At 56.5% G+C, this 60,948-nt stretch overlaps 4 protein-coding genes across 6 annotated transcripts; 1 reads left to right on the forward strand and 3 right to left on the reverse strand.

The window, feature by feature from the left end:
* Positions 1 to 47: 47 nt before the first annotated feature.
* Positions 48 to 1,087, forward strand: LOC142432151 (EP300-interacting inhibitor of differentiation 2-like). The gene has a single exon (XM_075537262.1). The coding sequence runs from the start codon at positions 147 to 149 to the stop codon at positions 735 to 737; it is 591 nt and encodes a 196-aa protein (XP_075393377.1). The 5' UTR covers positions 48 to 146; the 3' UTR covers positions 738 to 1,087.
* An 18,283-nt stretch (positions 1,088 to 19,370) lies between these two features.
* On the reverse strand, positions 19,371 to 27,740 carry DLL3 (delta like canonical Notch ligand 3). The gene is made up of 9 exons (XM_075536647.1): positions 27,672 to 27,740; positions 27,255 to 27,536; positions 25,636 to 25,693; positions 23,421 to 23,663; positions 22,404 to 22,624; positions 21,149 to 21,371; positions 19,934 to 20,522; positions 19,567 to 19,726; positions 19,371 to 19,376 (listed from the first exon to the last, which is right to left on the reverse strand). Exons 1-9 carry the CDS (start codon positions 27,738 to 27,740, stop codon positions 19,371 to 19,373), a joined length of 1,851 nt encoding a protein of 616 aa, XP_075392762.1.
* Positions 27,741 to 31,817: 4,077 nt separating this feature from the next.
* On the reverse strand, positions 31,818 to 38,629 carry TIMM50 (translocase of inner mitochondrial membrane 50). 2 transcript variants are annotated; one of them, XM_075537236.1, is made up of 11 exons: positions 38,611 to 38,629; positions 37,252 to 37,405; positions 36,932 to 36,963; positions 36,751 to 36,772; positions 34,538 to 34,596; positions 34,340 to 34,459; positions 33,875 to 33,979; positions 33,666 to 33,764; positions 33,071 to 33,227; positions 32,655 to 32,761; positions 31,818 to 31,964 (listed from the first exon to the last, which is right to left on the reverse strand). In XM_075537236.1, exons 6-11 carry the CDS (start codon positions 34,457 to 34,459, stop codon positions 31,863 to 31,865), a joined length of 690 nt encoding a protein of 229 aa, XP_075393351.1. In that variant the 5' UTR covers positions 34,538 to 34,596; positions 36,751 to 36,772; positions 36,932 to 36,963; positions 37,252 to 37,405; positions 38,611 to 38,629; the 3' UTR covers positions 31,818 to 31,862. The 2 variants fall into 2 exon arrangements, with proteins under 2 accessions (XP_075393351.1, XP_075393350.1); XM_075537235.1 differs by lacking the exon at positions 38,611 to 38,629 and adding an exon at positions 38,222 to 38,380.
* Positions 38,630 to 40,585: 1,956 nt separating this feature from the next.
* On the reverse strand, positions 40,586 to 57,738 carry SUPT5H (SPT5 homolog, DSIF elongation factor subunit). Of its 2 annotated transcripts, XM_075536209.1 has the most exons (30): positions 57,583 to 57,738; positions 57,291 to 57,423; positions 54,316 to 54,472; positions 53,700 to 53,765; positions 53,123 to 53,134; positions 52,597 to 52,666; positions 52,430 to 52,498; positions 52,283 to 52,348; positions 52,002 to 52,032; positions 51,618 to 51,686; positions 50,124 to 50,375; positions 49,126 to 49,215; positions 48,959 to 49,026; positions 47,039 to 47,144; positions 46,832 to 46,925; positions 46,607 to 46,743; positions 45,739 to 45,894; positions 45,501 to 45,647; positions 44,995 to 45,141; positions 44,780 to 44,905; positions 44,208 to 44,292; positions 43,806 to 43,916; positions 43,628 to 43,730; positions 43,406 to 43,533; positions 43,219 to 43,324; positions 42,779 to 42,937; positions 42,517 to 42,685; positions 42,221 to 42,424; positions 41,061 to 41,156; positions 40,586 to 40,989 (listed from the first exon to the last, which is right to left on the reverse strand). In XM_075536209.1, exons 2-30 carry the CDS (start codon positions 57,360 to 57,362, stop codon positions 40,846 to 40,848), a joined length of 3,240 nt encoding a protein of 1,079 aa, XP_075392324.1. In that variant the 5' UTR covers positions 57,363 to 57,423; positions 57,583 to 57,738; the 3' UTR covers positions 40,586 to 40,845. The 2 variants fall into 2 exon arrangements, with proteins under 2 accessions (XP_075392324.1, XP_075392325.1); XM_075536210.1 differs by lacking the exon at positions 53,123 to 53,134.
* Positions 57,739 to 60,948: the final 3,210 nt, after the last annotated feature.

Here is a 60,948-nt window from a genome sequence, read left to right on the forward strand (position 1 = left end):
GCGGGGCGCGCCGCGCTCGCCCAACGGACGCCAGGGTGCGCGCGCACGCGCACGCACGCACGCACTGAACGCGCGCGGCCTCCATCGCGCTGCCCCGTTGTGCCCGTTTTTTCCTGGCCGCGGCCGAGCTGACCCCGAGGTCCGAGATGTCTCAACTGCCCCCAGACGGCTGCGCCCTGCTGGCGGACGCAGCGGGTGGCGACAGCGACGCCCTCCCGCAGGCGGAGGTAGGCGGAGGGAGGCGGGGGCCCGCCCGGGAGGGTCCGCCGGCTGAGGCCCGAGGACGCCCGGTGGCGCTGGCCAGGGAAGGGCCGGTGGCGATGGCCAGGGAAGGCCGGATGGCCGCGGTCGCCGAATTGATGCAGGAGCCAGCGGAGGAAGAGGGCCCCGAGAGCAGACCCAGGGCCAGACCCCGGAACGGGCCGGGCACGCTGCCGCACTTCCACTTCCGCCACCCTCTGCGCCTTTTGGGGGTCAATTACCAGCAGTACCTGCGCCGCTTTCTGGAAAATTACCGGATTGGGCCCGGCCGCTTACAGGAGCTGGAAGGACGCCGCCGCCGCCGGTTCGCGGAGGCCCTGAGGGCGAGGCAAGCGGCGTTTGCCGCCGGTGATCTGCGAAACCCTCGCAGGATGGATTTCGATCCTTTAACGTTTACCATCGCGCTGACCGCATCTGAGGTCATCAATCCCTTGATCGAAGAACTAGGTTGTGATAAATTCATCAGCAGAGGCTAGTCAAGTAATGGAACGACTTCAAGAAGCCCTCTGCACCCGGGAGTCGTCTGCCAATCCAATAACTTGGCTTTTGTTTTGGGAATCCAAGTGTGGGAGATTCAGGCAGTGCCCTTTGGGGACAGGCTGAGCGAAGAAAGTCACCAGGGGGAAAAGAGGAAAGAAACAACATAGAGTTGGCGATTGATCCAGAGTCTTGTTCCTGCATCGCTTTTGAAATTGCACCCCCCCAAAAAAAAGCTTTTGTACAGTTAAAGCTGGAAGAACACCCAATCCAATATGAGAGTCCATAATCCTGCGAGAAATGATCAAATAACAAGGATGGGAATAAAGAGTTGTTGCTGTTACTAAAATGGTAGTAAGAGCTTGCATTTTTTTTTTAGACTGTACTTCCTCTTCAGCGCATATGCAACAGAGGTTTTCATGAAAAGTTGGTTATGTGGTTTCTGGGGCATTTTGCATGGCTCGCAAAGCGTATTACATGATCACAGGTGTCTTCATGAATTGCTGCAATTTCTGGCACTGATTTGCGCATTCACCGGCATTCTTAAGTGCTTTGGTAAATCCAGCTGTTCACAAGTATATACGCACACGCAGGGTCCCCAGTACCCGCCACAACCCCCACGGGTAACCACGTTCACTCACTCACTCGGCTGCCCTTGCTCACCTCCCTGATGGTACATACAAGCAAATATAAATGCACAAAGCTGTGATTTTAAATGTCTTCACACCAAAGTTGACAAATGGGGGAGGGGGGCCTTCAAAAGGGGCATCACTATTCCTGGTGATCCTGTCCATTTCTTCCCACAAACTTTGTGTATTTCCTGATTGCTGTGTTGTTTCAGTGTGAAGGTAGCAGAAGGTCCTAGCAAACTAGTACATTTCCTCATCTCGTTGTCAGTTGTCATCTGACTCTGGCAGCCTGATGGATACAAGAGTCACCCAGGCCTGCCCTCACCTCACAGTTACTGGTACCCTTGAGCTGTGAGGAGCACGGTTGTGTTCACTGATGCCATTGAGGGGTTCCCCCTCTCTGCTGACACATCCCCATACCTGATGGCCATTTCCGGCCTTTGCTGATGCCACGTCCTAAGCAAGCAACACCACAGCGTTTTGTTATGTTCTCTGGTTCGGTGGTCATTTCCTTAACCCAGAACCAACTGATGAACATTTAGTGTTCCAATATTTTTCTATCACCATAATCAAAGCTGTAATAACTAATCTTGCACACATGTGGCATGTGTGCACATTCTATATTGCTTGTACCCCGACTGTGGAGTCCTGATGGCCTAGTAGATAACACATTGGATTACTAACTGCTGAACCACCAGCCTCAGGAGAAAAGATGAGGCTTTCTACTCGCATCTTGAAAACCCTGCACAGGCAGTTCTACCCAGCCCTGTAAGGGTCTCTAGGAGTTGGAATTGATGGCACTGAGTTTGGTTTTTGCTTTTTGGTGGTTTCTTGGCTTACCAGTATGACTGCTAACCACAAGGTCAGCAGTTTAAATCCACCAGCTGCTCAGAAAGAGTGGGCTTTCTACTCCCGGAACAGTTGTCTCGGGAACCCACAAGGCAGTTCTATCCTGTCAGAATCACCTCAATTGCAGTGCTTGGTTTTAGCTTTGGGTTGATGTGAGTTACAGGTTGAGCTGCCAACTCAGGGTCAGGAGTTTGAACCGACCAGCTGTTGCAGATAAGGAAAGATGAGGCTTTCTGCTCCCGTAAAGATTTCTGTCCTCGGATCTCACAGGGCCAGCTCTACAGGGTCGCTGTGAGTGGAAATCAACTCAGTGGTGATGGTAATGAAGCATCCTTCCCTTGTTCCTGAATGCGTGAAGATGCTTCGTGTGTGTGTGTGTGATCAAGAATACTTGAATTTTGTCAGTGGCCTTGTCAGAATCCAAGAAGATAGGATCGATCGTAAGGTTGCTTTTATCTCCATCACTATGATTGATTCTATTTCCAGAGCTCCTAATAATGCATGATCCCGGCATTCTTGAAATGACCCTTGTTTGGCGTTGAGATGTAATTCTTTTAAAATGTCAGACTCCTTGGGTTCAAATCCCTGTTCAGCATCTGTGTGCCTCTGAGCATATTCTCCATTCTCTCTGCCTCTGAAGTTTATCCCAAGCCTCTCTCTGTTTCGTTTATATCCTTATGAGTGATGGAATCATGGCGGTTCAACCTGACGGTTTTTGAGATGCACCAAAAAATCCATAGTTTGTGGACCAACCTACATCCTTAGAATTGGTGAATTCATATTCATTGTAGGAATATTCATTTGTAATAAATTTATCCATTGCTTTTTTAAGTATTTTGTCTTTATGAGTACTTCTATTTGCAAACTCTAGTTTATTACTGGTTTTTAACCATTTAAAAGACTACACATTTCTTAAGAAGGGACACAAATGAGGCGTAACCAGAGTATTAAGAGAATGTTCATGTTTGAAAGAAGTTTACACTCACTGACTGGTATAGTAGCCTCTGGTAGTTCTGGTTGAATAAAGAGAAACTTCTCAAGTATAAATTTGACCATCTCGCTGTCTCAGAAAAAGACTGTATTCTTAGAAGAAAATAGAACAAGTATAGAATAATGATCTTATATGTTTTTCATTTTTAGTTTCAGCTTTCAAATATGAAAAAAAATTAATCATTTCATTGGGGGCTCATACAACTCATCACAATCCATACATACATCCATTGTATGTCAAGCATGTGCATTTGTTGCCTTCATCATTCCCAAAACATTTGCTTTCTACTTGAGCCCTTGGTATCAGCTCCTAATTTTTCCCCTCCCTCCCCATCTCCCTCATGAACCCTTGATAATTTTTGTTATTATTTTGTCATATTTTATACTGTCCAGTGTGTCCCTTCATCCTCTTTTCTGTTGTCCACCCCCCAGGGAGGAGGTTATATGTAGATCCTTATAATCTGTTCTCCTTTCTACCCCACCTTCCCTCCACCCTCCCAGTATCGCCTCACACCACTGGTCCTGAAGGATCATCTGTCCTGGATTCCCTGTGTTTCCAGTTCCTATCTGCACCAGTGCACATCCTCTGATCTAGCTGGATTTGTAAGGTACATCTGGTATCATGATAGTGGGGGGGGGGGGGAAGGAAGCATTTAAGAACTAGAGGAAAGTTGTATGTAATGAATTTTAATTGATCCAAATACAATCTGTATTTTTTCTTTTTTAAATAGCACTTTAAATCTAAAATTAAAAAATGTTTTTCAATGAGAATTCTTTGTCAGCTAAAAGAATGATGAGGAGATTCCTGTTTCTCCTCCCTGACACCAAGGTGTGCCTACCCTGTTCCTGAGGGAGCAGTACCCCTTGAGCATCTGTGTCATAAATCTGGAGACTAGGACCCCTGGTGGCGGCTCAGGCACTGGACGCGGGTTTATTTACCTGGTACTCTTGGAACTGCACAGGGGTCCTGGTGGTGCAGATTGAGTTGCTAACCACAATGTCAGCAGTTCAAGCCCACCAGCCACTCCGAGGGAGAAAGCTGAGGCTCCTGTGAAGAGTTACAGCCTTGGAAACCGCCAGGGCGGTTCCCCTCTGTGTCATAGGGTCCGACGTGAGTCATAAGTGTCTGGTCGCTTCCATCCTGAATGTGGAGTCCTCCCTGGTGGCCTAGTGGGTAACACACCGGACAGTTGGTTGGCAGTGCGGTATTTCTGTTTCATGCTTGGGATGGTAATCCCACTGGGAATGGGTTGTCTTCTTTTATGTCCCAGGGGTGGGATTAGTGTGGATTATACCTTGAGAGAGGAGAGAGATTCAACAAGCAAACAGAAATAGGGGAGGAGAAGTGCCATTCCACATGAAGACCACCTAAGAGCAGAGGCCCCAAAGAGGGACCCTTCTTCAGGGCCGCCCGGGCAAGCCTTCCCCCAGAGCCAGCACCCTGAATTCAAACTCCTAGCCTCGGGAACTGAGAAAAGAAATCGGTGTTTGTGAACGAAATTCCTGTGATAGCAACACTACAGAAGTCAGACTCATACTCTTTTCTGTAAGGAAGGGGGATGAAATACCTCATGTCTCCAGAAATGAATTGGTCACAAGGGACCAATGGGAGCAAACACCAGGGGAGAGTCATTTCATTCTTAAAGCAGAAACAACTTGCAAGTCAGGGAAAGCCACTTTAGTACATATGTGTGCTTCCTTGTCCTTGTGTCGCTCGGAGAGTCCTGGTGGCTGAGTGGCTATAAGTTGGGCTGCTAGCTGTAAGGTCAGCAGTTCGAAACCACCAGCTGCTCTGCAGGAGAAAGACTGTACTCTCTACTCCCATAAAAAGTTAGTCAGGAAGAGACAGTAAGAGTACAGTACACCACCAACGAAATATATAACTTTCCTTTGGTTCTTTAATGCTTCCTCCCCCCACTATCAATTCTACCTAACAAATTCAGCTAGACCAGAGGATGTACACGGTACAGATCAGAGCTGGAAACACAGGGAATCCAGGACAAATAAAACTCTTGAGGATCAATAATGAGAGTAGAGATACCAGAAGGGGAAGGGGAAGGTGGAGGAGAAAGGAAAACCGATCACAATAATCTACATATAACCCTCTCCCTGGGGGACAACAGAAAAGTGGGAGATATTGGACAGTGTAAAACATGAAAGGGTTTGGGAGGGGGAAAAATGAGCTGTTACCAAGGGCTAAAGTAGAAAATGTTTTTAGAACGATGATTGCAACAAATGTACAAATGTGCTTGACACAATGGATGGATGGATGGATTGTGACAAGAGTTGTATGAGCCCTCAATAAAATGATATTTTTTAAAAGACCCTCAACCATTACTTAGACATTTAAAATAGATATACAACTTTCCTCTAGTTCTTTAATGCTTCCCTCCCCGCCACTGTCATGACCCCAGTTTTACCTTACAACTCCAATTAGACCAGAGCATGTACACTAGTATAGACAGAGCTAGAAACACGGAATCCAGGACAGATAAACCCCTCAGGACCAATAATGAAAGTAGCGATACCAGGGAAGATGGGAGAACTGATCACAGTGATTGACATATAACATGCCCCCCCAGAGGAGGCATGCAACAGAAAAGTGGGTGAAGGGAGACAGTGTTCGGTGTAAGACATGAAAAAAATAATTATAAATTATTAAGGGTTCATGAGGGAGGGTAAAAATATAGAGCTGATACCAAGGGCTCAAGTAGAAAGAAAATGTTTTGAAAATGATGATGGCAACATGTGTACAAATGTGCTTGATACAGTGGATGGATGGATTGTGATGGAGTGGTAAGATCCCCCAATGAAATGATTTTTTTTTAAAGTCTTGGAAACCCACAGGGGCAGTTCGACCCCACCTTACAGAGTCGCTATGAGTTGGAATGGACTCGATGGCAGTTTGGTTCCTTGAGCTTAAGGTGCCCTGGTAGTGTAATGGGTTAAGCAGGAGACCATTAACTGCCAAAGTCATCGATGCAAACTCACCAGCCATTCAGTCCACAAGAGAAAGGTGAGACTGTGTGCCCCCGTAAAGATCAAGTCTGGAAACCTTACAGAGCCGGTCTACTCTGTCCCAGAGGTTGCCCTGAGTCTGAATGGACTCGACTGGGTTTGCTTTGTGAAGTAGGCATGTTGGGGGCAGATCAGGTAGCCACTTTAAAAGCCTGAAGGCAGGGTTTTTCTGGGAAGAGCGGTGAAGCAGCCATTGTGTGGAGGGAAAAGTCAGATGATAAATCAGCTGGGATCTGGTTTGTTGGAGAGCTTTGTGGGGTCACGGACCCGCCGTGGCAGGGTTCCATGCTGATAGGAAGGGTTGCTAGGTCCCGGGGCAGGACCCGCTCAGTGGCACCTAACAACCACATATCCTGTCATAATTTCCGTGTTTTCAATGGATGAGGTGGATCCATTTCATTCCTGTCTTTTTTTGTTTGTTTGTTTGTTTGTTTGCCTGGAACCATCCCACCCGCACCAGCACCGGCACCCGCACCAGTTTGCATTGAGTGGAGGATCTGTTGGCAAACATTTCATCCAGCTCAGTGAGGTTCTCAGCCAGGATGGCGTGTCCAGTTTTCCAGCCCATTGAGTTACCACACAGCCCTGCTGTGGGTGTCTTTCCTAACTGCGGTATGGAAAGGCATCCCTCCCAGGAAAGGCGAGCCTCTCGTGTGTACCACAGAAACCATTGAGGCGTCCTGGAAGAGGCGTGTGTTACGGCCTTCATCCCTCACCGCCTAGCCCTGTCTCTCAGCAGCCATCATAGGAAATGCGCTACTTCCTCCTCTCAAATTCCTACCAGCATGTTCTTATCCGCAGACAGGACCAGCAGCATCTCCTGTGCACCCACGTACCAGCTCTGTGTGACGCAGCATTAGGCAGCCCCTCCGTGCACGTGGAGCAGCACAAAGCGGGTTCCTAGGAGGTGCAGGTCGGAGACACCCCAGCACCCCCACCTGCCAGACACAGACACGGCCCCGGCTCTCAGTGAGCTAGACTGCGTTTCACACGGGCAGGCGGTGTGTCTGAGTTCTCTCTCTAGTCTTCCTCCCCAGCACCCATGTTCCTGCCAGTCGCTCCTATTAGCTGCCCACCCTATACCCATGCCCCCCCCCCTTCCCACTGGAACCGGGGCCCCGTTTGGAGCTGTCAGCTGCAGCAGGCAGGCCAGAATGCAGAGAGGCAGACGCTGTCATGTATTTTCCGCATCACCAGTCCCCGACCGAGCCTAGCCCCAGCCACCATCAGAAAAGGACCTGACGACATTTCAGCCCTTCTCGTCATCTTGCCGCGGCTCCTGGGGTGGGGAGAGAAGAGAGACGGCGTTAAAAAACAGCAGTGACAGCAGGGACCCCATCAAAATAACAGCTGTAAAGAAAACTTTCCACGGGGACAAGACGAGCCAGTCAGGGTGCAGGGTAGCAACAATGAAACATACAACTTTCCTCTAGTTCTTAAATGCTTCCTGCTCACCTACTATCATGATCCCAATTCTACCTTACAAATCTGGCTAGACCAGAGGATGTACGCTGGTACAGATAGCAACTGGGAGCACAGAGAATCCAGGGCGGATGACCCCTTCAGGATGAGTGCTGAGAGTGATGATACTGGGAGGGTATAAGGTGGAAAGAGGGATCCGATTACAAGTATCTGCATCTAACCTCCTCCCGGGGGATGAACAACAGAAAAGTGGGTGAAGAGAGACGTCAGACAGTGTAAGATAAGACAAAATAATTTATAAATTATTAAGGGGCCATGAGGGGAGAGGAGAGTTAAGGAGGCAGGAGGAAAAATGAGGAGCTAATGCCAGGGGCTTAAGTGGAGAGCATGTTTTGAGAGTGATGAGGGCAAAGAATGTACAGATGTGCTTTGCACAATGGATGTGTGTATGGATTGTGATAGGAGTTGTATGAGCCCCGAATAAAATGTTTGAAAGAAAAAAATGTTAGTTGCTATTGTTTGATTTTTGACTCATGGGGACTCCATGAATCGTGACTTTTATTTTTATTTTAACAATATGTTATGGATAACTTTACGTGTCAATAAGTAACCCTGCATTATAATTTTTAGAATAATAATGGTCATATATGACTACCTCAGTACCACCCACTGCCCCAGTCCTGGAACTGAATTGCAGTGCCCAGGGGTCTCCTTGAAGTTCTTCAGACGCACAAAGCATGCTCCTACCACAGGGCCTTTGCACTGGTGCTGCTTCTCCCTGGACTGCTTCTCCTCGGGCACAGACACAGGCTAAGCAGAGCACCATATCCCCTTTGGGCCTTAGTGATGGGGCTGCGATGGACAAGTGACCTAATTCCGGCCAATGAGAATCTTGTGCAGGGCATGTGCCCGCCCCCCCAGGGGGAGCCTGTCTAAGAAAGGCAGCCCGGGGGAAAAAAGCAGACCCCAAAAGTAAGACCAAAACAGCCCTGTAGTGCCTGGATCCAGCCAGGCCTGAAGCCTATTTGCATATTTACTCATACAAGCTTTTTTGTTTCCCTGCCCCGAAGCCATTTTGGCAGGAGAAAGATGGGGCTTTCGAAGAGTGACCATCTCAGAAACTCCCAGAGGCAGTTCTACCCTGTCTGTAGGGTCGCTGTGAGTTTGGTTTTTGGAGTTTTAAGCCATGTTGACCTGGGGTTTCTCCTTTCCATCAAGAGAGGTCTAACTCTCTTCCAAGTAAACTAACTGTTACTTTAGGACTCCCTTAGCACACAACACCTCACCTCACTGCACGTCGGCCTTATGTACTAGTAGACTTGGGATTTAAACCATCCCACTGTCATCCTGGAAGCAGGATGTGCAGTCACCCTGAAGTCTACACTCTCCCACCCTCCCCCCCACCGCTTTTGCCTACTAAAAAATACACCAATTAAGAATCTCCTTTTAAAAATAAAAAACCCTCATTGTCATCAAGTCAATGCCGATTCATAGCAACCCTGTAGGACGAGGCAGAACTCCCCTGTGGGTTTTCAAACTATAACCTTTTAGAGAGTAGAGAGCCTCCTCTGTCTCCCGCAAAGCCCCTTGTGGTTTTGAATTGCTGACCTGGAGGTTTGCAACCCACCATCTAACCCCCTACACCACCAGGATGCCTAATTAAGTCTCGAATCAAAAACCAAAGTCCTAGCCCCCAATAAAATGACCTTTTAATAATTTTTTTTAAAACCCAAAGTCCTGTTACCGAATCAATTCTGACTTAGAGCAAGCCTGTAGAAGGTAGAACTGCCCCTGTGGGTTTCTGTCCTGTAACTCCTCAAGAGTAGAACGCCTTGCTCCTCTGAAGAGGCTGGTGATTTGAACTGCCCACTCATCGCAGTTAGCAGCATAACCCCACCACCACCGGGGTTCTGTGTGTGAACAGAGAGTCTGGCACGTCACAGACATGCCAGACAATAAAACACACGGCCCTGGTCTGGATCTTGATTCTATAAACTAACTGTAAAAAGATATTTTTGAGACACACCTAGAATTAATACCAAGCCAAGCCCACTACCGTTGAGCCGAGGCTGACTTATAGCAACCGCCCTGTGGTTTCTGAGACTGTAACCATTTAAGGCAAGAGGAAGCCCCATCTTTCTCCTGCGCACTCAATAAGACTTTTTAAAAAAAGTTTGGGATGTGATCGTGATTTTGCTCTTATTTTTAAATGCATCTATTAGAGACACAAACTGAAATGTTTACAGGTGAAGTAACATGAGTCCCCCCAAGCAACTTTAGAATCCTACGGTGGGTTGGGAGGCGCAGGAAGGGAAGATAATTGATGAAACGAATGATTTGAGCAGGAGCCCTGGTGGTGTGGTGGTTACCCATTCGGCTGTGACCTGCAAGGTTAGTAGTTCAATACCACCATCTGCTTGTCGAGAGAGAGTCAAGGCGATCTACTCCCGTACAGACTTGCAGTCCCAGAGACTCCCAGGGGCCACTCTGAGTCTGCGCAGATGGCAGTGAGCGCCAGGAGCAAGGTACACAGAGGCCACGCTCTTCTCTCCATCACTGAGTCTGAGAACATTTCCACTGGGTTTCTGGAAGGTAAGATGCCGAGAGGAATAAGAGCCATAAGGTGAACGCAACAGCATCTGCACGCCCATGTTCACGGCCGCACCGTGCACAACAAGAAGCCAGAAAGAGCCCAAATGACCAGTTGGGCTGCTACATGCCAAACAGGCTTTGAAAATGTAAAAGTGCTAGAATTCACTAACCAACCTATGGTGGGCATCCCAGGTGGAGAAGACAGCGCTAGATGACCAAGGTTCCCAAGGAAACTTGGGGGTGGGGTGGACATGCTCATTATGCCTGGTGAGAGGAGGATGTCGCAGGTGTGTGCGAACAGACGGGAGCGGTGAGTCTACATTGACTTCGTGGCCGAGACTGCAACAACCCTTTATGGGAGTAGAAAGCCTCGTCTTTCTCCCGTGGAGCACCTGGTGGTTTTGAACTTCTGACCTGGCCGTGAGCAGCCCAGTTCCTAACTCACCAGGCCACTAGGAGGACATTAGGTTGAGTGAAATAAGTCACTCACAAAGAGCAAACATTATACGAGACTATTTCTATTAAAAGTCAAGGAAAGGCTAACACGGAGAAAGAAACCAGGGACAGGAAGGGGCAGTGGGGGATCATGCACTGGCAAGGAGACATGCGTAAACTTGTATGAAGGGAAGGCGGTATGCATTAAGAGGAAGATCGGCATAGCACGACCAACCCAGAGAGTAAAAGGCAACCGTGGCGACACTGTTACATCCGGCACTACTGCAGGAGCGCACGGTCACGGACACATCGGTAGCTATGCACGCAGAACAGGTGTTTTCTCTTTTATTGGTTTGCTTCGTTCACAGTTTTATCGGCACATTCATTCACATATCACACATTTATTAGTTCAGTCAGATTAAGAAGAGCTGTAAAATCAGCCCCACAATCAATTTTAGAACAGTTTCTTCATTCTTGTGCTCATGGTTAAAAGCTCCTCTGCCATACCCCAGAAATCATTAATCCAGTTACTGTCTCGCTAGAGTTACCGCTCCCGGATTTTACAGACAGAAAACCACAGCCCCATAACCGCCCCCCAAAAAACTAATAACAAAACCACAGCCCCCTACCCCCCCAAAAAAACTAATAACAACAAAGAACAACCTCAAATAGAAAAGAAAGCAGGAAATATTAAACACTAGAACAAATTTCAAGTGCATCAAAAGGAAGATCAAATGATACGGTGTTAAGTTTGAACCTAACTTGAGAATGATGAGGGCAACAAATGTACAAATGTGCTTTACACAATGGATGGATGGATGGATTGTGATAAGAGTTGTGTGAGCCCCCAGTAAAACGATTAAAAGAAAGGGGAGCTGACACCTTGGTATCAAATAGAAAGTAAATGATTAGAAAATAATGATGGCAACATATATACAAACATGCTTGATACAATTGATGTCTGGAGTGTTGTAAGAGCAGGGGGGGCGAGAAGGGAGGGGGAAAAAAAAAAGACCTGACGCAGGGGGCTTGGGTGGAGAGCAAATGCTTTGAGAATGATTGGGGCAGGGAATGTGTGGATGTGCTTTATACAATTGATGTATGTATATGTATGGATTGTGATAAGAGTTGTATGAGCCCCTAATAAAATGTAAAAAATGAAAAGGAAAAAAGAGCTGTAAGAGCCCCCAATAAAATGAACTAAAAATAATAATAATGAATAAAGGAAGCTATCAAAGAGCAAAAAGAGGGCAGTGGGGATGGAACCTACCTGCGTCTGCCATCACCCACTCTCTCTCCAGTGTGCCCTACTCTGCATGATCGCAAGGCCGTTCACATCCCTGGTCTGTGGTCACCAGGGAGGCACCGGAGGCTTCATCCACGAGGGTCTCCTCTTCATTTTCTTTTCTTTCCTTTTTTTTCAACTGGGACAACGTTAAAATGGGTCAAAAGACAAGATATTGCTTTTTAACCTCCCTACATCTGCCGTCATCGGCCTTTCATCGTTCTGGCTGATCACAAGGTGCTCGCATCCCCGGACTGTGGTCAGAGGGAGGCACTGGAGGCTTTAATCCACGTGGGGACCCTGCAAATGGACTTTGGGCTCCCAGTGTCACCTACAGCCTTCTGCAGAGTGGCTCGGACAGATGTATTCTGACAAGGGTCATCCATAGAAATAGAACTGCGTGAAATATTCTTAAGTTGACGTAGAAAGCGAAACTCTCAGTAATGATCCTACCACAAACACACGTGTACATTTGCACATATTCCTGTAGCGTAATGGGTTTCACATTGGGTGGTTAACGTCAAGGTCAGCAGTTCAAACCCACCAGCTGCTCCGAGGGAGAAAGATGAGGCTGGCTGTTGCCCCCCAAAGATGTACAGTCTCAGAAGCCCTGGGGAACCAACAGTTCCGTGCTGTCCTGTAGGGTGTAGGGTTGGGTCCCTGAGTCCGAATTGACTTGATGGTAGTTGGTTTGGTTGGTTGGCTGCTTTTTAACACAACATTCTTGAAAGTTAGATGCTGAGGACTTCTCTTTCCAAGGAGTCTTTTATTTTTAGTTTTTATTTTTCCTTTCCACAGTCTATTCTCTCTCTTTTTGTAACTTAATAATCGCCATTTTCTTTTGTACATGGATCTTCCAGAACACTGGCAGGGAAGGGAGTCACTGAAAGGGCGCGGAGTGTTAGCGGGGTCTGTCAACATGGAGTGATATTGATGGATGCCCTCCGGTCAGTTAGGGTGTGTGACTGTGCTCTGTGGCAGGGCAGAACTGCCCTGGTGGGTTTTGAAGGCTATAATCCTCATGGAGGAGACCAGCGAGCTTAGCTGCCAATGGCAAGACCCTTGGAACCCACCCACCAACCGCCCCACAGGGACGCACCCACGTGCACGCGCCCTCACCTCACCTCCAGCTGGACAGTTGCCTGACCTTTTCTTTACGGCCTCCTCGATACTGTTCACAATTTTCTGCAACTTGCTGTCATCCACAAAACCGTCACCTTTCTGGGCACAGGGGTGGGTGGACAGACAGGTCTTCCCCCATCCCCGCAGAGCCCCAGCCCTGCCCTCCGTTCCTATCAGGAACCCTGTCTCCGTCTCCGGGAGTCACCTTCTTTGAATGGACCACTTTCCCGTCCACAGACACTTCAAACTCCCCGGTAGCCTGTGCGGAAATGGTCTCCTCCTGGGAAAGGAAGGTGGGGGGCTGTGAGGAGAGGCTGAGAGACCCTTTCCCTGAGGGCCCCTCCCGCCTCTGCTCAAGCATCTTCCAGTAGAGCCCCAGCCCCTGGTCCCCAGCACACTTACAAAGTGCAGGTGATCTGGGAACTGGTGCTCTAGACTCTTTCTCAGGAGAATGTACTGCGGAGAGATGTGGAGATGGGCATGGGGGAGGGGGAACGAGAGATTTTCCCGTGCTTCCTACCCCACGGCCCCCCATGGCCAAAGCCCATACTACTCACCCGAAGACCGTAGCTTCAGAGGCCACTGGAGACAGAGAGCGGAGGGAAAGACATGAGGCATCAATCAGGGCCCTCTTCCGGTATCCTCCCCAAGGGGGAAGCCACAGTCCTCCGGCAGACCCTTCACTTCCCTGCCCTGACTCCTTCCATTCTCCCCCTGGCTCCCCGCAACTGCTCCAACCATGGGGACCTCCGAGCGCCTCTCCCCACGCTCCAGGAGTCCTAGTCCAGGCTCCACACTGGCTGTCCCCTCTGTTCCATGCTCCTTCCTCGTGTCCGCCCCGCCTTGGCTCAGCCCAGGCTGTAACCACCCCAGATGCCTTTCAGCCATAGTGCTGGTCCTGGATGATTTGTCCTCTTCACCGGCATAGCCACGCCACCAAGGAGGAGAAGAATCGGCCTTGTTTGTCCACTGCTGCTGTGTCTGGCCACCTGGCACACGTTGCTGCCGATGTGGTTGTTCCAGCTCCTCGTGACCCCGCCTGGTCCTTGCTGGCCTCACCACCCTTCTTATGAGCAAGCCCATTGCCACAGCCACTGGGTCGGTCCATCTGGTGAAGACTCTTCTGCCGCCCCTTCGCGGCAAGGATGGTGAGACTGTCTCATGTACTCTAGACATGTAGTCAGCAGAGGCCCTCTAGTTTACCAAGCCGTGATGTAAAGTCCTGCAGGGACTGGTCTCTCCTGACCACACGCCCAAGGTCCACGAGAGGAAGTCTTGCCAGCCTTCCTTCTTGGAAGGAAGATTCTGGTCAGACAGACAGATGTGGTGGTTCTTCGGGCAGTCCACAATACATAGTCTTCGCCAGCCCGCTCATTCAGATGCAACGATTCTTCTTTGGTCTTCCTTAGGCAGTGTCCCGCTTCAGTGTGCACAGGAGGCGACGGGGAATGCCGTGGCTTGATAGGTGTTTGATGGATAGGGGGGCTGTTGAGTGAGCTCAGGAGTGAATTCCCGGAGAGAGAGCAAGAGAGGGGAGCAAAGGCAGAGAGAGGAAGAGAGGGGAGCAAAGGCAGAGAGAGGAAGAGAGGGAACAAAGGCAGAGAGAGGACCAAAGAGACACAACTCCCTGGGGCCCATTGAGTTGGGGAGGGAGACTGAGGAGCACAGGTGTGATGGGCTAGAGCAGAGAAAAGGGAGAATGAGACAGAAGAGCGATGAGGGTACTAAGCACTTTTGAGACCAGGCTCCCCTGGCCGAATTGAATTCAAGCCTGGGCCTCAGGGGAAGTCCAGGAAGCTCTCAGAGGGGTGAACACAACACACCCTGAGGTCAGTGGATGTGAACAGCCTTCAGCCCCGGGCCACTCAGGATTCCTTGATGCCTTTATTCCTGATGGTGAGCTCCTTGCTCAGCAGGCTCCTTGGCAGGCATCACCGCAGAAAGATCCATCCTGCCGGGTAATGAGCCTGCAGTCGCGCTCTCCCCCCCTAACGGAGCCAGGGGCTGCTCTCAGCCACACAGATCTCAGTGCCAGTGGATGCTATGATCCCATCAGACAGTGCGCGATAGAGCAGGGGGGTGGGCGTGGAACAAACCCCCAAATCACTGAGAGAACAGACTTATTGGTTGACTAGACACCCGTGGGACCCCTGTGACTATGGCCCTCAGTCACCCTTCAAGTCTGGCTATGACCTCCCCCCTACATTGGGAGAGTTGGGTACTTAAATCAAAGGGAAGTCCTTGCCCAGGCACAAAGTACAGAGAGTTGACTGGCAGCGAGTAATGGCAATGGGGAATCGGGGACGGCGTGTATGAGTGGAATCAGTAAGTGCGTCGAGCGGATGGCAAGGCAGAGTAGAAAGCAGAATGTATGAACAAAACTGATGCTCTGCTCTGCAGACCCTCACCGAAATCCCAGTGCAAAGCTTCCTGTTTTTAAACAAAGGAACGATGAATTCGTGGAGCTGCGCCAGCAGCCAGGCATCAATCACAGGGCTTGGGGTGAGGCGAGACTGGAACCCAGCTCTCCGGAACCTCATCCAGGTTGAGGAAACCAACAAGTTGTCAACCTTGGGCGTTGGGCGGGCCCTTCCCTCTCTTCCCGGGCCCTTCCTCTCCTCCATCCCAGACTTTCAGAGCCCCAGCCCCTGCCCCTCCTATCCAGTGGAGGAGGGGGGCTGCCCCTCACCAATAGATGACTTGAACCAGGACTCTGTTGTCCATCTGTTGCCCAGCAAAGTTCTCGCTGGTGGAGGCGAAAGAGGTGTTGGAATTGGGCAGGGCAACTACGACGGAGGTGCTCAGGACAGGCACTGGGGTAGACCCAGGAGGGGCCTCAGTCAATCTGGGGGAGAGCGTGTCCATTCTCGGCATGGGCTCCAGGGTGGAGCCCAGCATCTCAGTGGCCGAGGACGTGTGCGCTGGCAGCGGACCCAGGATGGCCGATGGGGTGGCTTTTTGACTCAAGGACCTCGAGGGGTCCTCCAGCGACAAAGCTGGCACTGGAGCCGGTTCTGGGAGAGAATCCAGCATCAGGGTCTCGGTGGTCTGGAAGGGGTTCTGCACTGGGAGTTCTGCGGGGACCGCTGCCGGGATCAATGACGGTGCTGCGATTGCAGCGTGGACCGGGATGGGGCTCCAGATTGGAGTCAAGGTCTGGACTGGAGTGGGAGTGGGGTTCTGGACTGGAGTGGGGGTCCGGTTTGGGATAGAGGTCCGGGCCAGAGTTGGGGTCCGCCCCGGGGTCCCAGTGCGGCCCAGGGCCAAGGTCTGGACAGGGGCTAGGGTCTGGATCGGGGTCTGGGATCGGACAGGGGTTGGGGTTGAGGTCTGGGCTGGAGGTGGGGCGCGGGCTGGAAGCGGGGCCCGGGGTGGAGGCGGGGCCCGGGGTGGAGGTGGGGCCCGGGCCGGAGGCGGGGCTCGGGGTGGAGGCGGGGCCCGGGCCGGAGGCGGGGCCCGGGCCCGAGCATGGGGCCCGACTGGGTTAGGGGTTGGGGCCCGGGCCTGGTGGTTCATGGGGGCAGTGGAGGCCGGGGTATCTCGGGATGGAGGTTCCTGCCCTGCCCTCCTTCCTGGGCCGGGGAACGTTGCACCCACACCAGCATTCTGAAATGGAACATGGTCGCAGGGGGGCTCTGTTACACTCTGCACACGCTCAGAGCAGGTGGTCTGCGGAGGGGTCTGGACCCTGTGACCTGTCCTTTAGTTCACAGCCCTTAACTGCTTCTCCCTACCCCTACGGAGCCCTGGTAGGGTAGTGGGCTATGTTGGGCTGCTGACCGTAAGGTTAGCAGTTTGAAACCACCAGCTGTTTTGCAGGGAAAAAGATGAAGCTTTTAATATATTTTTAAATCATTTTGTTGGGGGAGGCTTTTTACTCTTATGAAGCATCACAGCTTGAGGGGTGCGTGATAGGGAGGGAAAGGGTATTTGGGGAATGAAAACTGAAGGCAGGAGTGGGGAGGGAGCACTAGAACATATGAGGATCGTACAACTCATTTGGAGGGCGATTTAACCATGGAGTTGTTCTAAAATTGACATGGTAATGATTGTACAATTCATCTTGGTAGAATTGAACTATTGAGATGTATGATATGTAAATTACGTGCCAGTAAAACTGTTAAAAAAAAAGTTAAAGCCCAGTCTCGTTGAGTCCAGGGAGCCAAGTTTGTAACCTGCCCCCAGGCCCACCCCGCCAGAGTAAGAAACACACACCTTGCCCCAGTGTTTCCTGCTGCCTTCGTTAATATTCGTGTATCCACAGTACCTGTCTGGTCCTATGCCTATTAGCAGAAAGTTCCTTGGGAGACCCAAATCCACCTGCAGGATCCCCGCTGATCACAGTGGAGGGACATAGATAACCTTGCTGTCAGACTATTAGAAACTCGATTATGGCACATGGAATTAGATTAAAATGTGGTACGTGGGCATTTGATCTTTTGACCCATTTTGGATTTGTTCTAGTTTTCATTATTTCCTGTTTTGTTTTTTTTTCTCAAAAGGGTTTTCCCCTGTGGTTTATTTTAATATTGGTAATCTTTTCATCTATTTTGTTTTCATTTTTCTGTTTTCCAACATATTAAGCATGGGATGGATGGATGGATGGATGTCTAGAGACAATACCTGATATAATGGCTTATGGGGGTAGCAGAGGGAAGTGGAGAGCAAGTAATGAATATGGTGGGGGGGTGCTCTAGAACTGATGATGATGTACATACAACTCTTTAAATCTGACTGAACTATGGCAATATATGGTATATTAATATCTCAATAAAATTATTGGGATCACTTCTTGGCCTCTTGGCTAAGATCAAATGTAAAATGATTGGGGGGTAAAATTCCTGGTTTCAGCACCAAACATGATGCAGTCCAGAGGGATCTGGGCCAGAATGTGGGGAGGCCTTGGTAGAGGGATCTGGTCTGAGGCAGTTATTAGGCTATGCCGCAGGGGTCCTCAAACTTTTCAACAGTGGGGCAGTTCACTGTCCCTCAGATCCACTGGAGGGCTGGGCTAGATTTTTAGAAAAAAAACTATGAATAAATTCCTATGCACACTGCACATATCTTATTTTGAAGTAAAAAACAAAACGGGTCAAAAACAACAGGCGGTCCGGATAAATGTCCTCCGCGGGCCGTAGTTCGAGGACCCCTGCATGGGATGCAGAGTGGTGCGCTAGATAATCACAGAGTGATTCCAAGAAGTGGGGCCAATGGAGTAACCCAGGAATTAGTAATTCTAACAACAGGAAACCAACATCTACATAGTGAAGCTGTGATGTGATGCCATCAGCAAGGTGGGCTGGTCACCTGGCCAAGAAAGATGAGGCTGCCTGCTCCTGGGAAGACTGAGCCCAGGACACCAACTGAACCGACTGGGTGGCAGTGAGTTTGATTCCTTGGGGTCCAGTGCCTGGAACTTGCCCACAGTACAAGAGCTGGGATTCAAACACAAATGGTTCTAGCCCACTGCCACCTTGAGGGCCCGGTCCAACTATGGGATCATGGGGTGGGGGGGATCTGTGTCACTCACTGCTCCGTCCCCAGCTCCCAGAACAAGGCGGGCTACAGTGGAGCTCATGGACTATTTGTGGAGCGCTTGAGGGTTAATGGATAGTCAGGAACTACAGAGAGGGGACACCAAAAGACACACATGTCAGGAGTCCTGGTAACAATTTTTGGTGAGAGTAAAAAACTCAGTACCATCAAGTCGATTCTGAACCATACGGACCCTATAGAACAGGGTAGAACGTACCCTGTGGGGTTCCAAGACGTAAACTCTATGGGAGCAGAAAGCCTCCTCTTTCTCCCAGAGTGGCTGGTGGTTTCGAAGTGCTAACCTTGCAGTTAGCAGCCCCACGTGTGACCCACTTTGATGCCAAAAGAGACACTTTATCCTGGATTAGATGTATTTGTACTAGAGTGCAATTTTTTAATGGGAGGGTGGGAGGCACTGAACCTTTTTCCCCCCTGAAAAGGAGGCCAAATAAGTTTGGAAACTTCTAAGGATACAAAATCTCTCCCCTTATAACCCCAACAGCATCACAGATGGATGAGTCAAAGTAGATCAAAATAAGAGCCTTTATAGATGCTTCTTGTGATAGGGGAGAGAAAATGGTAGGATATAAATAACCATTATGTACAATTTCAAACGGTAAGGTTCTCCCGGTCCCCCCACCCCCACCCCCCAACACTTCCGGCTGGAATTCCCAAGTGTCTGGGACAGATTGGGCACCGTGGAGTAAATATGACAATACGCAGGCTCTGTCTGCAGACAACGGTGGCAAAGGAGGTCAGGCCTAGAAACAGAAGGAGCAGACAGTGTTAGAAAGGGTCGAAAGAGTTGCCCTTGACCTCCACTCCCCCTTCTCTTGTGTGGAAACCAAGTACAGGTTTGGGGCCTGGAAGTCCTGAAGCCAGCTACCTGCCTCCCAAAGAGGAGCAGGCCAATAGCTCAAAAGAGCAGCAAGAGGCCAGGTTTGCATTTACACAGGGAAAAGGAGGCTCAGCGAGCAGGGAGATGCTTTCCTCCGGAGTGTAGGTGTGGATGCGGGCCAGGGTTACCTCCTGAGCATAGATCGAAGCAGCAGATATGACATAAACCGATCGATTATCGCCATCTTCCGGGCGACTCCAGTCAGCAGACAGGCTGTGAGAGGAAAGCAAGGACCGTAAAATGCCAACCCCCAACTCTCAGATTTGCTGTGTCGCACCCAGGGGCAGGGGGAGCCTGACACCAGTGCAGGGAATCGTGAAATAAGCCAATCGGGAAACCCGCGAGCCCCCGGGAAGATCTGTCCGGGGTGAAGCAGGCCTGCGCGGTCACAAGAACACCGTCCGTGGCTCGGCCCCTCACCTCGGGGGGTCGCCCGAATCCGCTCGCGTCCTCACGTTGTTGAGCGCATCGGGGAACGTGTGAATCGGGGGCTCTGGAGTCCCCGCTAACAGGGGAGAGCCGGTATCCCGGCCAGGGCCACGGCGTCGCAAGTGGACCACCAACAGGAGCGCAGCGCCGGCCAGCCCCACGGCCACCAGCAACCCCAAAACCGGCGGCAAAAGCAAGCTCTGAGCGTCCTGCTTCGGGCCCAGCGAGGCGGCGGGCCAGGCGCCCTCACCGTCGGCGCCGTCGGGGCGCACCGGGAACTCGCAGCGCGCGCCCATGTAGCCGCGCGCACACGCGCAGATGAGGCCGGAGAAGTGGGCGTAGCAGCGGCCGCCGTGAGCGCAGGGGCGCGCGGCGCAGGGGTCGGCGCGCTCCCGGCAGTCGCGGCCGCTGAAGCCCAGGGCGCACGAGCAGCGGCGGGCGCCACCACCCTCCAAACACGTGCCACCGTTGGCGCAGGCGCGGCTGGCGCAGTCGTCCAGGTCGTGCTCGCAGCGCGGGCCCGCGAAGCCCGCGCGGCAGCGGCAGCGCAGGGCATAGCCCAGGTCCAAGCAGAGCCCGCCTGCGAAAGAAGGGGGTGCAGGGGGGCTCAGTGTCCCCCGAAGCCTGCCGAGCTCCTCCCCTTTGTCCTAGGTCTGTAGCCTCCACCCTCCGCCTCCTGGCTCTAGTGGGCTACTCAGCGGGACGCGAACCACAAGGTCAGCAGTTCGAACCCGCCAGCTGCTCCCTCTACGAAGCTTCCCGCCCCTGTTAAGGTTTAAAATTTTGAAGACCCACAGGGGCAGTTCCGCCCCGTCCCAGAGGGTCCTTGTGAATTGGAATTCCTTCCAAGACAGTGGGTTGGGTTTGCTGTGTTCCTTGCGCTGCCAGCCTCTTCCTTTTGTGCTGGGTGTCGCTCATTCTTACCTCTCCCCACCCCCAATTCAATTTTTTTTAAAAGCACACTCAGAGCAAAGCCATAGGACACAGAAACTGCCCTTGTGAGTTTCCGATACAGACCTCCTTACAGGAGTAGATGGCCCCGCCCTTCTCTCGAGAAGCAGCTGGTGGGATCGAACTGCCGATCTTGCTGTAAGCAACCCAACGTGTACCCACTACGCCGTCAGGGCTCCCCCACCTCCTTCAGCCACCCTTAACCAACACGTCCAGAACTACTTATGGCCCGCTTGCCCACCCGGTCACCCTCACCATTCCGGCAGGGCTGCAGGCTGCACCGGTCCACCCTCTTCTCACAGTTGGAGCCCTGGAAGCCCGGCGGGCAGTGGCAAACGTAGGCAGAATTGGGGTCAGCGCCCCCAACACACAAGCCGCCATTGAAGCAGGGTCCGTCTGCGCATGTCACCCCGCTCACCTCACACCGCAGACCGTAGAACCCGCGGGGGCAGGCACACTCGAAGGAGCCCTGCGTTTCCTGGACCAGGGCAAGAAGTATTTTGGGTGGGTGGTCTCCATCCTATTGCCCACCTCGGACAACCATTGGGGTCGTCTCCTTTTGCAGTCTCACCCCTCAGAATGCAGGAGCTTCCTCTGGGCAGCGCTCCCCCAGACAATCCCTGACTTCCCCGGATATTTCTCTATCAATCCTTGTAACCCATAAGGAATCCAATTCCCATCATTGCATGCTGCCTGTTTGCTCTCTCGCTGCCTTGGAGGTGATTCCACCTCTTAGCGACTCTCAAGACAGCATTGAACTGCCCCTGTGGGTTTCTGAGACTAATTCTTTACGGGAGTTTGTGCGTTGAGCTGCTATCTTCAAGCTTAGAAGTTCGAAACCACCAGCCACTCCGTGGGAGAAAACGGAGACTTTTTAATCCTGTAAAGAGTCATAGTCTTGGAAACTCACAAGAGCAGTTCTACCCTGTCCTAAAGGGTCACTGTGAGTCCGAATGGACTCGATGGCAGTGAGTTTGGTTTTAACTCTTTAAGGGTGGTAAGTCTCATCTTTCTCCCACTGGAGGTCGGTGGTTTCGAACAGGTAACGACTAGGCCACCAGGGCTTCTAGGCTGCCTAGTCTGCCTCCCCAATTCTTTCTGTCTTCACAGTCTCCCCTTGACCTCTCCTCCCCGGCCCGGCAACTGGAACCCTGAGTCGTTCGACCAGGCCCACACTGGGCTCTCCTTTATCCTGGGCTTATTGCTGCCTCTACCCTGTGCTCACCCAATGCCTTCACACTTTACCAAAGGCTTCAGCTCTGGGTCCTCCCTTGTCCAGAAAGCCTCCTCCCATGTCCTGGGCCCTCCCCCAGCCCCCTAGCCCGCCTGATCCCACTCCTCCCTAGTGTGAGCCCTGAGGGTCTTCCCACCTCATTACCTGCCCTCCCCACCCCCACACACACACCTTCAGGTACTGTGTTCCCCACCACCAGACTGAACACTTCAGGAAGCTCCCCACCCCACCCCGTGACATGGATCCAGAGAGAGGTGGGTGTGGGGAGGTACTGACACTGCAGCTGCCCCCGTTGGCGCAGGGGTTCCCGTCACAGGGGTTCCCAGGACCGGTCAGGAGGCACCCAGTGCTGGCCGAGGATGGGCCCCTGGGGCTGAGGCAGCTGCTGGTGGCAACGGGGACATTGCAGAGGGGCCCAGACCATCCCTCCAGGCACTGACACTCATCCGGCTGTTCACAAAAGCCGTGCTCTGGGCTGCAGCCTGCTCGACATGCCACTATAGGGGACAGAGAAGCAGATGGGGAGGGGCTGGGTCAGGGAAGGCCAGGGGGTGGGGGGTGGTGGGAGGCTTCTGAGCCCCATCCACCTTGCTTCATCCTGTGCCGACCCTCTGGACTAGATGATACTGCCAGCCCAGAGTACAGACAGGGAGACTGCAGTCCAGGATGGGGGTGGGAGGGCAAGGATTTGAACCTGGACTACCTTGGAAGTAGTAGCTCTTGGAAGGAGGTTGGGGAGCGGGCTCTGGCCTGGGTTTGGACAGGAGAATAAGGGACGGGGGCTTATAACCTGAGTGGGATCCTGGTCTTTCAGGGAAATGGGAGAGTCTGAATTAGTCTGGGAGCTCCAGACAGGACCTGAGAGGATCCAGGGGAAGTTGGAGGTTCCCTGGCCCAGGGGATCTGAGCACTGGGGAACCTGGGATACGTTCAAACTCCTAGCTGGGGGGTAGGGAGACCGCAGAGTCAGATGAGCTGAAGGGGTGTGGGTATGGGAAATGGGGGTGAGGGTCGGATTCCTATTTGGAGCTGACAAAGTGTTGAACTAGGGGTAGGAGGCTGAGGTACCCAGCAGTGCTAGTGGGCAGTCTGGGATCGTGCGGATCTGATCCGGGAAAGGGAAGCTGGGTCCTAGGGGGCTGAGGTGGGTCTGGGTGCCCGGGCAGGAAATGGGGAGGGAGTCCCCACTTCCTTGGGAAAAGGGTGTGTGGACTATCTGGGGAGGATCCTGGCGAGGTCAGGTTGAGAGAAGGACCGAGGAGGTACAGGGTGGCGGGCCGAGGGCGGACTCACACGGTGGCGCGCACTCGTCCTCCGGGGGCGCGCAGGGCCGCTGCCCCGGGCCGCAGGGCGAGGGGACGCTGCGCGAGCGGCAGAGGCGCGTGCATGCGGCCCCGGCGGCGGGCGGCTCGCAGCGCGCGCGGTAGGAGAAGCGCAGCTCCCAGCCGCCTGCGCGCCGCACGTCGCGCGCCCACGGGTCCCCGGCCGCCAGGGGCCACCGGCCGGCCACGCGCGACAGCAAGCTCCAGGCTGGTCCTGCAGGGAGAAGGGAGAGGCGCTGGGAGGCACCTGGCCGGACCAAGGCAGGGCTCAGGTTGTGCAATGGAGACTGCCTCCCCCACCCCCACCCGGCACCCGTTAAACAAAATTCAAAAGCTTTTGGGCCGTCCGGTAGATTCTAAATCGCAGCCACCTCAAAATGTTGCCAAAAGGACCTGTGGCTAGCCTCGGGCGCCCGGGTAGCGGCAGCTGCCCACTCAGCGAGGCTATAAACTCCGAGGAAACTCCGATCTCTAGATTCCAGCTAGCTCACGGTGGCAACGGTTCCCCCGCAAACAACCCCACTCGTGGCGCGCCCCCCACGTGTGCGGAGTAGACCTGCGCCGTGGGCTTCCCAAGGCCGCGGCCTTTCGGAACCGATCGCCAGGCGGGGCTTCTGGGTGCCTCTGCTGAGGTCCCCGTGCTGCAGTTTGGCCCAGAGCCACTCTCAGTACAACAGAACAAAACGGACTGGCCCTGCCCCGCCCGCATCAACATTGGGATGTTCCAGCCCACGAGGTGGGCGAGCGGGTCCAAAAGACCACCTAGCTTTTTGACTCCAAGCGGGCCGCACCCCCATTAAGAAAAACAAACAAACAAACAAAAACCCTACGAAACTGCTGACCCTCCAGCTGACCCTCCAAGTGGATTCTAACTCAGAGTCTCAATGGCAGTGAAAATAATTCTGATTAGCCATGGAATGACCCCATGTGGTGCCCTCAAATCCTTTGATATTAAAGTAACAGCTAGCTATCAATTACCCCCTATAGCACCCTGTGACATATGGCCCAGGGACAAGACCAGATCCCCCTCATCCTGCGCTCAGGAGCTTCCTATATCAAACTGCTAACAGATCTCGGTTACTAGGCCATCAATGACTCCGTGCACCCTGAGACCTTGGAGGGGGGGCTGGAGATGACAGTTTCCCCACAGCAAAGCTGTTACACCCTGTTATGGATTGAACTGGGTCATCCCCCCCTCCCTCCTGCGCCCAATGAAACAAGTGTTGTCTGTTTGACAATCCTAACCTTGGTTCAAAAGTTACGTCCCCTCTGGGGAGAGGGCTGTCTTTGTTATGTGAACTGCGGTATGACTTGAGCCCATCCTTTCTGAGCTATAAAAGAGAGTCTATGAAAACTAGCAAGCAGAGATAGTGGGATAGAAGATGCCAAGCCAAGTGGAGATGGCCTTCTCAGAAAAGAAACTCTAAAACCAGAACCTTCTTCATCCCGAGCCCCACAGAAAGAGGGAACCAGCGCCCTGAGTGCCCGCCTCTGAAACTGAGAACGTAGACTCCAGTTGGTTACAGGCAGGCGGTCGCTGGGGGTACGTCTGCGATAGTGACACTGGAGAACTAGGGGCTTTCTGTATCAAAACGCCGTCAGAACCCCAGCGGTTAGTGGCGGTGAAGTCTGTTCCCACTTTTGCAATGGAACAAAACATTGTCCGGTCCTGCACCATCCTCAAAATCCTACTCGTATCGAAGCTTCCCCCAAAGCAAAGCTAAGAAATGCCCCGATCCTCATATATGTGGGTGTCTGGTGAGCTCGCAACACCTCCCAGGCATTCCCGGGAACCTCTCTATGGACATGGTGCAGAGCCTCCATGAGAAGACTCTGAAGGAACTTCTACTGCACCTTGCTTCCCAACACCTTAATGGCGACAGGCCACCAGCGGAGGGTTGGGCAAAGTTCGTTCTTGCTCTGGTGGCTTCCATTCCAAGACAACTTGAGAGCGTCCCCATGCCGCCAGTCACGCCAGACACACATCCAGTCCCAAGACATTCCTAGGCTGAGTTCATAAGTTGCTGGAGCGGTCAGCACAGCCCCTAAGTCCAGGAGCTGTGGGGACCCCCACCTGGGATGGCCCCATCCTGCACGCCCTGGAGCCTTCCGGCATGCCCAGCTCACTGGCCTGGAACAGAAGACCCCCTCACCCTGGAGCACAGTCCCAGGACACAGACACTCACCTCCAACCGGCTCGCCTAACTCTTCTCGCCAGGTATCAATCACCAGAGAGAAAGCACCCTGGTCGGTTGGGGGAGCGAGAAGGAAGAGGAAAGAAGAGAAGATGTCAATGAAGGTAAGGCTTCGATGAAGACCAGAATTCAAGGATGAAGCCTGAAGGCCAACTCGGGTGATCAGACAAAGCCAAAACTGAACGCAGTACCATCAAGTCGACTCATGGAGACTCTATAAGACGGGGATGCTGCCCCCGTGGTTTTCCAAGAACTGCAATTCTTCATGGAGGAAGAAAGCCTCATCTTTTTCCCGAGGGAGTAGGTGGTGCGCTGGAGCTGCTGACCAGCCCAATTTCGAAACCCACGACAGCCCCCGCGCTCCTGGGGTCCAGGCAGGCAAGGGGTAATTCCCAGAGGGCTGACCCAGGGAAGGAACGGAATTGTTGGCTTTCTGTACTGAGAATTTACTATGTGCTAAGCCAGTGGTTCTCAACCTTCCTAATTCCGTGACCCTTTCATACAGTTCCTCATGTGGTGGTGACCCCCCCAACCATAAAAATCCAGGAGCTGTGGGGACCCCCACCTGGGATGGCCCCATCTTGCGTGCCCTGGAGCCCATCACCCTAGAGCACAGTCCCAGGACCACCATAAAATGATTTCGTTGCTACTTCATCACTGACATTTTGCTACTGTTCTGACCCCTGTGAGAGGGTCGAGACCCACAGGCTGAGAACTGCTGCAGCACTTCAGTGAAGGTACCTGGTTGGATTCCTCACCAAAGACTCTTGCAAAGCACCTTGAGGAAACTGAGGCTAGCTCTAAAAATTCAAACACAGGTCTGTGCCCCACTGTGATTTCGGGCTGTGGGGAAAGGGCACCGGATCTTGGCTGAGATGAAGGAATTAGGAATGCGGGCCCTCAGTAGGAGGAACCAAGGAGGGACAGAGGGACAGTGGGAGTCCCAATGACAGAATGGGGGGTTGTTAGGATCAAGGGAATTGGGGGACAGAGATGAGGATTTCAGTATTTAGGGCTGCCCAAAGGACATGGGCAGAGTCCTGTGCATACAGCGTGCCCAGAAGGCGGATTTAGAATTATGGGAATTTGGAGCCCTCCGCCTGCAAGGTTATTTGGGATCCCTAGTGACCAGGGTCTAGGAGCCCTGGTGGCACAGTGGTTACACATCGGGCTTCTAACCACAAGGCCAGCAGTTCAAACTCGCCAGCAGCTCCAGCACAGAAAGATAGGCTCTCTACTCTCATAAAGAGCAGTTTTCCCCTGCTGTGTAGGGTCACTATAAGTCGACATAGACTCCATGGGAAGTGACTTTTAAGTAAGTAGAGATTAGGGGGGCTAGGAAGGTGGGACTCCTACTGGTCTGGGAATTTGGTATCCCCTTGGAATTTAGAGGGTGAAAGGTGAAACTTCTCTGGAAAGAGTCTCAGAACCCACCCCCACCCCCCAAGGGGCAATTCTACCCTGTACTATAAATTCGCCAGAGTCAGAATTCGCTGGATGGCAGTGAGTTTGGTTTTGGGTAAGTTTGAAGGGAGCAAAGAGGAAGAGGAGGGAAAGCTTGGGTGGTGGGTTGGGTTCTAAGCCCAGGGGCACCCCAGGGTGGGTCTCACCGGCCAGGCGTCGTGGAAGGGAACACGCAGGAGGCCATCGGGTAGCGGCAGCTCAGACACGGGCGCCCCAGGCTGCCCTGCGTAGATGGGTCCGCGCGCGCTCAGCGCCGCGCCCAGGGCGCACGGGGACTCGGCGGGCTCTTCCGAGACCCCCGGCTTCAGGCAGACGCGGAAGAAGAGGCGGCAGGGGCCCCGGGTGCTGCAAGGAGACCGCGGAGCCCCGGGGCCAGGCCCCGGCTGGAAAGCGTGGATCTGCAGCTCGAAGACACCGGCTGGCTGCGCCTGGGGAGGAAAGAGGCGCTGAGTGTGGGGGTGTGGGCGTCCAGAGTGCGCCCAGCCCCACTCCCCATCCCCAAGACTCCTGGTCCCCGACCTGGTTACCCTCCCTTCCCACTTCATCTCCCGCGGGCCTCTGACCTGGGGCAGGAAAAAGAGCGCCAGGAACACGGTCCGGGAGAGGAGCCGGGGCTTCTGCGGGGCGACCATGGCTATGAGGGGTCTCCAGGGCCGCAGCTGCTGGACGTGGAGCCTTATATCTGCAGGGACAGCCCCGCCCCTCCGGGCCGCTGCCTGCCTTGGGGTGAGTGGCGGGGCGGGGGCTCGATGGGGAGGGGGTGGCAGGGATGGAGCCCTCCAGCCAGGAGAGCCTGTGTGGTCGTGGGCACTGAGAGACCTCGTGTGTGTGTGTGTGTGTGTGTGTGTGTGCAGAGCTGCGTGACTGTGCCTGATGTTGCGTGGCTGCACAGACGCGGGACGTGCACGGGAGCCTGGCCCCGAGGTTGGAAGGACTATGGAGCTTCCGTGTATGGGGTGGGCACCCGCGAGGGAGACCAGGGCTGCCCTCGATTTTCCGCCTGGCGCTGGGTGACTGCGTGCCAGTGAGACTCCTGGAGTCAATAGCAGGGACTGTGGTGTGGGCAGGCGCCCCTAAGCGGGCTTGTGTTTGTGGTCTTGGCAGTGCCACGTTGTGCCCGAGAACCTGGATGGGCATTTATCTGCGAGCGCGTCGTAGGAGACCCTGCGGGTAGCCGCCAGTCGCAACAACGAAGATCTAAGGTTGTGGACTTGCGGGCTCGTTCCTGTGCGTCCTCCCCACAAGCCCAAGACAAAGCCAGCCTCTTCACCCCGAATCCGCGGGGACCACGCAACAGACGCCAGGGCCCAGGAGCCCCGGCCTCAAAGGGGCTCCCAGCTGTATGTAAATGCCGCCATCTGCCCGGCGGCCGCACCCCTCCCCCTCTCCGGGTGGCAGCTGGTCTCCCGTTTGGTCCCCGGAAGGTGTGAAGAGCAAATGGGCAGGGGATTCCTCCTCCTCCTCCTCCTCCTCCTCCTCCTCCTCCTCCTCCTCCTCCTCCTCCTCCTCCGCACAGATTTGTCCCCAGCCGCCCCACCCCCACCTCCACAGCTCAGGACCCTCCTACAGCCTCAGTATTCTCAGGCTACCGTAGAGAACTCAAATTAGGAGCAGGTGTTTACACACACACACCAACCAAAAAAAAAAAAAATCTTTTCAGGAAGGAAGCAAAGGCATTCATTTCCAGATTAATTTCCGTTTTTCTGTTGGTGGAGTAAGATCAGCCACACAGAGGTGCCTAGGGCCACCTGAAGGAGCCCAGGGCGCACGCCAGCCTGGAGCCTTCTCTTACACCCAGCAAACACCCGCACTCCGAGGCCCGACCCCTCCCACTCCCGTCTTTGTCTCTCCATTTGGCCATTGACTGCACCTCCTCTAGGAAGTCCTACCCACACCTGGGGGGGGGGGTGGATCAGGTGCCTCCTCATTTCCCCCATCCGGGTCCCAACCCCTCTGCTTTCCCCCTGCTGGAACCCCATCACTCCCCTCTGACCCCTGACCAAAGCGGGCTGCAGTCTCCCCAGGGTTCTTCAAACCATACTCCACTGAGGCGATGCCGGCTCCTGCCAACAGGGCAGACTGCCCGAGTTCCCCTGGCCGCTCTTCCTGGCGTAGAAAGGGCAGACGTTCTACTGCAGAGCTGCTGGGGGTTTTGAATGCCGGCCTGGCACTTGGCCCCGAAACATGTAACCACTACACCACCAGGGCTCTCCAGAAAAGAACTCAACTCGCTGTCATGGATTCGATACTGACTCATGGATAGACTTTTTTTTTTTTTATGGATAGACTTTTATGGGAGGAGAAAGCCGGTCTTTCTCCTGTAGAGCTGCTGGTGGTTTGCAGCCCGAATGCCTACTCAGGACACTGCCAGGGCTCCTAAAGGGCTCTTCAGGGGTCTTGAAGTACACTCCAACCTCCCAGGTCCCCCTGCCACCCACTGCCACCCGATGGCTCTTACGTACAAGTTCTTGGAAGGCACATTGGGGCTCATGGCAGAAGGAGCCCAAGGCCCTCCACAGAAGTTACCAGGGCAACCATTAACACCCATTCTGGGAGGGGACCCTGCCCTGGGTGAGGGCATCAGGGGCTGTGCAGGTGGGAGAGCTCTCACAATGGTGAAAGCTAAGCTGGGTCGGATGTTCGGCCCAAGGGTCTATCCTCAGGGTGCTGTTCTGGAGGAATCAGTCCTGCAAGGGGTTGTTCAGCATCTGCTTCACTCGCTGCTTCTCCTTCAGCGTCCACAGGCCCTTGAGTGCACCAGAGGCCGCCCTGCTGGGGTGTGCATTAGGCTGCTAACCCCCAGGTCAGTCAGCAGTCTGAAACCATCAGTCACTCTGCCACCGAAAGACGGGGCTTTCAACTAAAAATTCAGTCTCATAGACCCACAGGGGCGGTTCTACCCTGTGACTGAGCCAGAACGGATGCAATGACAGTGGGAATGCGTAGCAGGTGACAGTCACTGTACCAGACCACGTGTCTGTTATTAACTCATTTAACAGTGCCAGCTGCCCTGGGACCTGGGACTCCCCACTCATCCCCAAGTGCCCATCATCTCCAGCCTGGATCGGGTGGCAGCCTTGCCACCTCATGCCCCTCAGTGTAGACCCCTCCCTCCCTCCATTACTGTAATGCCTTCAGGCTTGGTTCTCCATTGGTGCATTTCAGAGAACCACCCCTCTGTGCGGCTGCATAAGCCCTCTGTGATCTCCTGCCACCCTTCAGGCTCAACTCCATGGCTCTCCTCCTCGCTGGCTCCAGACACTCAGGACCCATCTTCCTGGAACCAGTCTTGGCTCCCTCAGGGCCTTTGCAGTGGCTGTTCCCATCCCTGGGGACACTGCCCAGACCCACCCCCATGCACTTGGTACTGAAGACTGGCCTAGTAACCAGGGCCCCCACGCAGGGCGGAAACACAAGGCCAACAGGAGGCAGATTACACTGGGTGTGTATTGGGAGGGTGTGTACGGTTCCACCTGAGCAGAGATCCGAAGGCAAACAGGGCCGGGCCCAGGTTGCCCCCTCCCCCCCACCGAGGGGACAGAGCTTCTGTGCAGAGCTTGTGAGCCGCAGAGGACCAGAGGCTCCCTGTGGCCCGCCGGGTCTCAAAGGCAGATTTGTCAACGCAGCAGTCAGAGAAGGTAGTCGTGGAACATTCCGGACAAACACTGCGTGGTGGCTGGGCCAGAGGGGGCTCCGGCAGAAGGTGGTTAAGTCCAAATGGGGCAGGTGGACCTACGGAGCAGAGCCTGGAACCAGGCCCTACCTTAGCGGGGGGTGGGGGTGGAGGAAAATGGAGGGCAGATTCCCCCTGGGGAAGGATCACCTGCTCCTCACAGGCACCCTAAGATGAGCACACATGCCCCCCTTTTAGAGACGAGGAAACTGAGGCAGCGGCACACGTCCTGCCTCAGGCCCCAACAGCCGTCACGTGAGTGGCCTGGCAGGAGGGGGGCTACCTCACTGGACTGCAGCCCAGCCCTGGAGACTAGTGCTGCCCACATTCCACGTGTGGGCATGGAGGCAGAGGGCTCAGGTGAGGCCGCGTCTACACAGGCAGCAAGTGCAGAGCTCGGATTTCAAGAGAGGCAGTGAGGAGCACATCACTGGTTGACATAGCCCCCGCCTATGTGGGAGGAGCCTGTAGCAAATTTAAATTCAATCCCATTAAAAATATTATCCTGGTCACACTATTTCAAGTGACTGCTAGTTACTGGGCTGGACAGAGCAGGCAGAGCGTGTGGACGCTGCCTGAGCAGAGAGTTCTAGTCTCACTGTGCCAGACAGCCATGGTTTGGCTAGATGCCAACTGTTTAAAACCTGGGAAATTCAATTTTAAAATCTCAATTTCTAGCTTATACTGAAAACAAAAAACATCAACCAAAAGCTACTAGTCCAGACCCGCTAACCCTGGGGGAGTGTGTGTGTAGGGGGGGGCACCATAGTTGGCTGAGTGGAGCAGCCCCCTGACCCGTCCTGGCGTCTCCATCCACTGATGGGCATTGGCTGGGGAGAGGTGCACCCTTTGGCAGATCAACAGGCGATTGCACTGGAAGATGGGGCCAGCCTCCAGCCCGGGTTCTACAAAGTCCCCAGGCCATATTCAGCAGCCAGTGAGTGAGCTGCTGTGGGGGCGTTGGAGGGGGATCCCAGAGCCCCACACCTCAGCCCGAAGCCCTGGTCTCCAGACGCTGCGGACACACGGGTTGTGACACCTGGGACAGACTTTATTGGACACACACGTGGCTGCCGAGGGATCAGGACGACTTGGATCGAGGCCACAGGCGACTGGTGAGGGAGCCGAAGAAGAGGTTCTGCTTGCTGGGCTTGGAGAGCTCGGCCAGGCGCTGCTGCTCCTCCTACGGCGGACAGTGTGTGTGTGTGGGGGGGACGGTCAGGCCGGGCTGGGCGCTCTCCCTGGACTTCACAGGAGGCATCCAGAACCTGGTTGTAGCCCACTGGGTCCAGGACCCCGCATTCCCACCGCTGAGCCTCAGTGACTGCTTGGGCCCCAAACTTTCATGATCGCTGCTACAGATCTCTCCCAGGGAACCTTGCCCGAAGCCTAAGAGACTAACCCAACCCTAATCTCGGGCCCCCTGCCCAGACTGCTTGGTCCTTTAGGGGATCCCAAACCCAAATCTCCTCCAGCTTGTGATCTGGCCCCTCTCAGCCAAGGCCCAGGAATCTTGTCAACAGACTCAATCCAACTGGAGACCCACTTTGAAAGCCCCAAGACCATCTGACCTCCTGCCCCAGGCCCTTGGGCCTTACCTCCAGGTCTCCAGAGATTCCCCCCTTTCCAGACCTGCTCCTACCCCACCACCCACCAAGGCCCCCAGCTGATCCCGACAGCTCCCGCCCTGCCTTCTGTTCTGAGTGGGCGCACCCCTCATTGTCCACGGGCCCACAGGCGGTCCCAGGCCCTGCTGACCCCCGAGACTCAGGAAGGCAGGCACAGTGGCAGCCCCACATCACAAAGTCAAACAGTGGGGAGCCCCAGAGCCAGCAGCCCCGACCGAGTCTCCCTTGGCCCGGGCAGCACCCACCTGTTCTAGCCGGCTCTGACGCTGCCGGAACGCCTCCAGCGGGTCGTCCTCCTGGGCGTAGTGCTCCAGCACCGTGCGGACGTCCTCCACTCCATTCAGTGCGATGGCTGTGGCAGGGGCAGAGGGTCAGCCGGCTGCGGCCCACGGGGGGGAGGGCAGACGCGGGGGAGTGGGGGGCGCACAGCGGAGAGGGCAGATGCTGGGACACTGTACTCCCTGGGAAACCTCTCACCCCTTGGCCAGGCTTCTGAACCCCAGCTGGTCCCCGAGTGTCAGAGGCGCAGCCCAGGCAGCTGGAGAAGCCCCTCTACCCCAGCTGCGCCTGGACCTCCTGCAGCTCCCTCAGTTTAGCATAAAAGACAAGCCAGATCCAGGTGTCCCTGAGCAGGGAGGGCTGGAACCAGAGGTCAGCTCACTCTTAAGGAAGGCAGACAGGTCCAGTAGGACCCGGTCGTCGGAGCTGCCGTCCCAGGGCCGCAGGGCGACCCCGTTATAGGGCTGCAGGCGAAAGGCTTCCCTCTTGCAGTCCACGACGACCACGCGGGCCGGGTCCCGGTTCAGACAGGAGATGTCCTGCAAGGGGCAGAGGCCGGGACCCAGGGACAGAGAGATGACGCTGGCATCGGCGGTCCCAACACCTACATGCTCACACACAGACCTACACATGCTCACCCCCCACCCCCAGAACCCCCACCCAGGCAGATGTCCCTCCCGCATACCCGACACACGCTGGTACACTGAAGGTTCTAGAACACCCCCCACCCCCCGCCGCAGCCCGGAGAGGTGCAGGCAGGCCCAGAGGCACAGCAGGAGGCCGCAGACCCTTCCAGACCAGAAACCCTGGGATGCTGAGACACACACACACAAAAGGGCCCGGGCGACTCAGGGGCTGCTGGGTGCTGGACAGAGCAGTGGGCCCCGACACTGCAATCTCATACAAATTCTGTGTCCCCAGGGAACTGCCTCCCAGCTCCCCGCCCCCTCCCCTGCCCCCAGGCCCTAACACGATACCTTCACGTGGTGCCCGTCCATGTAGCGAGTGGCGTCCCGGAAGAGGCGGTAGGAGATGAAGCCATGGGGGTCCACGCTGTCGATGAGCGGAAACGCGGTCTGGGGGCGGAGAACGGCTCAGGGTGCACCCAGAGGAGGGAGAACGCGTCAGGGTGCACCCAGGCCTCCCCCTCATCCCTCCTCCTGGCCCCCCTGAGGCCGGCCCTCACCATGCCGGTTTCTGACGTGAAGACGACAATTTCATACAAAGGGGCGAGCTGCTGGAATAAGGTCTCGATGCCTGGGCGCTTCTTAAACCGCCAGCCAGTAGCCAGCTGGGAAGGCAGGGGGCAGTTAGACACCAGGACCCAGCAGCCCCCTCAGAACCCCCGAGGGGACAAAGGTCCAGAACCAGACTCTCGCCCGTCTGACTCTTGGGGTTCTGAAGTAACAGCTGACGCTCTGGGGGCACTTGGCCAGTGCTAAACAACACCCCCACAAGCCCCACCCAATGAGGCTGGCGCCCCTTCTATTCCCAGAAGCCAGCCAGGTGATGAAGGTGTCCCCCTGCTCCCCAGGCACACAACAGAGCCAGGCTAACCCCCTCACTTCCCTGTCTTTACTCTTTGCCTCATTAAGACACACATCGAGGCCCAGTGGAACCCCCACCCCCGACTGCCTTCCCCGGGACACACCGACCACTCAGGGTGCAGGAGGACGCCCGTGAGCTCCAGGACCAGTGTGTAGGGCGGCTGGTAGTATGGCTCCCGCAGAGGGTCCGGGAGCAGGCAAGGACTGGTGGGCTCGATGATCATCTGCGAGAGAGGGCAGGATGGGGCAGGCAAGCTCCCAGATGGCAGGGGTCTGGGGACAGGGCCTGGGCGCCCGCTCACCTGTCTATAGTCTTTGAAGTATTTGTATGTCCGGCGCAACTGCTGGACCAACACTGGATCTAGAACAGCCGGGCACAGAGGGGTCCAGGGTGAGCTGCTGCTCCCCCTCCGAGGGTCTGGCTAATCCACCAGATACCAACCACACGCGTACACACGTGGCTCCAGCTGAGCATGGCTGGCTCCAACGGCAGAGGGAGAGAAGGAGGAAATGCCAGGGAGAGGCGCAGACACCTGTCACCTCCCTGGCTGTAACCCTGAGTGTCCACTTAAGAAGCCAGCCCCAAGGTCAGAGCAGCCGGGCCACACCCCCGCCCGCTTCCCCCCTACAAGCCCATCTCTGCCGACCTGCAGCGAGGGGCCACTCCAGGAGCTCGTGCTCCGGGGGCTGCTCGCTTTCAGGCAGCCAGCATGCAGGGTCTGTGCAGACGTGGCCAACACAGACCTGCGCAGTGGTCTCCCTGGGAAGCGCTCAGCCAGGATGGAGCTGACCGAGACGTGGGTCTTTGCTTTGTAACTTCACTTGATGACTGGCGGAGAGTTCTCAGCTACGGGAGATGTGTCTGTGCGCTTTGGAAAGTGCTAACAGGCTTGTTTGGTGACCTGTCAGCAAGTCTCCTGGCTAAGACTGGGTGGCTCCGCCGGTGCCGGGCGTCCTTTGATTCCTTTGCCCTGGACAGCTTTCTTGAGCCTGCTGCCGACCCACACTTCCGGCGTTCCCACCTCCTTCAGGGCAAGTTCCCGAATCTCTCACACGCCTGCTTCTTGAAGCCCAAGGCGCAGATGCCCAGGATGGTGTAGTGGCTGGTCAAGACTCCCTGACAGAACAGCCTCCTCCTCGCTGCCCTCTGTAGGGGTGTCCCCGGGCTGGGAAGACTGGGAAGACTGGGAGCAGGGGCTGAGAGGTATGTGGGGGGGGAGTGGCTTTTTCATCACCATGCTACTGACATCTAGTAGGGAGGCAGGGAGGAGGCCCGAAATTATATGCTGGGATGTATCAGGCAGCTCCCCACAAGAGACTGCCCAAACCACAAAAGCCACGGGCCTTCCATGGTGGCAAAGCCAACACCTCACGACCCCTTAGGCCAGGGCAGAGGTGCCCTGTCGGCTTCTGAGACAACAAAGCATTAAGTAAATAGGCAAACAAGCCAAACTCACTGCCACAGAGTCCATGCCGGCTTTTAACCACCTTATGGGACAGGGTAGAGCTGCCCCTGTGGGTTTCTGAGACTGTCAGGGGAGTAGAAGGCCTCATTCTCTCCTGAGGAGCAGCTGGGGGTTCAAACTGCTGACCTTGTGGTTGGCAGTGGCAAACCAGTATACCGCCTGGGCTCCTGGAACAACGAGGCGCTCCCGACTGTTGCTAGCGCCGACGTGGAGGCTCCTCGCTTTGAATCCCCTTCGTTCCGGACCCACGAGCATGTCGGCTCAACATTAGGCCGACGGCTTGTCTTTCAGAAACCACCACCATCAGCCAGTCATGCTAGGAACGCCATCTACCTTATATCCGAGCTGTTCTGTTCACTCTCTGGGTCTGTGGCGCTCAGACACTACTTACATGCCTTCTCGGTTAAGAGGGCAGCAACACATTAACATATAGATCTCCAAACGTACCCAGCCAAAGTCGTCCTTTCCAAGTCAGAGGCCCGACCCCGATGGGGCCAAGCAGACTTGCCCTCAGTCTCCCAGGCTGTGAATCTTCACAGGAGCATGCCTACCACCCCTTTCCCCGTCTCCCCAGTATGAACAACTGGCTTTTGCAGTATTTTCTCCCCCTGGAAAGGGCCAGGTATGATAGGGATTGACAACGACTTTCCCATCCAACTTGTCAGACACCCTACACACCACAGGCTCCCATCTCTTGGGGGAGGAGAGGGGGGAGGTAGAGACATTGTTCTGGAAATGAAGAGCCAGACAGACGATGGGGTAGAGGCTTAGGACAGGGTCATAAAGAGGAGGGGGTTAGGAACCCACCCAGTCTCCCTAACCTCCCTACTTCCCTCCCCCATCTGTCCCTGACCATCTGCTCAGGCTGAGGGACCAGGAAAGGGGGGCTGAAGCTTTATAATGCCCCTCTGCCCAAAGCCATCCAGCTGCTGACTCCCCCCACCCCACTCATGGAGGGAGGGGAGAGGGAAGCGGAGAAGGGAGGAGAAGGCACCAGGCTGGGGAGTCGAGCAGAGGCTACTTTGCAATCAGCATGCTTGTCTACTCACCATTGTCGAATTCATCGGGAATCTGGGAGGGGAGAGAAAACCCGAGGGATATTGGGGGCAGCAGAGGCAGAGCCCTGACATGCCCAGAACTCCCTAGCCCCCCAAAATAATGAGTAGGTAATGGACCCTGAGCAGTCCAAGGGGTCCACCCTCCCATCAATAGGAGGGTCCCTCCCCTCACCTTGGCACCGGTTTCATCCACGGGGTTGTTTCCTGCAAGGGGGACAGGGGTGAAGAGGAAATGGGCCCAGTCTTCTGGGTCCTAGAGGAAGAGGGGGCAGGGAGGCTGGGCTCCTGGTCCCAGTTGGCTGGTCCAGGAGCCCCCTTGAAAGAGTAAATCCTCGGGACACACCCCCTCCCCAGGTCCCTTCTGGGGTGTCCCAGGTGGCTGCCCTACGGAAGGGTGGAATGAAGATACTGGACGCTGACAGGGGATTGATGGAATGGAACGGGGTGGAAGGTCAACAGAAGAAAACTAGGGGAACAGGGCGGTGCCCTCACCAAAGATGTAGACGATGCTCACGGTCCCGCCGGCCCCGAGGAGCCCTGCGAGCCACAAGGCCACTTTCTTGGCATAACTGGGGCCCTCTGACGCCCGCTGCTGCTGGGACCCCTGGGCCTGAGCGCCGCCCGCACGGCTCCCGATCTCGGCGGCCTGCGGTTGAGAAAGGGGACATGTTGGCCAATAGAGAAGGGCGAGAAGGTCGGGCGGTTTGGGAACCCTGGTCCCTGCAGAGACCCAAGGTCAGGAGTCAGAAGCGGATAGGTATCCCGCCCCCACAGACACAACCGTATTTCATCCAGGGGCAGCTGGATCCTGGAGGCAATAGATCCTCCAGCTCCTGGGAAGGCTCTGGAGCCCCGAAAAGCGAGGGAGTGGGGGCCTGGGCATTGGGATGCCTGGAGCTGGGGGATGGAACTGGACAGGGAGACAGGGAGTTAAAGCACCTGGTGGCCGGGGGCTCCTGGTAGCAGGGAACCAAGAGGAAAGGAAGGAGGCAGGCAGGGGGCAACCCACCTATCTGGGCATGAGGAAGTAGCATGAAGTGATCAGAGGGGCTGGGTGGCCGTACACCGGGGGACTAGTGGAATCGGGAGCCTGAATGCCTACGTCACTCCCTTCCAGCGACGCCGGGGAAAATGCTCAGCCCCCAAGACCGGACCGGCCCCCCAGGGCAGGCGCCCCTCCCCCCAAGTACCAGCGGAACGGGCAGAGGGCAGGTGACTTCCTCGCGCTCACGTGGGTGCGCGACGGAGCCCAGGGAAATGCACATGGTCCCCCGGCCTCCACCCCGGGAGAGGAAGCGCTGCCCACGGCAGGAGGCCGAGGAGCGCCCCGGAGCGCGGGAGGCGACGGCGTTCCATTCAGCACCCAAAGGTGGGGCGTCCCCGACGTCCCCGGCGGCGGCGTGCAGTCCAGAATTCCCAGGAAGGGTCCCGGCACGCGAGGCGCCGCCTCCGGCTCGCTCACCTGCTCCGGGGCCCTGCGGGGTGGAGTCGCCAACCTCGTGCACAGCCCCCGGGAGCCCGTCGGGAGCCCGCTCCGCAAGCGCAAGAGCAGCGCCGCCGAAGCCGCCATCTTTGCGCGGACGCCACGCAGCCCCGCCCCTTCGGGCCCTTGGGCCCGCCCCCGAATGGGCCGCAGCCAATGGGCGCGCAGGGGCGGGGCGGGCGGACGGGAGCCCGAGAGAGACAAAGGGCTGCGGGAGGCCTGCGGCCGCGGGACCCCCTCCGGCCCCAGCACCACGCCCCGCTCGAGCCCCGGCCGCGCCCCCGCCCCCGCCCCGGCCACGGGACGCGGCGACGGGATCGCCTCTGGCGGAGGCACCGAGACCACAGATCCAGATGGGAACCACCAACCAAGGTTATCCCGGGGCCGCCGGCTTGTCCGGAAAACGACTGGCCCCGAGGCTGGGAGTTCTCGTCCCCGGCCCGGTCCCTGGCGGTCGTCGGAGCCCGCCTGCACACACGTGCGCCCTCACGTGGCACTGGGGATCGGCTTCTGCCTTCGCCGTGGTTCTGAGCCCTTCTTGCCCCTCCCACGGGGAGTCTCCAAAAAACCAGCCCCGGTGGCGCTGCGGGTTAAGCGCTGGGATACTGCCCGCAAGACCTTCTTGCCCCAAAGGATCAGCTCCACCCCGGGCGGTGGGACATGCGGGGCTGACTCACACTCACTGCAGGGTAGAACGGCCCCTGTGGGTTTCTGAGACCTTTTAAAAATTTTTTTGATCATTTTATTGGGGGCTCTTACAGCTCTTACCACAGTCCATCCATTGTGTCAAGCACATTTGTACATTTGTTGCCATCGTCATTTTCAAAACATTTTTCTTCCTGAGCCCTTGGTATCCGCTCATTTTCCCCTCTCCCACCATTTCTTACACTGTGATGCCTCCCTTCACTCACTTTTCTGTTGTTCGTCCCCCAGGGAAGGGGTCACCTATAGATCATTGTGATCAATTTCCCCTTTCTCCCCCACTTTCCCTTTCCCATCCTGGTACTGCCACTCTCATTATTGGTCCTGAGGGGTTTATGTGTCCTGGATTCTGTGCAGAGAGCTCTTATCTCCCATCTAGCCAGGTTTGTAAGGTAGAACTGGGGCATGATAGTGGGGGAAGCACTAAAGAACTAGAGGAAAATTGTATGTTCTGTGGGTGCTATACTGCGCCCCGGTTCGTCGCTTCCTTGTGACCCTTCTGTAAGGAGATGTCCAGTGTCTACAGATGGGCTTTAGGTCTCCACTCCACACTCCCTTTCAGTCAACATTGATAGGATATTTTGCTCTGGGTCTTTGATGCCGGATGCCTGATCCCATCAACACCTCATGATCACCCAGGCTGGTGTGCTTCTTCCACGTGGGCTGTGTTGCTTCTCAGCTTGATGGCCGCTTCCTTATCTTTGATCCTTTAAGACCTCAGACCTCTTTTGATACCCGGGCACCATCAGCTTTCTTCACGTTTGCTTATGCACCCGTTTTGCAGAGACCATTATTCTACACTGTAGAGAAAAATACTCACTGCCATTCAGTCACTGCTGATTCATGGTGACCCTGTGTTTGAGACTGCGGGAGTAGAAAACCGGCTTTCTCCCGAGGAGCTGCTGGTGGTTTTGACTGCCAGGTTGCAACCCAACCTGTCGCCACGACACCCCCAGGACTGCAACTGAGTGGGAAGCCCTGTCTCTCCAGCAGAGGGGCTGGTTTTGTCCACAATTGCTGACCTTGCAGTTAGGGGTCAGCAACCCAATGTGTAACCATTAAGGCACTGGGCTTCATGGTTACGCTGGCCAGGGCTGACGCAGAGGGTGGGCAATCTTATGAATTAGAGCAGTAGTCACAAATGAATCTCCAGAAAGTTATGTGAGCAGAAAAATTAAGTTACCAAACATCGCTTTTGAAAACATGCCAAGTGAACACAATCCTCAGCTAAGGGAACATGCTAATGGACACACGTGGGCACAATGCGCAGTCTTCAGTCCTGTGATGACCTGGAGGTGGGGGGAGCGTGGTGGCCACGCTCGGCAGCAGCCCCAGCCCAAGGCCAGCAGTGCACCCTATAGGAGGGTGCTCCTGTGTCCTGGAGGGATGCGGAGTGGGGATGGACCAGATGGCTCGGCTCGGCCAGTGAGCACTGCGCCCCATGGGTAGCACCGTAACTTCCTGCGAAGCATGTTAGCTCACCAGCCATCCTTCCAGGGTCACCTCACCTGTGGCGTCCAGTCTGGGGGTTGGGGTGCTATGTGCCACTGTTTTCTGCTCAAGGTCACAAAGCAGAGGGCTGCACGACAGCAGAGAGGGCTGGACATCGCCTCCCTCTGATCCCATGGACACACACCAGACTTCTGACCAAACAGATTCTTTTTATTGAAAGATCGTAACAGAGCAGAGGAGCTCGGGAGGGTGGTGCAGAAAGTTGAAAACCGGCCCCAGAGGCTACCCTGAGCCTTTCAACATCAGGAAGGGAGGAGACAGAGCCCAGAGAGGAAAACAAAGGGCATTCTGACACCCTTCTTGCCTGGCTCCTGGCCCAGATCTCCAGCCCAGGGAAGGCGGGAGGGACACAAACTCCCACCAGCAATCCTAGAGGCCCGCCGCCGCCCTCAGGCTTCCAGGAGCTTCCCCAGGAAGCGGAGGTTGAGGATCTTGAGCTGATCATCCAGATCCATCCGGACAATGCCGTCCTCGCCATCGATGCTCAGCAGGACCCCGGTGGCTTCCCGGTCCTCACCCAGGATGACCTTCACCTGGGGGATGGGGCATGGGGTCAGAGGCCTGTGTCTACCCGCCAGGGCCCTCAGCTGGCCCGCCCCCTTACCTTGTTGTTCTTGGTCGGGGTGATGGGCTCCAGGTGTTCGCTAGAGATGCTGACGACCTTCTCACTGTCCTTCAGGTACACAGAGCACATGCCACCCTGGAGTGGGGACAGCGGTCAGCATGTCCTGCTCCCCACAGGGCCAACCACACACCCCACGACATACACTCGGGCCCTCATTCTGAGAAGTCACTTCCCAAGGTGACAGGGGACAACCATGGCTAGGCTGGGGCTGATGTAGCAGTGTAGGGGGGGCTTTAGGGAAGGGAGGCCAAGGCCAGTAAAGAAAGCACTACTTTTTGGACCCTTGACCCCTCATGTTCCCCCCTATGTCTTCCTCCTCCAGGGCTCCCATCTCAAGGACAGCCTTCATTTCAAGTCACCTCCTCTCAGACAATCCTCCAGTGCACACCTGTCCACTGTCCTCTCTCTGGGCTCCCCTCCCCACTCCAGACAAGCAGCAACACAGAGGATGAGTTCCATCCCCTCCCCACACCACCCCGACCCACTCTCCCTCCAGCTCCTCGAGACGCAGCCCCAGCTGCCCATGACCTGGCCTAGTCAGTGCTCTCCCTTCCTCTGGGCTGTGCCTGTTGCGGTCACGGGGAGCACAGCACCGCCCTCCCCAGGGGACCAGGCTCACCAGCCCTCTCTCGCCATAGGCCTGTGTACCTGAAGCTCACTCTGCCTGGGGCACACTTAAGGCCTTTCCTTGCTGTTTTTCCTATTTGTTGGATCTCAGTTCAGACAGCTCCTCCAGAAAGTCCTCCCAGATCTGCCCCCAACCCCCCAGGTTGGGTCTGAGTCACAGGGCTCAGGAGTCTCTCCCCCCACCCCCCGCCCCCCGTGCCATGCCTGTCTCGACTCTGGAATGTGAAGTGCAGGTGGACCACCTTGGGTCTCTGATGCTTCTGAGTTCAGTTCACATTACTGAAGGGCCCCCTAGGTGGAAGGACTATCTACTTAGGACTCAACCCCCAGCTGAGTAACCCGGGAAGCCCCCCAGGGTCGGCTGTAAGCTGGGAGCTGAAGGGTGACTAGCAGTTAAGGCGGCGGCAAAGCAGGGAAAGGAGAGGGCTCTAGGCTGAGCGAGCAGCCTGGCCCAGAAGTGAGTGGTGCCCAGGGAAGGCACCTGGGGAGGCGGCTATCTGGGCCCCACTTACCGTGACGCTGCGGATGACGCCTGTCTGCCCCACCACCTGCGTGTCCAGGTAAGTGTCCCGCACCTTCACCTGGATGTCAATGGTCACCCAGTCGCTGGAGTTCTGCTCAATGCCGGACCCAGGCGTGTGTGGGTTGTAGCCACCCGGGGAGGGAGCTCCGGGGGTCATTGGACTGTAACCAACAGGGCTGGGGCTGGGACTGGCCTGTGGGGCAGAGGGGACAGGGTTGGTCACCTGGATCAGGTCACCTGACCTGGGGGTCGTCATCGGCTGAGGCCATGCACGGTGACCGGTACCTGATAGGCCATGGGTGAAGGCGTGGGGTGGTAACTGGCCGGCGAGTGTGTGTTCTGGTAGCCGGCTGGGCTTGGTGCCACCTGGTGGTAGCTCTGGGGACTGGGGCTGGGCTGGTAGGAGCCTTGTGGGGAGGGGGCAGCGTAGGGGGAGAACTGGTCTGTGTTGTACCTGCAGGGACAAGGAGAGGAGGGGCAGTGGTAAGGGTGGGGACGGAGGGGCGCAGGACCGGGGCTGGGCAGGGACTGGCCAGAGGCGACTCACATGGCTGGCGTTCCTGGCGTCTGCGGGTTGTACTGTGGGTTGACCTGTGGGGATGAGGGGTCGGGATAGCCAGGCGTTTGGGGGTTAGGGGTTCCCCCGTAAGCTTGGGGTGATGGAGTGGGCTCCTCGTCGAAGACGTACTCGTACTCCTCCTCAGCCCTGTAGGAGAGCTCCCTTGAGAATGGTGCCAACAAGGTGCCAGGGGTGTGCAGAACGGCTACCCACAGGCCCTGACCACAGGCCGCTCCAGGGTCCCCTCAGCCCGCCCCGAGGCCAGCTGAGGAGATGGCAACACAGCCAGCTGGGGCTGGCCTGCCCCAGGTCACCTCACCAGACGACCCGTCCCCAAGTTTCAACCGCACATCCTGGCTTCTGTGGCCAGGTTTGGAGTAGATGGAGCGGGCCTCAGTGCCCCCCAGGCCCCGGCTCCTGGCCCTTACCGGGACGGCGTGTTAGGATTGTTGGGGTCCCAGGCACCACTCTGGGCTGGCGTGCGACTGCCGTCATGCAGGGGCGTCTGCGAGCCGTAATGCGGGGTGCGGCTTCCTGGAACGAGGGAGGTGAAAGAGACCGTCTATTCTGTCCTGCCCCTCCCTCTCCCCGGCACTGCCCCCCCAGAGCACTCACCGTCCTGGAGAGGCGTCTGGGAGCCGTACATAGGCGTCCGGGAGCCAGGGCCATACATGGGTGTCTGGGAGCCGTACATGGGGGTCCGTCCACTGTCGGAGGTCATGCTGCCAGAGCGCTGCGAGTCCCTGTGGGCCGAGAATGAGGGGGCTGAGCAGGGCCTCTCCCAGCAAAGCCCACCCAGCCACCCATCCTCAGGCCAGGCCCCGCAGTGCGGCGTACACGGTGGTGAGCCGCTGGCGGTCCACAGAAATGGTCTGGCAGGTAGAGTGCAGCTCCACTCGGGCCGTGGACTCGGTGGCGTCCTTGACCATGCCAATGTAGCCTGGTGGGGAGTGGCAGGGTCAGGCAGGCCCCTCCCCGCCCCACCACCACCCCCTTTCCTGGCCACCCAGCTCACCTTTGTAGGGCCCTTGGGAGATGCGCACAGTCTGGCCAATGAGGTCGTTTTCTCTTCGGCCACGGCCAAAGCCCATGCCACCGCCCGGGGCACCAAAGCCGCCACTCAGACCTGAGAGGGGGATGGGGATATCACGAGCCGCCCAGGGTGGTGCACCCCTCCCACGCCATGGCCACAGCCAGAGAACCCCAAACCCCTCTGTACCTGCCCGTCTCCCCTCCCCCAGAAGGCCAAGGTGCCTTCTCTGGGCTCCCTGATCCAAGCCCTAACTGCTCTGGGCTGTCACGATGGGATAGGCCCCGTACCCCACCCCAGCAGCTCTAAGCCACTAAGGCGAGCCAGGGGTGCTCAGGCTCGGCCCATGAGTGCAGCTGAACAAAGCACCCCCTCCCCGCTCCTCACCTCCAACGCTGGGGTGCATGGGACTACTGATCCGGGGGCTCATCGGGGTGAAGCCACCCATGGTGAAGTTGTGCATGTCACGGGGCTAGAGGACAAGCAGAGACAAATGTCAGGGAGGACACACCCACCCTGGGCTGCCCAACTGCTGCCTTCCTGCTCCAAGCTGCCCAGGGGCCACCTCTCCCTCTCTCTCTTGCGACAAGGTCTCCCTTTCTTTGGAGGAACTGCCACCTGGGCCACTGTGGGCCTGTCACCCACGAGTCCTGGGCCCTGCTGGGCCCCAGGGGAGCCCACCTCCTCACTCCAGCTGCCCAGTCCCCCACTCTGTGACTGCCTCAGGGCCTTTGCACTTGCTGCATGGCTCTCACACCTGCGCCTCTGTGAACCTCTCCTACCCAAGCCCAGCCCTGTCTCCTGACAGCACAAGTCACTGCCCGCAGGGACTGAGCTGCTTCCCGTAAATGAATGGAGGAGCCCCAAAGACTTATGTCTGGGTAACTTTGCTACAAGCACCTGCCCTCTGGACCACAAGTCCACTCCAGTGGCTCCTCCCGGTCCCCCACCCACCTCACCTTCGAGCCCCCTGCCAGCACCAGGTGGCGGGTCTTGCAGACGAACATGCCCCCGTTCTCCACGAGCTTCTTGCAGTGCAGGAAGGCGAAGCTCCGGAAGAGAATGCGAATCTCGCCCTCCCGGCCCTGGAACGGGAGGGGAGGGTGGCTCACGGCCAAGCCGCGCCCCAGCCCCACCCCATCACGGCCACTGAGCAGCAGCCTGGGGTGCTCACCGAGTGGGGGCCGTCGATGACCTTGACAATGTCTTTCACGTGGATGTTGTTCTGTTCCGAGTCCAGCGCTGCTGCAAAGCGGTTGTCCTTCTTCCGGGTCACAGACTGGTGCCTGACGGTCACCACCTTTCCGTGCATGTTCAGCACCTATGGGAGTGGGGGGGGTGGGGCAGAGCAGGGCTTCCTAGTGGGCTAACGCCCCTGGGGGCAGACTGTCGTGGCTCTGGAGCCTGTCACGAATCCTGGTCCAACAAGGGCGACCTCGGCAGTGGGGCACCTAGGCACCCAAACTGTTGGCCATGCATGCTGTCCTCTCTGGGGGGACTCGGGGCCCTGTGAGAGGGGCGGGGGTGACAGCAACACTACAGGGTCTTTACCCTCCCCTTCTGGTCAAGCCTGGGCAGCTGATTTCTGTCAAGTCTCAGCCACTCCCCCGCCAACAGTGGTGTCCTGATACTCCTGTCATGGGAGGAAAGGGCCCGTGGCGCTGGAGGACACACAGCTACCTGGAAGGTCTCACGCTCCAGCCGCACGATGACGCCCACCGTCTGGGGCTCCAGCTGCACCAGCTCGCCCCACTCGTGCTGCCCGCCCACGTCCACGCCCGAGGCCGTCTCCGAGCAGAGCTGCAGGTCCCTTGGGAGCACCTTCAGCTGCCCGGGAGGAGCAAAGGGAGGAGGTGGGTCCCGTGGCCCCTGCCTGGGATGACTGGTCAGGGGGGTGCGCCCTTGCCCCTGACCCTACCTCGTGCATAGTGAGGTCTGAGAAGAGGATGACGAAGTTCTCCTCCACCCGCACGATGAGGCCCGTGTCGCCCTCGAAGCGGCCGGCAATCACCTTCACGTGGTCCCCCATCTTGAAGTACTTCCGGAGCTCCTGGGCGGGGAACTCAAGCATATCCTGCGGGGTTGGGGTGGTGGGGACACGCAGGTAAGGGGGTGCCTCCACCACCCGGCTCCTCATGGTTTTAGTCCACAGAGCGTCCAGTGAACGGGCCAAGCCCGCCCATGTCCGGCAGACAGCCTGCACCCCGCAGGGGACCTGGGCCTGGACAGCCCTTCAGGCCCCCAGACAGCCTTCCCGAGACACCTGGCCCAGCCCAGACAACCCCACAGACCACGTGGTGACAGCCTAGCACCTAGAAGCTGGGAGCACCTCAGAGACTCACAAGCCCAGCCCCCTTCAATTACACCACGGATCCGCCACCCAAGTGTCCGCAGGGCCTCCGAACCACCACTTCTCAGAAACAAAATAGGCCACGCCATTCACCGGCTCCACCGAACGCCAGGAACTCCGTCACCCACACAGCCAGCCACCAAGACCCCCCCCCCTGAGCAAGACCCACATCTCCTCCCCTCCTGAACCTCAGCCCAGCCCCGGGCACAGCACGACACCCCAGATGAAGGTGAACGCACACCCCACTGAACCCCATCAATCAAAACTGACCCCTGGGTGTCCCCCCAAAATGTAACCTCCCCCAAAGGTCCCCATCAGTCTCACCCCTCCCTGTGATCACCCAGTAAAGAGATGTCCCCTCGGACCTGGGAAGCCCAGTCAGCCAAGCCTAGCTGAGCCCCGAGCCGTGAGCCCTGCTCGCCAGGCCCGGGCGCACCTTGAGGTCCTCGTGCTTGGGCATGATGGTGATCTTGTTGCCATCCACGCTGAGGATCCTGCCCTGCAGGTTGATGAGCTCGCCCTCACACACTTCCACGTTGTCGCCCGGCTGGAAGTTGTGCTCTCGTTCCTTCCCTGCGGGGCAGACGGGGGACTGAGGTGGGGGCTGCCCCGGGGGCCACTCCCTCCTGGAGAGCTGGGGCTAGGGCTAGGGGCCAAATACCTGTGCTCTCGGTCACCACCTCCAGGTCGATGCCCTCCGGCTGGTCCTCAAACTTCTCCAGCTCCGAGAGCGTGGGCTTCACACCCTCCGTGATCTGAGGATGTGAGGGGCATGGGGGGCGGGGTGAGGGGAGGGACGGAGGGAGGCCAGCCCTGGGGTTACCTCGGAGACCCAGACCCATCCAGCCATCTCTGGGGGGACCCTCACCACAGCAGAGATGGCAAAGCTCTTGAACAGAAAGCCCTTCCGGCTGTAGCGGTTCCCCTCGAAGATGAGGAAGTCGCCATCAGAGGCGACATCACCCCCCAGGGACCTGAGAAGAGTCGGGAGGACAATCACTGTAGCTGCATTTCCCCAGCGGGCCCAATGCGCCTGTCTCAATGAGGGGCCCGCAGCACCACCTCTGCCCTCGGCAGCCGCAGTCTGCCTGTCTCGCCAGGGGCTGTCGCCCCACTGCAGTATCTGCTCCCAGAGGGAGCTGCCGTTTCCCCAACGTTGCCAGCAGAGGTGCTGGTGCTTGGGAGGCCCCGGGTGGGCTGGGCTCACTGACTGACGACACCCTGTGAGGGCAGGGATGCCACGGCCTTGTTTGCCAGGCAAGGACCCACTCAGGGAGTCACACCACATGCCCAGGGGCTGAGCCAGCGAGTTTGGGGCCAGAACCTGGGCCAGCCCCTCCTGCCCCACTGTGCTCCCTCCACCATCTCCTCACGTTAAATCGGGGGGTGGGGGGTGAGCCTGCCTTAGGCACTCAGGATCCCCCACATGTGCTCTCTGCTACACAGTAACTCGAGGTCCGGCAAAGACAGGGACCGGTGGTATCAATGGGCCCACTCAGACAGGGCCCCAGGGTGCCCAAGAAAGGGAAATTCTACAATCTATCTCATGTTGGTACTTAGGCCTCTGACTGGCAGCCTTACAACTGGTTCTGGAGGGAAGAGGGCTGCTGATGGCTCCAGGCCCTGCCCTGGTCCCTCCTGCCACCACACTAGCTCCCAAGTCTCTTACCAACCCTGCAGACTCCCCTCCACTCCATAATGCCTGCTTGCACTGACATGCTGGAAGCTTAAAGGAGCCCCAAACTCCTATTATCCCCCTGCCCCCAGCTGGGAGCAGTGGGAGGAAGCATCTAAGCCCCATCCACTCCAGAAAGGAGACCAGGTCGAAGTAGGCTCTACAGCCTGGTCTGGTGGGAGAATCCCACTTGGTCAATGGTGGCTGTCAGAGAGCTTACCAGCACGGTACTGTGTGGACACAAGGGCCACGGACCACGCTAACCCCCAACCTTGCCCTGTAACCTGGGGCTCGGGAGCTGCCTTCAGACTGCAGGAAACTGAGAGCCAGGGATTTCCCATCTTGCCGGAGGTGACCCAGCTAAACCAACCACATACACAGCCTACACCTGGGGGGGGGGGGGGGGGGGAACACCAGGGCAGCAATGGGGCTGAAAAGAAAGGATGTTCCTCCTGCCCTATTCCAAGCGCCCTGGTAAAGGCACACCCCCCGGCTCTGGCCCAATGTGAGGGGAGGTCAGATGCTCACAGGCACCTTCCCTGGAAGCAGTCCCTGCCAGACTGCTGTCTCCCCACACCACAGGGGTGGGCCTGCTCCCTGCGGCTAGAGACAATGGATTAATGGTCTCTATCGGTTGAATCAAGGACCAGGCCAAACCAGCTCTGTGACATCCAAAGTTAGGCTGCCATTCTACATCTAGGATCTGCCCATCTTGTCACATGTGTACCCCAATCCCTCCTCTTCCTATTGTGTGTATGTCCCTAGACCACCCCCTCTCATTACTGTATTACCTATAGCACAGCCCCTTCCAGTGACTAGGTCCTCACTAATTACCCCTCAGGTAATGAGGGGGCTTGCATATCCCCAGAGAAGATAAAAGCCTGGGCTAGCATTAAATAGCTCTCTCTCTCTCTCCCTCCACGTGGACCATTGAGCGGGGCAGAGGTGAGCATGCTACCATGAATTGTGTCTGACTCCATTTTTTTCAATACTTCACTTCTATCTCTCCTGATCACTATAACGTTACTATGGTCTTTACTTATCATCGCTGTGCAATTGCGCCTGCCAGACCCGTGATGCTGTGTCTTCCCCTGACAGCTCGGGGCCTCTCACCTGATCTTCTCGGCATCAAACAGCCTCTGCGGTGGTCGCTTAAACTTCCTTTTGGCTAGCCAGTCTTTCTGTGGGAGAAAGGGACAGGGTCGGGCAGCGGTGAGGGGAGGCCCAGCCGCCAGGGGCGCCCACGCGGCCCGCCCCCTGCCCCTTGCCAGCCACGGTACCACGCTCATGTGGGCCTTGATGCGGTCATAGTCGAGCCTGGGGATCATCTTCAGGGAGATGGTGTTCTGGCTGGGCTCCACGTAATCCACCTGGACGGACGGATGGGGGCAGGGGACGGGGTGTTAGAGAGGGGACAGGGAAGGAAGAATGGGGGAAGGGAGCAGCAGACCTGACAGCACCCCAAATTCTCCTCTGGGCCTGAGCACCCCCCAACTCTGCATGGAATGCCCATGGCTGCATGACCACGCTGGCAAGGGCGCTTCAAAGATGCCTCGTCTGCAGTTGACCTCCTGGTGCCCCACTCTGCCCGTGCTGTGCTCAGCCACGCCACCAGGACGTCTCTGACTCCAGCCTTTCTCACACCTGCTCGCATCTCTGAGCAGTTCAAAGCCCAGCCAGAATCCAACAGCTCCCCCTCCTCCAGGGGACCCCAGCCTCAACATGGCCTCCCGGGCAGGTAGCTCTTTGTTGCATAAGCAGTGGGGATGGGGACTACCTGGTTGTTTATGAACAGCCCCCCCTGGCTTCTACTAACTAGATGTCAGTACCACCCCCTCCCCAGCTGCCACAACTGAAAAATGTCTCCCAAGACTGTCAGCATCCCCTCGGGGGCAGGATCACCCTTGCTCTAGTCCCAAAGCCAGTCGGGTGGGGCAGCCCCTTGCCTCACTCCTGCCACTCGGGCGGCCCCACTTCAGGCGCTGGCCCTTCTGCCCGGCACCCACGTCCCTGGGGCACCACGCAGCTCACGCCTGCAGCTTCTTTAGATTTTACTCAATGTGCCAACAGCCCCCCAACTGGCACCTCTCTAGACCCGAACCCCCCACCCCCAATCCTTCCAAGCCAGAGAGTCCGGGTCTGCCATGATTCCTCTCACCTCCCAGGTTTAGTCCCCATTCTACTCCCGAGCCTCTCTCAAAACAGCTCCTTGCACACGGACAAAGGGGGGGGGGGAACGACACAGATGGGAGCCCACCCACCCTCCGCCCCCAGGCACCTGAGCGATATCATCCTTGTAGATGCCCCGCTTGAGGCGGACCCAGGACTTCGGCTTCAGGTTGGCCACCTCCTTGACCACCTTGAGGACATCGGTCATCTCCTTGATGGGCACCATTTGCTGGTTCCAGTAGCCAAGCCGCAGGTTGCCCACACCCTCGATGGCCTGCTTCACGTGCGTCTGCTTATAGGCCTCCACGTACAGGTAGCCCTTCACATGCTCCGGGGCCACCACCGACTTGATCTGCAGGGGCTGGGGAGCAGGAGGGCGGTGAACTACCACAGCAGCGCCAGGCCCAGTCCCCCACCCGGGTACCAGGGCGACCCCCGAAGAGTTGGCCCTACAGGAAACAACCCGGAGATAAAACTGCCCAGCAAAACCGTCAGAGCAACGACAGCTGCCACGCCATCATGAAACGCCACACGGCAGGGTCCAATAACCAAACCAGATCGTGGTCCTGGAGGACACCCAAGGCACTGGGGGGGAGGGAGGGCAAAAGGCCCGTGGAAATACAGAACTCCAAGGGAGCAGGATTGTCCCACAAGCTTATTGAGGCCCCTCCACATGTTACATCATGGGGGTGGAGCAACTAGAACCAAAGAGAGCCGGAGCGGAGCGACTACACGAAGATGGGAGAAGGGCCGCTTTCTCTGCTGAGACCGAGGAGGCACCTGAGATGGCCAGAGACGGTCAATCCAGGAAGAAGCACACAAATGATCAACCGTCCCATGTTCCTGATAGAAGCCCTACTGCATGATGCCCGGACTGAGAATGACCTCTACGCAAGGTTAAAAGAGCCAGCGGGGTTCTGCGAAGCCCCTCCGAGAGGGGGACGAACCGGCACACTGTGCTGAGTGACTCTCCCACTGCCACCGAGGCAATCTGGCTCACCACAGCCCCAACTTGACGGGCACCGAGAGCCTCCTCTCTCTCCTGAAGAGAACTGTCCAAAGCGCCACAAGGTCTCCTCAGGAGAAAACGAGCCCACCCGAAAAGCACAGTATGGTGTGAGACCAATAGGAAGGACCAGGTCCACGGAGAGAGTCCCAGACAGGGAAACATTCCTGGACTGTTAGCGGGGGGCGAGAGGGGGAGGCTTGGTGGCGTAGAGGGTTACACGCTAGACTGCTCCTCGGGAGAAAGAGGGGACTGTCTTCCCCAGAAATAGGCGGGGTCTCGGAGAGAAGCCCACAGGGCAGTCCCAGCAACTCGTTGGCAGGAGTCTGCTAGTTGTCTAGGCGGGAGTGGGGTGCAGAGAAGCACCAGTTAGTGCCTTAAGAGCAGACACACGACTACCTGGGGGCAGGAAAAAGAAATATCAGGACAGGGGAGGGCAGCACCAAACGAAAGGCCACGGCCCCCATCCTGGGGCAGCCGCCCACCACAGGAGGATACACACAGAGAAGGCCTATAGGGGGACTCCCCCGGTGCCAGGACGTTCAACAGGACAGGTCCACCGTGAACACTGCAGAGCACTGTCTCCCCAGCGCTTACCGTGTCTGTGAACTGGTAGGCAATGAACTTGCGCATCAAGGAAATGGCCGTGGCCCGTTCCTCCCCGATCTAGAGAGAGGGAGAGAAGGAAGGAGACTTGAGAGAAATGATTGGATGGTGAGCAGGTCACAGAGGAGGCCAAGAGACAGCTGGGAGAGAAAGTTAACGAGCAAGTACAACAAGGCAAGAGAGAGATGGAGTGAGCTGGGGGACAATCGGAACGACAGGAGTGGAGACAGGGAGCAGGGAGGGGGGTGAGGGGGAGGAGGGGAGGAGCATGAGGGAAGATAGCTAGAAAGCTGACTGGCCGCGAAGACCCAGGACAGGCAGCCAGACAGTGCTTCCCCGACCCCCGCACCCCTCCTTCCAGGCACTAGCACACACCTTACACTTGACGGTCCAGAGGTTGGGGTCCCTGGAGAGGAGGGGCAAAGCAGCTGTTTAGGGCAGCTGTTCCCTCTGAAGGAGGCACACCCTCCCCATGCCCCAAGGACCCCCTACTCACCCCCGTCTCCCCACAAAGGGGCAGGAAACACCAGCCTGCCCCCTCCCACCCACCACTGCCTCCAGGGGCCTGTACCCGACTGATTTCTGAGTATCAGCCCTGGGGGCATTAGCACCCCCAACACCAAAGTCCCACCCCAGACCCTCCTGCCCCCACGCACTTGACTCCTGGGAGCAGCTGCTGCTGAGTGATGTCATCAGAGAGCTCGTCAGACCCGCCGTAGACACTGGGGAGAGCGTTGGTTGTGGGGGGGCTGCCAGCACGGCCCCCACCCCCAATCCCCCCAGCCCTGCCCTTGGGCCCTTACGTCTCTCCCACAGAGGACTTGGCGTATTTCTTCATGTAGTACTCGCCCAGCTCTTCTTCCCGCTGGTCCCTAGGGCGCAGGGATGAGAGCAGCTGTGGGTGGGAGGCTGAGGACAGGCAGGGGGGCCCAGGGGAGTCAGCTCCCGGGAGCCTGCTCTCCGTGCTCACCTCCAGAGGTTCTGCAGGCGGCGAGCCCCGGAGCGGTCTTCGTCCAGGACCACATTGTCGATATTGGAGGCTGGAAAAGAAGTGGGCCGGTGGAGGGGTAAGGGACCTGGAGGAGTGGGGCGGGGGCCCTAAGCGGGTTGGAGTTTGGCCCTGGGGCACGAAACCACCTCCCTGAGGAAGGCCCCATCCTGTCCCGACCCTCTCCCGCTCTGCTCCACAGACAAAGGAGTCGAATAGTTGGGGGAAAGGGAGAATCCAGCTGCTCCCCATCTCACATAGACACAACCTCAGGTCCATCTCCTCCCCACCTTGACACCCCCATCCCAACCCTCATTCCCAGGCACATGGATGCGCCCGCCCTTTCCCTGATCCCAGAAGGACTGCAGACTCTGGCCCCTTTGTGAATCAGAGCCCCAGGACTGGCCAGGAGGAGCCAAGGGCCAGGGGGTGAGGGCAGGGTGCCAGAGGACAGAGGCAATGTGGAGTTATGGGAGGAGGGCAGGGGGTGAAGGAATCTCAGTCTTACCTTCAATCTCTTCTACTTGGAGGAAGAGGAGGTGGTGGAGGTGGTGGTGGTGGTGGTGGGCGAGGGCAGACAAAGTATGAGCCAAATTATAGCAGCAAAATCAACCATGGGGAGGGGAGGGGGAAGGTGTGGGCAAGGGGAAAGGGGGTATGGGGTAGGGTAGGACACAGGAAGGTTGAAAGCAAAATTAAAGGCCAGGCACCGGGTGGTTGGAGAAGCCGAAATGTATGAGGTGCACAGGACGGAAATTACAAGGAAGGGGGCACTGGCCCAGGAAGTGGGGGGGATCTTGGGACAGAGCCCACCCACTCCAGAGTCATCAGAAGGGATTCACAGGAGTCTGGAGACACCTCCCCCTCCCCAGAGCACCCACCACCCTCAGAACCCATCCTCCCCCACCCTGGAAACTCATGGGCCCACAGGCAAAGGATGGGGGCTGATCTCTCCAGCAACAACAAAAACAAGCCAGGAGAGGCCAGTGAGTGAGTGGTGCAGGGAACGGTGGGTTTGGAGAAGACCCTCTCAGCCAGACTCTTCGGTCCACGTCTGGCCTTGTGGAAAGGGGGGCCCCACGCACCTTTCTCTAGAATGTCTTCTGCGCCGTCTTCCCACTGGTCCTCGTCCTCATACTCATCGTCCACATCTTCAAGAGACAGAGGCAGGGGGTGGGGGTGCTGGAGCACGGGGCCTCGTGACAGCTGCTCCCAGAGGAGGAGAGTCTACAAATCTCTCCTTACCCTCTTACAAGCATTTTGATCAAAGATTCGATCGCAAAATCCTGATCCAAAGTGGGTAACTGTAGGAAAGGTTTTCAGCTTCTCAGAGAAACCAGAATTCCTACAGCGTTGGCGGCTCCAGGAATCTCTGCAATGACTGTCCAGGGACAACCTGGAGAGCTTCACCCCCAAACAGCCCAAGTCCTCTAATGCCCAAACCATCCTTTAACCAACAGAGAGCACCTGCCTCGGGCACGGTGCTGAGTCTGCCAAGAACAGAGAGGACCCCTGGGCTTGGTCATGGGGGAGGAGCGACTCGGCAAAGGAAGGCGGGAATAACCGCACAACTCGGGGATGCCGCCAAGGCCGCTCCCTGTCCGTGGAGAACCCGCTGAGCTGCTGTACATTTGGAGGGATTTTCAGTAACAAAACTCAAAGAAACCGCAGTCAAAACCCAAAGTGCAGAGACAAGCATACCAGCTTCATCCAGAATGAAGCCTCCGTGACGGGGCTTCTTGGGGGGCCGGTCATCGTCTTCCTCCTCCTCTTCCTCATCGTACTCCTCCTCTTCCTCCTCCTCTTCAGGCTCTTCCTCCTTCTCGCTGCCCGCTACACTCCGCCGCTCCTCCTCTACCTGCAGGGGTGGGAAATCCAGGGTTGCTGTGAGTCGTCGGAAATGGCTCGATGGCACCCAGTGTGTGACTACCACACCTGGAAACCGGTTCCCACACGTCCAATCTGACCTCACCGACCTGGCCAGCCAGTCCCCTCTGCACCGTCCGTGCACACACCTGCCATTCTGGCCACTGACTACAGCGGGCACCTACCCAGTCAAGACCTGGGAGGTGACCGGGACTCCTCCTGCTACTGAACCAGCTTGCTGGGGACCCTCCACCCTGCCTCTCTGAGAGGGTCCTCAGGCCCTCATTTCTTCCCACTCTACACCTCCCTGGGATGTCGCATCCACTCCCATGGCTACAGTGGTCCTCTGTGACTATGACGTCCCCGCCATCTCCACCTCGTGCCAAGGTCACTGGCCACCCCCATGGTAATTCTGTAAGCAGTCTTCTGTCCTTACCTAGAAGACAGCACAGGAGCATCGGACACTGTTGGCCCTCCCTCCCCGTGGAAATGGGCGTCCCCTGGCTTCTGCCTCAGGTTTTCCTCCGTCTCTCAGCTCATCTCTCAGACGCTGCTTGGACCAGGGCCCACTTGCTGCTCTCTCCCTGGCCCTTCCCCTTCCACTGCCCCAGTTCCCTGCCTTCAGTTGATGCCGTCTGCCTCCAGTTCTCACTCCCCCACACCTCAACCAGAGACCTCAGGTGCCAACAGCCCCTTGGAGACCTCCCCCAGTTCATGCTCCCCAAACCCCTCAAAGCCACCATGTTCCCACTTGGCCTCAGTCCTTCAGCTCCCGGCGACACAAGGTTTTTGTCCTTTCTGACATCAGAACAATTATCTCTGGTCCATTCCCATAGCCCAGGCTCAGGTCAGGACACTGGTCTTGAACACTTGGATCCATACCCAGCCTCCTCCTGGGCTCTCAGCCTCCAATCCCTCATTCCACACCAGCCCCAAACCCTGCTTCCCAATCCTCCATCTTCTCCTGCCTCGCCTCACGCTTCTGGCCATAACCACGCCAACAGAAGCCAGTTACCTGTTGTCTTTAAATCCACTCACCAAAGAGCACCTTTTCTCCTACGTGGAGAACATCCTTCCTGATAACTCTGTACCTTTCCCTTGCTACACATAAAAAGCATCACCATAAAAGCCAAACAATGTTGCTAAATGCCAACAAGCTGCCTCGTGCAGACTCTTGCGCCTACAGCCTGGCAAAGAGACCAGTAAATCCCAGAGTGCTCTTCACATAGGGACCCTGGCGGGACGGAGACTCAGCAGCTGCTCCACCAAAAACACCCTCACTGCCGTGAGTCCATGCCGACGCACCGCACAGCGACCCTACAGAACACGGAAGAACTACCTCTGCAGGTTTCCCAGACAGTAACTCTCGATGGCAGCAGAATGACAGTCTTTTCTCCTGAGCGGCTGCCGGTGGTTTTAAACTGCCAACCTGGTAACTGGCAGCCCAACACGTAACCGCTACATCACCAGGGCTAGGGAAGAGCCAGGCAGGCAACATCAATGGAGCCGACCACCAGGAGCGGGAGGTAAAGGGCAGGTGACACTCAATGCCAGTGTCGGAAGTGGGAGGGGTGGGAGCTCCCAGTCCTAAAGGGAGCAGCCACCTCTGGGTGCTAGCCAAGAGCAGCCATAGCCAATACACCTTGTGTCCAACGAGCAGAAAAGCCCCCTCTTTTTTAAAAAAATCATTTTACTGGGGGCTCATACAGCTCTTATCATAATCCATCCATCTATCCATGGTCTCAAGCACATTTGTACTTTTGTTGCCATCATCATTCTCAAAACATTTCTTCCTACTTGCGCCCTTGTTATCAGCTCGTTTTTTCCCCTCCCTCCCAAACCTTTGATAACTGGTTTAGATACTCTTGTTCGTCCTGAGGGGATCATCCACCCTGGATTCCCTGTGTTTCCAGTTCCTATCTGTGCCAGTGTACATGCTCTGGTCTAGCCAGATTTGTAAGGTAGAATTGGGGTCATGATAGTGGGGGAGGAGGAGGGGAGGAAGCATTAAAGAACTAGAGGAAAGTTGTTTGTTTCATCAGTGCTATACTGCACCCTGAACTGGCTCGGCACCTCTCTTCCTTGTGACCCTTCTGTAAGGGGCTGTCCAACTGTCTACAGATGGGCTTTGGGTCTCTACTCTGCCCTCTCCCTCATTCACATCGATATGATGTTTTGTTCTGGGTCTTTGATGCCTGATGCCACTGACACCTCATGATCACCCAGGCTGGTGTGTTTCTTCCCTGTGGGCTTTGTTGCTTCTGAGCTAGATGGCCGATTGGTTATCTTGGAGCCTTTAAGACCCCAGACGCTATGTCCTACGCTCCTTTCTAAGGGTTGGCAACTCACTGGCAGAGTACACTGAAATGTCTGCTCGTCAAACACGCTGACGCCGGCTCCTGGCTTTCTGGGGTTGTCACTACGTGTTCACTCCCATCTTGCCAAACTGGGCTCCTCCCTCGCCCAGGCAGCCACAGCCACGCTTCCATTTACTAGAATACCCTTTCCTTCCCCGAAACCCCCATCACTCCACGCCGTCTTTGCGCCCAAGTCTCCCCAGCTCGCTGGGCCCCTCCCCTCCCCCCCATTGAAAGGGTAACGGCTCCCAACTCCTGCGCGCTATTCTTCCGAATTACCAGTCCATTTGCTGACTCGGCTCTTTCCTGTTGAGACCACGACAACCCAGACGCCCCCAGACCCCGCGGGGAACCCTTGTGGGCTCCCCGCAGGAGGCGTCCGGCCCGGCCCCGGCCCCAGGCCCGATGCCGCCTCCCCCGCCAGGCACCCCAGCACCCCCGGCCCCCCCGGACCTCGGCCTCCTCGGCGTCGCTGCTGCGCTCGCTCTCCTCCTCGGAGAAGTTGCTGTCCTCGCTGTCCGACATCTTCTGCGCCCGATCGGGAAGGCGGCGGCTTCCGCGGGGCCCACTCCGAGCCTCAGTTTCCCTACGGGTTCCCCGGGAGAAGACTGCCTCAGCGCACTTCCGGCAGACTCAGCGCACTTGGGGCGACCGTGACCCGGGCAAGGGGCCGCCGCACCACCGAAGCCGACGGCCCCCCTCAGCAGCCCTCCCGGCTTGCACGGTGGACAGGGCCCCAACTCACCGCTCCGGTCGCACCTCTCCCTCGGTCCCAGCTGCCGGTCACACGACGCCCAGCGGGGACGCACGCGTGCTCTCGCGAGAACGTGCCCGTTGGCTCCGCCCAGCGCGAGATTTGCGCCGCGCGCCGCGCGCGACGTGCGTCCCGGGACTCCGGCCTGAGCGTGGCCGAGCGCTGTCCGGGCGGCGCGCGGGAGCTGCCGTCCGCCGAGGGTCGAAACCGAAAATCCCGCCACGCTGGAGTAAACCCCGCCTCACCGGCTCCGCCCTTTCACACTTCCGTCTCAGACTCTCCGACTTCCGTCTGCCCCCCGCCCGCGGGGGGCCGGGTGGAGGCTCACCGCCCGTGCTTAACGCGCTGCGCCATCGGGAGGGTCCCGTGGGGGACAGTGTGTGCGTCTCCCCTTTCTCCCGCCCCCCCGTCTTTCCAGCGCCTTACGTCATTAAGTGGGTGCCCAGCCACCGGGAGCAGGAAGTTAGCGATGTAAACAATCCTGGTCAGAGGTTTACAGGCTTGATTCAGCAGCTGATGGCGATTCACAGCGAGCCCACAGATAAGGGTGCTGTCGGGCTCTCATTTGCGCAGAAGCTGCTTCTTGCAGAGCCAGGGCGTGTGTTCCGTTAGAGCCACCACGGAAGTCCCCGGGCTGTGAAGTTCGGGTGACCCCCCCAAGAAACCTTTTTCTTATCAAGCTCTTTGTTAAACCAGACAGAACTAGTCAATTCTGACTCACAGTGACCCTCGCGAGCTGAGGGGAACTGCCTGTGGGTTCCCAAGACTAACTACAGAAGTAGGGAGAGGAAAAAAAAAACAGCTTTGAAGGCTGTATTAGGTCTTAAATTCTGAACACTGTCTGCAGAAAGCTCCGTGTGACAAAATCCATTTGCAGGGTCCCTCCTGAAAGCCTCCCCAGAATGCCTCTGATGGTTAACCAAGGATGTAGACAATCTTGCTCTCAGGCAGAGTGCATTGGGAAGTGCATTACTTCCATTCCTCTCCAAGCATCCCACGGAGGGGTAGTCTCTCTCAGCTGGGTGACTTTAATCATGATGAGGCTTTACTGGGGACAGGGCTGGGGCACCCAGAGTCATGCGTGAGGCCCTATCAGTCATGCCCTGCCTGCCTTGGTCATGGTCAGAAGGCCCTTCTAACGTGTCATGGCCCTGTTCCCACTCCGCAGCCCCACCTTTAACTTTCATGTATTGATCTGCCACCACTCATGACTTTGTGGCTGTTCCCATGTCTGGTCTAACGAGCATCCTGACTCAATCCTGGAACACGGCGATGACCTCTTGCAAATGGCCTCCCTCATCTGGACAGTGTGTCTGTGTCTTTGTGGTTGCTTTGTCTCTTTGTGGTTGCTTTTTCTCTTTGTGGTTGCTTTTTCTCCTTAAATTATATTTGAGATGGGGGTCTCTTTTGTTCTCTAAAGCAAGACAGTGCTAAAATACCTCACTTAAGCAATCAGACAGCTGGCCTCGTGACACAGAAATTTAATATACATCATATAAGGGGGAAAATGATGCACCTGCCACTGGGGACAGCAGCAGGCTCGCAAATCAGCCGTCACGGAGTGAGTAGACAGTACGTACATTTCTTCATAACACACTGCCCAACCCAAACCCACCACAAATCAACTCTGATTCATAGTGACCCTATACGGCAGTGGTTCTCAATTTGTGGGTTGAGACCTCTTTGAGGGGGTCGAACGACCCTTTCACGGGTTGCCTAAGACCATCGGAAAACACGTTTTTCTGAGACACCGCACCTCTATCCATCTCCCGGCAGGTCTGCCCACCTGCAGATACGCCCACCTATGAGTACCCAGCATGAAGACTGTTACCCATGCTATGCCATGCTTCAAGACAAAATTTCATTGATTTGTCATTAGAAATACATATTTCACAGTATATAATGACATACTGCTTTTGTGATTCATCCACTCTGCTTTCGTTATGTTCAATTTGTAACAATGAAAAGACAGCCTGCCTATCAGTTATTACATGATTCATCACAGTGCTGAAGTAGCAACGAAACTTTACAGTGGGGGTCACCACCACATGAGGCACTGTCTGAAAGGGTGGTGGCATCAGGAAGGTTGAGAACCGCTGCTCTAGGACAATCTAGAACACCCCAAAGGGTCTCCAAGTCTAAGTCTTTACAGAGGTTGCTAACCCAAGGTCCTCAGTTAGAGCTCGCCAGCTGCTCTGTTGGGAAAAGGTGAAGCTCTGTACCCTGTCATCAGAATCACCTTTGTGGAGGCAGACTTGCCACATCTTTTTTTTTTTTTTTTTTGCAGCTGGTGGATTTGAACTGCCCACCTTGCAGATCGCAGCCCTGCCATGGGAGCCAGGGCTCCCCAACCCAACAACTGAACCTCCAATTGATTGCAGAGAGCCTGGGCACTCGTCATGAAAAGCTGTCTCCCGAAGTTTCCACAGCAGCTCTTTACAGTAGGGTTCCATGGAATAGAGTATGTTTATCGGCAGCCACTCCAGGAAAGACGGGAGGAGTCTTTCACACACACACACACACACACACACACATGACAAGTCAGTCCTTCTTCCTCGGTCCCTGGGGGAGTCTGATAACTCTGACAAAACATTCCTATACATGTGAGGACACAGAGAAAGGGGGCATACAAGGCTCCTCTTCCCCCAAACAAACCCCCACCCAGTCTCAGAAGTCCTCATGCAAAGAACAGCTCAACAAATGGGGGTGCACTCCCCCAACCCCAGTGAAACACTAGTCAGCACAAAGCGTAGCCTTGGCCAAGGCGGTGGGACGGCGTGGCCTGCCAGAAGCGAACAGCTCTGCCGTGGTTGGCCCCTTGGGTCTGAGAATGGCGCAAGGCTCCATCTCTCTTGTCCTTTGGAGCTCCCGGGTCCTGTAGAAGGACAGCGTGCTTGGTAAAGGGGAAGGTCAGCCCCTCACCAAGATGGATCACCGTCGCCTTGCCTGCCACAGTGGGCTCAAACCTCATAGGGTGGAACCGACCGGGCGGTACCTGCCGACTGCAACCGCTCAGCTACAAGAAGGGACCGAGGCTGTGAACAGCGAGCATGGAGCTCAGACAGAGGCTGAGCTGAACAGAAGGGGACCGACACAGGTGTCTGTCCCATATGCCCCCAAGCCTCTGACATGCAAGAGCAGGTCAAACCAGCCTCGACACACAAAAAGCAGTTGAGCTGGGTGCCCAGGGGGGATTTGCAGAAAAACCTTTGGGGGTGATGGAAAGCTCCTGGCTTGTTCTCCAGGATGCGTTGACAAGGACACTTCAGACAGGCGCGTGGCATGGCACTGGATGCTGATGGTACCTTCAAAGGAAGAATGTGGGGAACCCATCTCCAGGATCGACCTGTGACCCCT

This window comes from Tenrec ecaudatus, chromosome 18 (assembly GCF_050624435.1).
Source record: "Tenrec ecaudatus isolate mTenEca1 chromosome 18, mTenEca1.hap1, whole genome shotgun sequence".
NCBI lineage: Eukaryota > Metazoa > Chordata > Mammalia > Afrosoricida > Tenrecidae > Tenrec > Tenrec ecaudatus.

What these genes read in the sequence shown, in the direction of transcription:
- LOC142432151 (XM_075537262.1), top strand. Translation starts at nt 147, where the DNA reads ATGTCTCAACTGCCCCCAGACGGCTGCGCCCTGCTGGCGGACGCAGCG.
- DLL3 (XM_075536647.1), bottom strand. Translation starts at nt 27,740, where the DNA reads ATGGTCGCCCCGCAGAAGCCCCGGCTCCTCTCCCGGACCGTGTTCCTG. An exon ending in CCAACGGGGGCAGCTGCAGT is followed by an intron (nt 21,372 to 22,403) that starts GTCAGTACCTCC and finishes GCCCTGGTCCAG; the next exon opens with GAAACGCAGGGCTCCTTCGA. An exon ending in CCTGCAGCCCTGCCGGAATG is followed by an intron (nt 20,523 to 21,148) that starts GTGAGGGTGACC and finishes CTTCTTTCGCAG; the next exon opens with GCGGGCTCTGCTTGGACCTG.
- TIMM50 (XM_075537235.1), bottom strand. Translation starts at nt 38,329, where the DNA reads ATGGCGGCTTCGGCGGCGCTGCTCTTGCGCTTGCGGAGCGGGCTCCCG. An exon ending in TGGATGAAACCGGTGCCAAG is followed by an intron (nt 36,773 to 36,931) that starts GTGAGGGGAGGG and finishes CTCCCCTCCCAG; the next exon opens with ATTCCCGATGAATTCGACAA. An exon ending in GTCAGAGCCGGCTAGAACAG is followed by an intron (nt 31,965 to 32,654) that starts GTGGGTGCTGCC and finishes TGTCCGCCGTAG; the next exon opens with GAGGAGCAGCAGCGCCTGGC.
- SUPT5H (XM_075536209.1), bottom strand. Translation starts at nt 57,362, where the DNA reads ATGTCGGACAGCGAGGACAGCAACTTCTCCGAGGAGGAGAGCGAGCGC. An exon ending in CGCCTGCAGAACCTCTGGAG is followed by an intron (nt 52,499 to 52,596) that starts GTGAGCACGGAG and finishes CCTGCGCCCTAG; the next exon opens with GGACCAGCGGGAAGAAGAGC. An exon ending in AAGTCCTCTGTGGGAGAGAC is followed by an intron (nt 52,349 to 52,429) that starts GTAAGGGCCCAA and finishes CGCTCTCCCCAG; the next exon opens with TGTCTACGGCGGGTCTGACG.